The following is a 72,089-nucleotide window of genomic DNA, read 5'->3' on the forward strand; positions in this document are numbered from 1 at the left end:
CACAACCACGGCCGAGGGAGGACTCCAACCTCCGACGGGAGGAGCCACGCGGACTCTGAGAAGACGCTCAAGATCGCTCGGCTACCCCGCGCGGCTGCAATACATTCTCGCGACACACGCGAACAACAAGAAGGTGTAAAGTTTTGTATTATGAGCAAGATTCAAGAGTTGTGTTTCTATGTGTTTAAAAGGAACTACAAGCCGATCAACTAACATGAGTACATGATAGATTACGTAACAATCTAGTGCACACCAAAACTGTATCTACCACCGCAGTTGCCAGTAGTATAACGCTGACGTATGTAAGTTGCCTTTTTCTTACCTGTTAATAAAGTGCAATCGCAGATATTATGCATGCCGAAAATAGCGGCAAGAAACGTAGAAACCATGCTGTGCTTTAAACTAAATAAGATATTGTAAAACTATTTAGAGCCAAACAGTACCCATGTAATAATGTTTATAACTAAGCTAATTTTGCGTATTTTAGAATAAAGATGATATTTTTGTCATTGAAACTAGTTTAGGAAAGAAAATAAATAAAAGAAAAGTGTTTTCATCGAGGTGGACCAGAATCCAATATTGTTATTTTCATGCAAACACAGACTAGTGGAAGGTTTTCAAGATAAAATGATTGTGAACTTTTACATTAAATCCCTAGCTAATTGGGCTCAAATTTCACCCCTGTCCTACCTTAAGAAGGAGTACAGTAGTACTTCAGAACGACTCATCTTGCAGTTTAGTGTACAATCATTCCTGGTAATGAGGTGTTCCACGTGTCGGCTTCGCATTTTAATGGAGTGCTGCACTCCTCTGCAGAGAGTTATCAATCCTTTCAATTGTTACAAAGTCTACACAATTCGCCGGCAGAATTCTTCAACCGCATCAAGGGGACTGCTGGAGACTTCTCTTTTGAGATGGCCCCGCAAACAAAAATCCAGAGGATCCCATCGCTCATGTACCACATTAGTCAACGATAGGCCAAATAAAATAGCTTTCATGTCAATTACATAGCCAAGTACAACAATATTTTGTGTGAAGTCAGTGGCAGGTCACAACCATACAATCGCATTTAACTCGCAATCGGCTCGTTAGTGGATTCATGTATTCTGGAACATTTTTGCTTCTATCACTGTATACTTGCAGCCGTGCTACTTGTCACTGTTAATTCTGATACATTCTGTATAATTCAATAGATTTAATTGCGTAATACTGAGATTCGTCATCAGCCGGTTTCCCGTTAAATTATCTTTTGTCAACTAAGGAAAACCTTGATATAGATACTACACTCCACATTTATTTATTTATTTATTTATTATTTATTCCATTTATTTATTTATTATACTTTAGTTCCATTACAATCTTGCGACGAATGTCTGTTAGTTTGCGCAGACACTTGTCGACGATTGATTTCATGTGTTTAACCTCAGCAATGCTACCCGTGGTCCAGTTCTCGCATTTAACCTCCTTCCATTTTATGACGCCACTATACAACTTTACAGCCGAATGTTGAGCTCTGCACGAAGCCGACCCCTTTTGACCTGCTTCGTGAGTTTATCCATCCTTCGCACCGAATCCATCGCTGATACGTTTTATTGCCGGGCGCCCTACTGGCCAAGAAGAGGCGAGCGCCGGTTTACACTTTCTTGTGAATCCGCGTGGTTCTGGGTATCAGCGAGCTATTGTCCACTGCACAGAAACATCGGCGTCTACGCTATGAGTACTCACTTTCTCATTCCAAAGGAAATACATTTATTCTTTATATGTTGTTCATTATCTTGATTACAAATATCGAATATTTACTTTTACATAAGACGATTTTAGTGAACAACGTTTGCAATATGTGAGTACACAAGGAGATCGCCGGTGCTGAAATTTGTCCTGATTGCCATTTTATGCGGTAATAGAGTGAAGGTTATAAACGTTTTTGACATACAGTGTTGCCGAGATATTTCCTTACATATACATCAAAACAGTATATTGTATATTACAGTAATCATATGTAAAAGCTATGTAGCCAACGTATTTGTATGTGCAGCATCGTACCTTTCACAGAAATCTGTTCCTCTCCATGTCTTCCTTGAAATTTTGCGGAGAATGTCAGCAGTTACGTATCGAAAGGCTTCCTCAACACTTTCGCACAATCCTTCATTAGTCTCGTAACGACGTTGAGCCACCTGGGACATGATTATTCCACAGAATGAGTTATCTGGCCTTCGTGGTAGCTATATCAATAAGGCTACAGATGATGGTGAAACAGAAGCCACATAATTGTTCTTTAAGGAATTCATGCATATGAATGGCAAAAAATGCTGAATCTCCGTCGTGCTGTAACCACACGTGATCCATCAGTCTCTTCTCTTCGAGCTGGGATAATAAACACATTTACAACATACTCAATCAACTATTTCGATTCCAATATCCTTCGAAGAAATATGGTCTGAATAGATATTGTGGTGTCATGCTGGCCTATATCATAGCCTGAGCTGGGTTCCTTTAAACTATTGTATATTACTACGATTTCATTGGAGCAAAAAACAACATTTATCCTGTGTCAACTATGATGTATCACACTTTCCTAAGAAAATAATAACCATTAGTGAGACACAGCAGTAGTAGAGCAACATAGAAGTCAGTTCAATTTGTTGGTGTGGGTTGCCTGCATTGAGGGTCAAATATATGTTCAGGGGCAAACCTATTGTCTCGTTTGACAGACAGGTCCTTAACCTATTGTTCTGCTAAGAGTGTTATGACCCCCTGGGGTAAATCCATGCTTTTCATTGACAGGTTCTCAACCTACTGTTTAAGTAAGTGGTATTAAAGGAGTGCGATTCGTTATGAATAGCAAGGTAGGGCAGAGAGTATGTTACTATGAACAGTTCAATGATAGGGTGGTTCTTATCAGAATCGACAGCAAACCAACACCAACAACGATAGTTCAGTTACATATGCCAATGTCGAAAGCTGAAGATGAAGTGATAAAGAAGGTATATGTATATGAGGATACTGAAAAGGTAATACACTACATAAAGGGAGATAAAGATCTAATAGTCATGAAGGACTGGAATGAAATTGTAGGGGAAAGAGTAGAAGAAAAGGTTACAGGATAATATGAACTTTGGACAAGGAATGAGAGAGAATAAAGGCCAACTGAGTTCTGTAATAAATTTCAGCTAATAACAGCGAATACTCTGTTTAACAAACACAAGAGGAGGAGGTATACTTGGAAAAGGCCGGGTAATAAGGAAAGATATCAGTTAGATTACATCATGGTCAGGCAGAGATTCCAGAATGAGATACTGGATTGTAAGGCATACCCAGGAGCAGATATAGACTCAGATCACAATGAGTTGGTGATGAAGAGTCAGCTAAAGCTTAAGAAATTAGTCAGAAAGGATCCATATTCAAAGACGTGGGATACAGAAGTACTAAGGAGTGACAAGATACACTTGGAGTTCTCTAAAGGTATAGATACAGCTATAAGGAATAGCTCAGTAGGCAATACAGTTGAAGAGGAATCGAGGAAATGTCTAAAAAGGGCCATAACAGAAGTTGGGAAGGAAAACATAGGTACAAAGAAGGTCACTGCGAAGAAGGCATAGGTAACGGAAGAAATACCTCAATTGATCGACGAAAGAAGGAAGTGCAGAAATGTTCACAGAAAATCAGGAGTACAGAAATACAAGTCGCTTAGGAATGAAATAAATAGGAAGTCCAGTAAAGCTAAGACGAATTGGTTGCATGAAAGATGTGAAGAAATCGGAAAAGAAATGATTGTTGGACGGACTGACCCAGCGTATATGAAAGTCAAAACAATCTTCGGTGAAATTAAAAGCAAGGGTGGTAAAATTAAGAGTGCAACGAGAATCCCACTGTTAAAGGCGGAGGATAGAGCGGATAGGTGCAAGGAGTACATTGATGGCCTCTATAATGGGGAAGATCTGTCTGATGTGGTAGAAGAAGAAACGCGAGTTGATTTAGAAGAGATATGGGATCCAGTATTAGAATTTAAGAGCGCTTTGGAGGACTTAAGATCAAATAAGGCAGAATGGATCGATAACATTCAATCACAATTTCTAAAATCATTGGGGGAAGCGGCAACAAAACGACTATTCACGTTGGTGTGTAGAATGTATGAATCTGGAGATATATCATCTGACTTTCCGAAAAATATCATCCACATAATTTCGAAGATTGCAAGAGCTGACAACTGCGAGAATTATCGCACAATCAGATTAACAACTCACGCATCCAAGATGCTGAGAAGAATAATATACAGACGAATGGAAAAGAAAATTGAGGACGTGTTAGATGACGATTAGTTTGGCCTTAGGAAAGGTAAAGGCAACAGAGAGGCAATTTTGACGTCTCTGTTGATAATGGATGCAAGGATAAAGAAAAGTCAAGACACGATCATAGGATTTGTCGCTCTGGAAAAAGCGTTCGACAATGTAAAATGGTGCAAGATGTTCGTAATTTTGAGAAAAATCCGTGTAAGCTATAGGGAGAGATGGGTAATATACAATATGTACAAGAGCCAAGAGGGAATAATAAGAATGCACGACCAAGAACAAAGTGCTCAGATTAAAAAGGGTGTAAGACAGGGATGTAGTCTTTCGCCTCTAGTGTTCAATATGTACATCGAAGAAGCAATAATGGAAATAAAAGAAAGAATCAGGAGTGGAATTAAAATTCAAGATGAAAAGATATCAACGACACGATTCGCTGATGACATTACTATCCTGAGTGAAAGCGGAGAAGAATTACATGATCTGCTGAATGGAATGGACAATGTAATGACTGCAGAATATGAGTTGAGAATAAATCGAAGAAAGAAGTAAGAAGCAGCAGAAATGAAAACAGCGAGAAACTTGACATCAGCATTAATGCTCCCGACGTATATGAAGTTAAGGAACTCTGATACTTAGGCAGCAAAATAGCCAATGACGGATGGAGCAAAGAGGACGTCAAAAGCAGACTAGCACTGGCGAAAACGGCATTCCTGGACAAGAGAAGTCTACTAATAACAAAGATAGGCCTTCATTTGAGGAAGAAATTTATGACAATGTCCGTTGGGAGAGCAGCTTTATATGGCAGTGAAACGTGGAGTGTGGGAAGAAAACGAGAACAGAAGAGAATCGATACATTTGAGATATGGTGCTACAGACGGATGTTGAAAATTAAGTAAACTGAAAAGGTAAGGAATGAGGAGGTCCTGAGCAGGATCAAAAATGTTTCAAATGGCTCTGAGCACTATGGGACTTAACTTCTGAGGCCATGAGTCCCCTAGAACTTAGAGCTACTTAAACCTCAGTAACCTAAGGACATCACACACATCCATGCCCGAGGCAGGATTCGAACCTGCGACCGTAGCGGTCGCGCGGTTCCAGACTGTAGCGCGTAGAACCGCTCGGCCACCCCGGCCGGCCCTGAGCAGGATCAGATAGGAAAGTAATAAGTGGAAAACACTGACAAGGAGAAGGCACAGGATGATAGGACTTCTGTTAAGACATCAGGGAATAACTTTCATGGTTCTAGAGCGAGCTGGCCAGCCGGTGTGGCCGAGCGTTTCTGGGCGCTTCAGTCGTGCCATAGTGCTCAGAGCCATTTGAACCATTTTTTTAGAGGGAGCTAAAGGGGTTAAAAGCTGATGAGGAAGAGATTGGAATACATCTAACAAATAATGCGGACAAAGGTTGCACTTGCTACTCTGAGATTAAGAGATTGGCACAGGAGAGGAATTCGTGGCGGCCCGCATCAAATCAGTCAGAAGACTGATGACTCAGAAAAAAAATGGTTTTCCATGTCACTCCTATCCCTCCCAACTGTCTTGGAAGCCCAGCACCACTTCTGATGTCGAAATAATTAAGTAATCAATTAAACTGATTGAAGAAAATTGGCGGGAAACCATTTTCGGTATTCACGAGCTGCTTCAGGTTATTCGATTTCCTCCCCTACCACGGTATGAAACTGGAGGAATAATAAATCAATCAATTAAATGCATATGCTTCAGTTTTCCTTGACATACACCCCTTTCTGGAAATATTTATGGATCGAGCGCAGTGTATAGAATGTTGTCTAAGCAATTTAGATAATGCATGGAATATTGTTTATTTTAGCAATTTACAGGATACAAGGTGGTGTATGAATATAGTTTATTTAAAGAATTTGTCAGGAAATCGATGGCAGCCGGCCGCTGTGGTCGAGTGGTTCTAGGCGCTTCAGTCCGGAACTGCGCTGCTGCTACGGTCGCAGGTTCGAATCCTGCCTCGGGCGTGGATGAGTGTGAATTCCTTAGGTTAGTTAGGTTTAAGTAGTTCTAAGTCTAGGGGACTGGTGACCTCAGATGTTAAGTCCTATAGTGCTAGGAGCCATTTGAACCATTTTTTTTTTTAAATCGATTGCAATGTGTGGAATATTTAGACAACGGCGACGCTTTTTTCATGCCTATCGCACAAGGAAACATGTAATTACACTGTCACAAATCGTTTAAACATATATGAAAAACTCTGTCGCGTCTCGCCACCCGCAGAGCCTGCTAAGCGACGCGCACCACAAGGCCCGCGGCGGCTGTCGGCTGGCTCACTGTTTAGGTCCGTTCAGCAGCCCGCTCTGGCTTATGCAGTGGGGTCTTGGAACCACCAGAGTCCGCGCTAACCGCTACAAGTAGCAGCGGGCGAAGCCTTCCACGAGCAAACACACACTTCCTGTCGATTTCCACCGCCTTCTCAATGGTCTGCATGCGTGAACCGACCTATCGGATACCGGCGCATGTGAGACGCCTTCCTTCCAAAGCAAATGTTAGACTGGGAATCGATCCAGAAATACTGCTGAAGTTAATAAATAATTAATTTCCGGTCACATGATAATGATGTAGGGGATATAAGGAGGACGCGGTAGCTATTTCACACACACAAAACTAATGCCAGGGTGACTCGAAATGCACTGAAAAAAAAAACAACACATCCTTGCATAGAAAGAAAGAAGAGAGAGAGAGAGAGAGAGAGAGAGAGAGAGAGAGAGAGAGAGAGCACATGACTATCATGAAACGTTTCATTCCACCATGGGCTTTAAACTGACCCAGCCTTCCTGGCGCACTTTTCTTGTTGTACACTTCACTAACTGCTTCAGGAGTTATTAAATATGGTCCAGAATGTCATATTTTGAAGATGCCACAAATATTGCTTCAGAAGATGTAGCACAGGAAATATAGGAGTCTAAACAATTTGCTTCAAACACACACAGTTTAAAATAACTCGAAATAAAAACAGACTGACACTGCACAGTAGTTTGCATGCATAAACAATAGTCTTATATTTTTTGACTAGAAATTTCATTATATAACCCAAATCTATTATTATTTGACGTCAAGACTGGAAGCGCTGGTGTATGAAATGATTGGGACATGGGATACACGCTCAAGGATACTTCAACTCAATAAAGACAAGGCAATAACTACCAATCAGACACAAAGTCTGGCTTGTAATTCCCAACAGATTTTATTTAACAATTGCATGACAACAGCAAACTGCTCTTACTCCAGAATGATATACATAATTGCCCTAGAATTTGAAACATCACTGATCAGACAAAATGTCTACGGGCATCAAAGCTCACACCAAACAATAAATAATTTTAAAGCCCTCTTTACATATATCTTAAGAATCATACAAACAATAAACGGTATACTGAGAAGACTTCCACAGAAGCAGGAGACCTTTTAAGATATAACAGCAAAAACAACTCACAATTTCTGTTTCTGAATATGATACTAAAAATCCAGTACAATCTAAGGCATCTTTCGGGTATTATAATATTTCAGTCACAAGTAATGGCACATCAGAGGTGCACGGAAACTACAACTCAAATAGAGCCGGAATGAAAGCTGAAATGAATGGTGAAGAAGGAAAGGCGGACGCCGGCGTCACCAGGAACAAATATAATACTCAAATTCGCCGAAGATCTGGAGTTTACTGATACACACAGCGACCGCGCTATCTGTTACAATTCAAACTGGCCGCCGCCAAGGCGTCATCCCACAGTTAAACGACCACCTGCAAGAAACGACGCGCACCGCTGATTATACCACTGAAACAACAACATAAAACCACACAGCAACTGGGCAATATGTAGAGTAACACAATCCTTAAAACACCAGAAAAATTTCAAAACAGGAATACAGCCACAAGGGACCCACAAGCCATTCACATTCCGAATGTGATTAATTATATATATTCCATAAATACACAGTCAATAATTACAATATGACAGAAACCTAGCACACAATAAATTTTTCATCATTTAAGCCCCTGCTTGTTCACCTCTGAACACATTACCTAAATACCAGCAGACAGCCAGAAAATCGAACCTGTGGTTATTTCGGAGTGCACAGACACGCTCTTGGATATATGCTTCTTGCCCATATCTCAAGCGCGTCCAAAACAGGCAAACTTCATTAACACAGGTGACCACTGTTCAACAAGTTGTGCACCAGTGGTCAACACGAAAGAGATAACATGGGCGTACAAACACCAGAGGGCCGTTACCTGCAAACAGCACGAAATTCAGTGTACATATGTTCAGCAGGACTTTAAGAACCTGAATAATTCCCACCATGTCATTCTGTAGCGTATCCGGTTGCAGTCTGATGCATTCCAAAGTCACTTTCACAGGTTCACATCGTTTAGCAGCACAAACGAGACCATAGACCTCTCACTAGACGCAGTACACTCTCGCCAACCTCACACGCGTCCCCGTCTGCAGCCCCACTGGCCACATGACAGAAAGAGGCAGAGCATGCACGAACAGCGACTGCTGACAACCACACTGCACACCAGAGCGCCAACCAACCGACCTAAAACGAGCCTTCTCCCCCTTTTTCCTTTACTGTAATTTCATTCTCCTGTTCCATATGGGCAGGGGAGGCCTGGCAGCGGCACAGTCCACCACTCTTCAGCCAATTGTCTTTACAAAAATACAGAACGGTGATTACATAAAAAGGTGGGGTAATTTAGGGGATATAAAAACACAGTAAATGGAGATAATGGGAGTTAAAATATACACTAAGATGGGGACATGCACTGGGAGACAGTTAAAAAGTCGACATAAAGTTAAAAGAACACAACTGGCAAATCAAAGTGCACTTAAAAAAACACTAGAGGCAAACACAAGTTAAAAGTCGGCTACAGGATAAAAATCACACAGTGCACGACACTTAAGAAACCATTGGAAACGACGGAGCACTCATGAAGAATAAAAAATCGCTGGTAGGGACCTGCTGAGGGATTCGAGGCTGGAGGGGAGGGTTGTGAGCTTAAATAACTGAAAAATGATCAAAGAGGAAAACCGCGGCCGCGCGATACAGAGTCGATCACAGAAATCGTAGCTGAATACAGAGAAGCGACTGGAGCCAACGGCGTCACGTATTAGGAATTTCAAATTTCGACCTCAGTTCATGCCATCACGGTTATGGAGCTACCGATCACGACAGTCTGCTAAGTGTATTTTCTTTTTTAAAAGTACTGTAGAATTAAGTTGATCGCGATGAAGGAGGGAAGAAAGGGTCTACCGCTTCGTAGGATACTAACAACAACAAATACCACTGCGGTGTATTGAGAAACATGATCCATTCACGGGTAGCTGCCCGAGATCGCTAAGAACACTACCTTTCGGACGTCCCTACACACCGCACAGGTGCCACAGTACAGCGCCAATGCTCAGAGAGAGAGACCAGGGGAAAACTACCGCCGTAAACTCGGTCCATGGCCACAGCCGCAGAAGCGCGTGTTGGCTAGAGAGCCCCGTCAGCAGTGGAGGGTCCTCCGCAGGAGGACATGTGTGATAGGAATATGAATGTTAACAGTACCCCCAGAGCCAACGCTTGTCGTATTGAATCTTGTCAAATATCCACGTAGTATACTTGCAACACACTTGGTCCCAAAGGCGGCTCAGCGCAAGATGGGTATAAGTTCACTATTCACCCGTCCAGGGGGAGCCACGAGCCAAATTGTTATTAACTTCGGCAGACTGGAGGCTTTCTCGGATTCCCCAAACTGGTGTGCAAAGGATGGGCCAGCTCCGGCCCAGAACCAAGGCGTTATTGTTTCGGGCCCCGACCTGCTTGCCTGCTACTATCCTTTGTACAGCTACCTCCAGACCCAAAAGAATATAGGGAACGAGGCACATATATTATCAATGCCATTACAGTTAAATATTACTATACCTGCTGCAGTCTGACACCGAGTGATATGCAGGAAATGTCTTCTCTTGACAGCTGTGGTTCTGGAACGAATCTCAATATCTCTAAAACCTGTAAAATCTCTCTAATACTCTTACAGCTACAGATGTGTTGAATCAATACGTCCCTTACGACCGGAAAAAGTCATTTTCTTTGCATATGCCGGAACATAAGCCACAGTAACTTTACACTGTAACATGTACACATTTCAGACAAGCAGTGCGGTTATCATTTATATCTGCGCAGCACCCAAAAAATTATGACATGTCCACACTCACACCTGCTAGGTGTCTCGATTCTCCTCAGTTCTATTTGTTAAAGTTGCTTTGTTGCTTAAAGTAGCTGGAATGAAATTTTTAGTTTTTTTTATACTTCAACTGAAGCATTTAATCGTATTTTTGCTGTTACGTTCAGAAAATGATTCTTAAAAGCACTTTCAGCTTGTGAAATTTCGGTCACAGCGTGTCATTTAATTTGTTATGGTATTTTGTTCATTGGCTAGCTGTCCTATCTCCTATTAGACAATACTCTATATAATTTTAGTGTTACTGTATGCAGTATCAATTTCTGTCAGGCTGTGCATCTTAGGAGCAATTTCATGACCTTCCTTAAAATATAACAACATTTTTGTAGTATGCAAGTTATGTCGAATCTTTACTTGTTCTTCCCTTTATATAAATTTACTTAGTCCTCTTAAATGAGATTTTAGTTCCCTTGGTTATCTGTGACTTACCTTTTTTAATGGATTTTCTGGATAACATTTTAGAAGAGCTAATTTCAGATATTGACACGAATTCACTATGGAATAAATTGAATCTTAACATGAGCACCTCTTTGTTTATATATATTCTTCATCCTACACCACCTTTTCTTTTTACTTACTCTTGAAACAGTGGATCGATTTTTCATAATTGGTAAGAATCTGCTTCAGACGTGTAAGGTGTATTGTTTATTTCCATTACTTATGCACCATGATCAGATAGTCCATTAACTATTGGGTGCGCGCCATTTGTTTCAACCTGAACACTTTTTATAAAAATGTTGTCAAGAGAAGAAATTCCTATCTTCCTCCACACAAGTTGGAAAATTAAACACCACAATTAGATTGAAATGCCAAAATAATGATTCCAGTTCATCTTTCCTGTTCGCATCTCTTAATAAATCTACATTTAAATCTCCACAAACTACCAAATGTTTCTTCTTGTCTGACAGGTAGCTCAATAACGCATCTAGATGTCTCATAAAAAGGTTGTTGTTTGCTAGTGGGGATCCGTAGACTGTTACAATTACAAGAGAAATATTCAGCAGTAACAACTCACAGACACATCTTTCTAGGGTCTTATCTAGACAAAAATTGTTTTTGACTTAGTGTATAACTTTTACGTACACTCCTGGAAATTGAAATAAGAACACCGTGAATTCACTGTGCCAGGAAGGGGAAACTTTATTGACACATTCCTGGGGTCAGATACATCACATGATCACACTGACAGAACCACAGGCACATAGACACAGGCAACAAAGCATGCACAATGTCGGCACTAGTACAGTGTATATCCACCTTTCGCAGCAATGCAGGCTGCTATTCTCCCATGGAGACGATCGTAGAGATGCTGGATGTAGTCCTGTGGAACGGCTTGCCATGCCATTTCCACCTGGCGCCTCAGTTGGACCAGCGTTCGTGCTGGACGTGGAGACCGCGTGAGACGACGCTTCATCCAGTCCCAAACATGCTCAATGGGGGACAGATCCGGAGATCTTGCTGGCCAGGGTAGTTGACTTACACCTTCTAGAGCACGTTGGGTGGCACGGGATACATGCGGACGTGCATTGTCCTGTTGGAACAGCAAGTTCCCTTGCCGGTCTAGGAATGGTAGAACGATGGGTTCGATGACGGTTTGGATGTACCGTGCACTATTCAGTGTCCCCTCGACGATCACCAGTGGTGTACGGCCAGTGTAGGAGATCGCTCCCCACACCATGATGCCGGGTGTTGGCCCTGTGTGCCTCGGTCGTATGCAGTCCTGATTGTGGCGCTCACCTGCACGGCGCCAAACACGCATACGACCATCATTGGCACCAAGGCAGAAGCGACTCTCATCGCTGAAGACGACACGCCTCCATTCGTCCCTCCATTCACGCCTGTCGCGACACCACTGGAGGCGGGCTGCACGATGTTGGGGCGTGAGCGGAAGACGGCCCAACGGTGTGCGGGACCGTAGCCCAGCTTCATGGAGACGGTTGCGAATGGTCCTCGCCGATACCCCAGGAGCAACAGTGTCCCTAATTTGCTGGGAAGTGGCGGTGCGGTCCCCTACGGCACTGCGTAGGATCCTACGGTCTTGGCGTGCATCCGTGCGTCGCTGCGGTCCGGTCCCAGGTCGACGGACACATGCACCTTCCACCAACCACTGGCGACAACATCGATGTACTGTGGAGACCTCACGCCCCACGTGTTGAGCAATTCGGCGGTACGTCCACCCGGCCTCCCGCATGCCCACTATACGCCCTCGCTCAAAGTCCGTCAACTGCACATACGGTTCACGTCCACGCTGTCGTGGCATGCTACCAGTGTTAAAGACTGCGATGGAGCTCCGTATGCCACGGCAAACTGGCTGACACTGACGGCGGCGGTGCACAAATGCTGCGCAGCTAGCGCCATTCGACGGCCAACACCGCGGTTCCTGGTGTGTCCGCTGTGCCGTGCGTGTGATCATTGCTTGTACAGCCCTCTCGCAGTGTCCGGAGCAAGTATGGTGGGTCTGACACACCGGTGTCAATGTGTTCTTTTTTCCATTTCCAGGAGTGTATGTCGCGCTCCTCGTTTTCCAAGTTCAGAGTATACAGTAATGATGCTAGTTTATAACCCTTGAAAGTCTATCCCTTGTTTGTTAAGCTGATTAATTTTCATGTAAGAAGTATCCCCCTTTAATATAGGCGGACGCAGTGCTCCATGGTTCCCATTTCTACCGCTATGTGTCTAATTCTTTCAATTAGGCCCGATAAATTGAGATATGTGTAATCAAACCCGCTAGAAAAGATAGTATTCTCAAAAAGATGTGTGTGAACTCTTACGGGACTTAGCTGCTAAGGTCATCAGTCCCTAAGCTTACACACTACTTAACCTGAATTATCCTAAGGACAAACACACACATCCATACCCGAGGGAGGACTCGAACCTCCGCTGGGACCAGCAGCACGGTTCATGACTGCAGCGCCTTCGACCGCTCGGATAGTATTCTAATTTATAAATGAAGCAACGGATAACGCAACATCGGGGAATGGCCTTGGAACAATATATGCACATTAGGGACGGTAAGACTTTCTTTTTCTGATACTATGAATTCAGTTAGTCGCATGAAGTGCATAATGCATACAATGGATGTGCCTGAATTGAAAATTCATAGAATATAGTCATTATCTTAGTGGTATGGATGAAGGATACTAAACAACGCTAAGAGAGAATTTCAATCATCATTCTGATTTGTTTCGATAATATTTAAGAAAACTATTACTCTCTGTGACAGAACATTTAAGGAAACTATTACTCTCTGTGACAAAAAATTTAAGGAAACTATTACTCCTTGTGACAAAACATACATGAAATCTATTATATTTAAGAAAATTACCGCTCTCTGTGACAAAACCTACATGAAGCACTCACTATCTCGTTCATCTCGTCATACCGTCGCCAGTTACATCCACTAATGATTAAAATGAGTTATTGTCACACCTATTTACCGCGCGGAGTAGGGAAGGATATTACCTTTCACTCTCTCAAACATTACTTGTGTTACTACACATGCAGTACCATGCGGATAAGTTCATGTTGAAACCGCGTATTACGCAACCGCAATGCAACGTGAGCAAACCCGCCAGGCTTCAGGACTCCACATTATTCATACTATGATTAACGAATGGCAAATCCAGTGACTACCGTTATGAATGCTGGCAACACGTGGCCGACTTCGACAACAAAGAAATGAGTAAAATAAACCGTTGAATCATGAAAAATTTATATTGCTTATGTCCAGAACGAAACTATGCAACAAATGAAACATTAATGAACCTATCCGCTATGCCCTCAATCACCTCGCGCCTAAGGCCACTAGTTGAAACACGTTAAACTGAAAAATGTCTACAAATAAAATATGGCTGAACGTTTCGCGGCATTAATTCACACCCGAACATGCTTCATAATCAATGTTACCCCAAAAAACCTACATTATGAATAATTTTTCTCACCATCCATTACGAGCGCCGCACCCCTGCGTCCGTCTCGTTCAATCGGCGGCCCCAGAGTGTCTTAACATGGCGCGTTCCAGGACCAACCGCCAACCGTTCAAAAAAACTGCTGGTGGGAGTAGGACCTCAGCGAGAACCAAACTCTCAAACTCTGCCCTGCTCATCCCCACTATCTTTGGAATCGCGAACTCTTTGCACAATCTGCTCACGTTGTTATGTTGGTGCTAAGCTACCCTACTGCTACTATCTTTGACTAACCCAGATTATTATATATTCCATACATAATTACGTTTATCCATCCACATACATCATGGGATCAAAGGATGAGAGGAGGTGTGACACCAACAGAAGAAAAAATACACACGGAAGCACTCTTGAATCCAGAGGTTAATTAGCTAGACGAAACATTGAAAGGACGCTCTCAGCGTAAAATGAATTATTAAACATGTAGAAATTAATCAGTCAGTTAAATGATGCGTAAATCTGTGACGTTTCACCCTTTATATTTCAATTTTCTATCCCTACGGTTATATGGTGCTCATAGAGGCACAGAACATCTATCACTTCAGAATTTATCACATCTTCTAGATGTACAAGAAGCTCATCTGTCTTGTTCTTCAGTCCCCTAACTTTCCAGAAGTTGCTACATATATTATGATTCTGTTCTGTTGTAGCCTAGTTAGAGATCGTATGTCTATAATGTGTCTCTGATCCAAAAGTTGAACTATCTGACTACACTACTCACAGGGGTTTTGCCTTGCGTTCTTGTTGCTCCCCTTCTGCAAGATGCTCAGCTAATCATTCATTCCCTCTTCTCTTCGGGTGCAGGCCATGATTTGTGAATACCCATCTCCTGTATGGAGCAACAGGTACAGCGCAGATGAGACACTTCGTTTCAGTCAAAAGCAATCCACACAGCTCTTTGTTTTCACTGCTGACTGCCGTTTTAACCCATTACTGATGGCGCTGTAAGACCTCCACAAACCCCAGACGAGTTAGTGCTATTGCTGCACCTATTTCCTTCTGGTCACTTTAATATTATACTCAAAATTGCTAGCCAGGTTATTTCCTGATGTTCCCGCTACAAGTGCTTGATCTTGTTCATCAAAATCTCTGCATAAAGCCTTATGTTCTCTGTCACATGGCTAAGCTTGGTGTTAGGTTTCTAATCGGACACGTTGCGTGGGGGAGGCATGTCCACATGCACCAGCAATTGTCAGCGGCGCTGGTGGAGGAACGGAAAGTACTACCAAAAGAACTCCTTATCAACCTTATGGCTACAATGGGAGCACCTTGGAGAGCATGCACTGTCGTCCGCGGTGATCACACGCCCTGTTAAAAACCACGTCTCGCATTTACAGTGTCCAAGGGACCATCATAAATCAGTGTAAGTATTGTCTTTGAATGTTTCGTTTCTATTCGTCTCATTGCGTATTTCTTTAGTTACATTGTGTGCGATACTTAAGCAGTTATTTTTGAATAAGTCGTTGGAAGTCACATGCAGGGATTGAGCCGTGATGCCTCTATAGCAGTCCTTAACAGCGAAAGTGTTGCTAGTACAGAATTTTGTGTTCGAACTGACCTCTCGATTATGTCCCATTATAGTTCGATGGGATTCATGTCGAGCGATCTGGGTGGCCAAATCATTCTTTCGAATTGTTCAGAATGTTCTTCATGCCAATCACGAACAATTATGGCATGGTGACAGGGCGCATTGTCATCCGTAAATATTCAATCGTTGTTTGGGAAGATGAAGTCCACGAATGGTTGAAAAAGATCTCCAAGTAGTCGAACATAAACATTTCCAGCCAATGATCCTTGTAAACACAGCCTACACCATTATGAAGCCATTACCAGCTTGCAGAGAGTATTTTTGACAACTTGGGTCAACTGATACGTGGAATCTGCGCCACACTCACCTAGTTCAAGAATCGATAGTCCTTGCAGTATTCAGTATATTATCTTGACCGAAATTTACTGTCTGTAAATAAATATAAATTACAGCAGCGTTAGGTGGTTGCATGATGGCAGCTGTCGCACCACAGGCGGTGTGCTGTGCGCTCTGCTCACGGTACTCGCCGCTCCAGTTTGTTGCCTCCTCTGAAGCGCGCCTTGCGACTTCTTGAGCCGTCTTTACGTTTATGGTGAAAAAATTCGACTTAAATTTCGTAATTATTCCGATAGTGTTTTTTTTTCATTATTGTGATTTCATTCCCCTGCCCCATATGGGCAGGAGAGGGCTGTCAGTGGCACAATCCGCCCCTCTTCAGCCGGGTGACATGACAACTAAAACAAGAATAAAATGCTATATATATATATATATATATATATATATATATATATATATATAAGGCGATAAAAAGGGGAACATAAAACAGAGTAAGGGCAGATAATGGGGGTAAAAATACACTGACAGGGAGACATTCATGGGGGGACAATTAAAAAAGTCACCATAAAGTTAAAATACACAGTTGGCGATTCTTAAAACATAAAGAAGACACTGAATGCACATGCACAGGTTAAAAGTCAGCCACAGTATTAAAAACACTCCACAACAACACATTAAAAACCCACTTGGAGCACATGCAGTGAAGTATAAAACTGCCAGGTGGGACCTGCCGAGGGATAGGTCGGAAAGGATGGAAAAGGAGGGAAGAGCAAGGGGCAGCAGGGGAGTCGGCGGGATGAAGAGAGTAGGGGCGTCAGCAGGTACACCAAGAGGCAGGAGACTGGTGGGGCAGGAGATGAAGAGGGAAGACAAGGCAGGAGGGAGTGCAGAGACACTGAAAATGAGCACAAGGGAGGGGGGGGGGGGGTAGGAGGGGGAAACCGTTCAGGAGAAGGGAGTCCGATAGTGCGCCAGTCGATTCTTAAATTTGATTTTCTATGATCCCATCCTACGAGAATAGAGCGCCTTTAATTCCATAACTGTATGCTTGATTTGTTTTATTCGGAAATTAAGATGTACAGGGTGTTTCTAAGAGGACTTCACAGCTTTCAAAATTCTTACAAGGTTATTAATACGACTTACAGGCATATTCTTAGTATAATTTTGTAGGAAAGCAGATTAAGCTTCGATTCACCAAGCACCAAATCACCCCATCGCAAACTCTGGCGACACTTGTAGCAAAGGTGGCTGACTACACTTCTTAGCGATGTGTGGTCAATGGTGGCCGAGCAACTGGCTCGTCACAATACGCCAGTCACTACTCTTGATGAGCTGTGGTATCGTGTTAAAGCTGCATCGGCAGCTGTACCTGTACACGCCATCCAAGTTCTGTTTGACTCAATGCCCAGGCGCATCAAGGCCGTTATTACGGCCAGAGGTGTTTGTTCTGGGTACTGATTTCTCAGGATCTACGCACCCAAATTGCTTGAAAATGTAATCACATGTCAGTTGTAGTATAATATATTTGTCCAATGAATACCCGTTTATCATCTGCATTTCTTCTTGGTGTAGCAATTTTAATGGCCTGTAGTGTATCTCCACAACGTGTCCCACAAGTGCTCGACCACATGTGCTCGATCAGATTCAAGTCAGGGGAACGGGCTGGCCAGTCCATTCGCCGAATACCCTCTCGCTCCTACATGTGCGCTGTTCTATGCGGTCCCGCATTGTTATCCATAAAAATCAAGTCAGGGACGAATGAGCGCCTCAAAAGATGCCCGTGGGGAACGAAGTACAGTGGCACAATAGCGCCAACCAATGATTGTACCGTGTTCAAAGATTTGGAGGTCAGTATGTCCATGCAACATTATGCCTCCCCACACCATAACACCTAGACCACAAAAACGATCATATTCGACAATGTTTCTGAGTGCATAGCCGCTCGGGATTAGCCGAGCGGTCTAGGGCGCTGCAACCATGGACTGTGCGGCTGGTCCCGGCGGAGGTTCGAGTCCTCCCTCGGGCATGGGAGTGTGTGTCTGTCCTTAGGATAATTTCGGTTAAGTAGTGTGTAAGCTTAGGGACTGATGGCCTTAGCAGTTAAGTCCCATAATATTTCACACATATGTGAACTTTTGTTTTTTTTTTGAGCCCGTAACCACCTCTCATCATATGAGGATATGGCCGAAATGCTATCTTTGGCAACAGTGAACAAAAATTACAGTATCTAGTGAAGGAATGAATAGTCTAATGCATATAGAATGTGGATTGCAAATAAACTGAAGAAGTACAACGCTAATGAGCAGTAGCAGAAATGAGAATAGCGAAATGCTTAACATCAAAGTTGGTGATCACGAAACAGATGAAGTTAAGGAATTCTTCTACCTGGGATGTAAAATAACCCATGACGTACGAAGCAAGGGGGAAATAAAAAGCAAACTAGCAAAGGCAGATAGTCTACTGTGATCAAAGATCAGCTTTAATTTCAGGAAAATATTTTTGAATGAATGCAGAGTCTAGCCGCGGTAACATTGAATAAAATGTTCTCGGGTTTCCAACCGCGTCAATTGCTTAAAACTACACGAGCTTTCGGCCAAGCTCTCCTGGCCATTGTAAAGTGTTATGACTGCCAGTGGGCTGTTGGTGCGCCCTTATATACGCTAGCTGTCGGCTGTGATGTCACTGGTGCCCGTAACATTGCCAAATATGGGCATGTTTTGAGTCGGCGTTCGATGTGCCCTCTTCAACCGCGCGATCGCTGGATCTCACGCAGCGCTGAACTGCAAGCCACCGTCTCTATTAAGGATGTTTGTGGTAATTTTTATTTCAATAGCTTCCTTTTTTAAACTGTCCTAGAAGCTGTTAGTGCGAGCCACGACAGAGGTATCGTCAAATTTTATGTGGTGACCGTTTTCTAACCCATGCTCAGCTAACGCAGATTTCTATGGATAGCGTAGGCGATGATACCTTTCATGTTCTTTCCTGCGTTGTTCCACAGTGCGCACTCTTTGTCCGATGTACTTCTGGCCACACTCATAAGGTATTTCGTAGACTCCAGGTGTTCTGAGACCTACTACGTCTTTAACTGGTCTCAGTAATTGACGGATTTTTGTTGGAGACCTGAAGATTGATTTGATCTTGTGTCTTTTCTACAGGCGACATATTTTGCCCGACACAGAGCCACAGCATGGCAGCAAAACAAGTTTCTTTTCCTGCTCTTTGTCGGTGGTCTTATTCTGATATTTCCCAAAAATCACTTCTTTCACTTTATGGGCGCTGTAGCCGTTATTCCTGAAAACCTTGCGTAGGTGGCTCAGTTCATGAGGCAGGTTATCGTCGTCTGATATTACTCTTGCACGATGTACCAATGTTTGTAATACTGTGCGCTTCTGTGCTGGATGATGATGGCTGGTGGCGTGCAGGCACAGGTCTGTGTGGATGGGTATTCTGCAGACGCTTTGGCCAAGGCACCCATTTCGTTTACGGTGGACAAGGATGTCGAGGAAGTGCAATGCATTATCTTTTTCCACCTCCATGGTGAACTGGATATTACTGTTGATGCCATTGAGGTGTTCCAAAAACTCGTCTAGTTTCTCGCGTCCGTGTGGCCAAATGACGAACGTGTCGTCAACGTATCGAAAGAAACACTTCGACTTCAGTGGCGCAGTATCTATGGCAATATCATCAAAGTTCTCCATGAAGAGGTTTGCAACAGCTGGAGCCAACGGGCTACCCATTGCTACGCCGTCTGTCTGATCGTAATACTGACCGTTGTACACGAAATAGGAGGACGTAAGAGTGTGCCTAAATAGTGGACTGTTAGCAACTATAATATTAGTTATTGACATCTTTTTCTGTAACAAATTTGATATCGTGCCACACGTTCCGCACTACTCATAGTGACCGAGCGCACTGGTAAAACACTGGACTCGCATGCAGGAGGATGGCGATTCAAATCCATGTCCGATCATCCAGATTTACTTTTCTGTGTTTTTCCCTAAATTGCCGAATGAAAATGCCGGGAGGAGTCTTCGAAAATAGTACGGCCAATTTCCTTCCTCATTCGCCCCCAATTTGAACTTGAATTGTGTCTCTGACATCGGCGCCGAAGGCACTTTAAATCTGATCTTCTATTTTGCTTTACCCTGGCATAGTCTGATTCAATAAATGAACTTCTTAATAGCTCGCTGACCATTTACATATCATATTTAATTTATTTTTTCTCAATAGTATTTGTGTGTGAGTTAGTTGTATGAATACGTGCAACAATTCTGACGTGAGATGAGTACTTGAAGAAGTTAAGCTGAAATGAAACTAGCAGTAAACATTTCCTCTCTTCCTAAATGTTCAGTTGTTTGTGAATCCCTAAGTGACCAAACTGGTGAGGCCATCGGTCCCTAGACTTACTCACTACTTAAACTAACTTATGCTAAGAACAACACACACACCCATGCCCGATGGAGGACTCGAACCTCCGGCGGAAGGGACCGCGCAATCCGTGACATGGCGCCTCTAACACCGCGGCCACTCTGCGCAGCACTCTTCCTATGAATGTTGGGAGACACATATCGAACTCGTCTGAAACTGTACCTGTGCTCATGTCGGGCAAATGGGAAGCGAAGTTCTGCTGCTATCAAGATTGTTACAATTGGCAGTTCCAGCTCACTTAGACTTGGAAGACGGGAACAACAGGCCGTGGCATTGGTCACGTGACCAACCCTGCATCCGCCTCAAGTGACTGAAGGAAACCACGGGAATTCACCGTTAGGAACAACAGTCGAGGATCTCAACCCTTATCCCCCAAATGAAACGTTTTCCGCTGTACTTCTTACAATTCTTTCGAGACTCTGTCTCAGTTTATTTACTTATATTTGTATGGGGAACTAAACTACTGGATTTCAATAACATTCATCCGATTTTACAAGTCTGTCTTGCACACATTAACATCTCATGCAAAATTTCACTAATATGCTACACTCTGGGGCCTATAGCCTTTTGACCTGTAAGGGTAGTATTCTTAACTAAACTGAATATATTAATTTTATATATAGAAATTTAATTGTTTAAATATATTTAAATTTTATAATTCATCATTTAAGATTACGAGGAATAAAATGAAATGAAAAAAAATCTTGATAGCAGCAGGAATCCAACCTGGGCTAACAACTTACCTCTCAGAACACCTAGACACTCCTCTACAGAGCCGTCACTGCAACTGTTCATAAAATCCACTCATATTCTACGCTTGCACAATACTCCCCCTCGCAATTTCAAAGAAAAATAGTGACCTTATGCTGTGATCAATGTAGCACTTGTAGCGCTGGAAGGGATGACGTCAAATCAAAAGCATGTACCGGTAGAGTCGAAAACAGCTGCTCCCCCTCTTTGAACTGGTTGAAGTGCAGCCAACCATCATTTTAGCACTCGACACTGGTTTCTAGTTGCATCGGAGAGAGCACTACAAAACATGTTTTCGTCCGTTTTATTTGCATACCAGCAATCATTCCAAAAGAAATGACGTAATTTTAGTGCAATTTCGAGTTGCATTCGAACAGAGATAGCGTAATTTTACTGCAGTTCCAGGCTCGCATTTGAAGAGATGGTCCAAATGGCTCTATGCACTATGGGACTTAACATCTGAGGTCATCAGTCCCCTAGACTTAGAACTACTTAAACCTAACTAGCCTATGGACGCCACACACATCCATGCCCGAGGCAGGATTCAAACCTGCGGCCGTAGCAGCTGCGCGGATCCGGACTGAGGTGCCTCGAACTGCTCGGCCACAACGGCCGGCTGTTAGAAGAGAAACGGCATAATTTTACTGTGATATAAACAGCCGCTACTGGTTATACACCAATGGATACAGGAGCTTGGGATCAATTTTAACTTCTGCATCAAACATAAATGTACGCCTTAGCGCCAGTTGTAAGTTGCTGGTCATTTAGTTTCCTGCAGAGATCGCCCTGATGCAACTAGCTCTCTTGCTTGTTCATTGCCCAATATTCGTGGACTCGAGATGGTGAAACACAGCAACAAAAATGTGATTCTCATTCTTCATTTCCGTTGGCACTGCATAAGGTGTGCTTTAGTGCAACTACACTGAGGTCACAAAAGTCAAGGGATACCTCCTAATATCGTGTTGGACCTAATGTTTCTCGGCGCAGTGCAGCAACGCGACGTGGTATAAACTCAACAAGCTGTTGGAGATCCACTGCAGAAATTTTGAGCCATGCTGCCTATATAGCCGTCCATAATAGCCAAAGTGTTACTGGTGCAGGATTTTGTGGATGAACTGACCTCTCGATTACGTTCATAAATATTCGATGGGATTCATGTCTACCGAACTGGGTGGCCAAAACATGTGCTCAAATTGTCCAGAATGTTCTTCAAACCAATCGCGAACCATTTGGCTCAGTGACATATCGAATTGTCATCCACAAAAATTCCATCGTTGAATGGCTGCAGACTGTCTCCAAGTAGTCGAACGTAACCATTTCCAGTGAATGATCGGTTCAGTTGGACTAGAGGACACAGTCCATACCATGTAAATAAAGCCTTCGATAGTGCCTTGTTGACAGCTCGGGTCCACGACTGTGGGGTCTACACCACCTTCGAACCCTCCCATCAGCTCTTAGCAACTGAAATCGGTGCTCATATGCCCAGGCCACGATATTCCAGTAGTCTATGGTCCATGACTGTGAGGTCTGCACCACCTTCGAACCATCCCATCAGCTCTTACCAACTGAAATCGGTGCTCATGTGCCCAGGCCACGATATTCCAGTAGTCTAGGGTCCATGACTGTGGGATCTGCACCACCTTCGAACCCTCCCATCAGCTCTTACCAACTGAAATCGGTGCTCATGTGCCCCGGCCACGATATTCCAGTAGTCTAGGGTCCATGACTGTGGGATCTGCACCACCTTCGAACCCTCCCATCAGCTCTTACCAACTGAAATCGGTGCTCATGTGCCCAGGCCACGATATTCCAGTAGTCTAGGGTCCATGACTATGGGGTCTGCACCACCTTCGAAACCTCCCATCAGCTCTTACCAACTGAAATCGGTGCTCATATGCCCAGGCCACGATATTCCAGTAGTCTATGGTCCATGACTGTGGGGTCTGCACCACCTTCGAACCCTCCCATCAGCTCTTACCAACTAAAATCGGTGCTCATATGCCCAGGCCACGATATTCCAGTAGTCTAGGGTCCATGACTGTGGGGTCTCCACCACCTTCGAACCCTCCCATCAGCTCTTACCAACTGAAATCGGTGCTCATATCCCCAGGCCACGATATTCCAGTAGTCTAGGGTCCATAACTGTGGGGTCTGCACCACCTTCGAACCCTCCCATCAGCTCTTACCAACTGAAATCGGTGCTCATATGCCCAGGCCACGATATTCCAGTAGTCCATGACTGTGGGGTCTGCACCACCTTCGAACCCTCCCAGCAGCTCTTACCAACTGAAATCGGTGCTCATATGCCCAGGCCACGATATTCCAGTAGTATAGGGTCCATGACTGTGGGGTCTGCACCACCTTCGAACCCTCCCATCAGCACTTACCAACTGAAATCGGTGCTTATATGACCAGGCCACGATATTCCAGTAGTCTAGGGTCCATGACTATGGGGTCTGCACTACCTTCGAACCCCCCCCCCCCCCCATCAGCTCTTACCAACTGAAATCGGTGCTCATATGCCCAGGCCACGATATTCCAGTAGTCTAGGGTCCAACCGATATGGTCACTAACCCAAGAGTGGCGCTGCAGGCCATGTCACGCCGTTGGACTCGCGCCGGTCGTGTGCTGCCAGAGCTCATCAACGGCAAATTTTGCCACACTATCCTAACGGATAAGTTTTTCGCACGTCCCACATTGATTTCTGCTGTTATTTCACGCTTTGTTACTTGTCTGTTAGCACTGACACTTCTACGTAAACGCCGCTGCACTCTGACGTTGACTGAAGACCTTCGGCCACTACGTTGTCCGTGGTGAGAGATAATACCTGAAATTTGGTATTGTCAGCACTCTCTTGGCACGTGGATTTCGAAATATTGGATTCTCTAACGATTTTCGAAATACACTCATGCTCATAAATTAAGGATATTGCTGATACATGGTGAAACAACGTTCTGGTGGGCGGTTTGCGGGTTTAAATCACCTCGGGGTATGACCATGCGGTGCATTTGACCTCCGGTCGTCGCGCGGTGACGCTAGCAGTAGTCCACATACGCAGAGGTGTGTTGGTGCATGTCAGACTACGGTGCAGCGAGTAAGTGTGCAGACGTTTTCAGACGTGCTAATGGTGACTGTGTGTTGAAAATGGCTCAAAGAACACATATTGATGACGTTTGAGGAGTAGAATAATAGGGCGACGGCAGGTTGGTCAAACACAGCAGGTCGTAGCACGGGCCCTCCGCGTGCCACAAAGTGTGATCTCAAGATTATGGCAACGATTCCAGCAGACAGAAAACGTGTCCATGCGCTACAGTACGGAACGTCGACAGTGTACAACACCACAAGGAGACCGATATCACACCATCAGTGCCGGCAGAGGGCCATGGAGTGCAGGAGGCAGCCTTGCTCGGGAACAGTTGCCCCCAGAAACAGAGTCTACAGACGAGTGAACAGACATGGTTTATTCGTCCGGAGACCTGCAAGGTACATTCCACTGACCCCTGGTCACAGGAGAGCCTGTAAAGCCTCGTGTCAAGAACACAGTGTGTGGTCATTGGAACATTGGTCCCAGGGTATGTTCACGGACGAGTCCAGGTATTGTCTGAACAGTGATTCTCGCCGGGTTTTCATCTGGCATGAACCAGGAAACAGATACCAACACATTAATGTCCTTGAAATGGACCTGTATGGAGGTCGTGGTTTGATGGTGTGGGATGGGATTATGGTTCAAATGGCTCTGAGCACTTTGGGACTTAACTTCTGAGGTCATCAGTCCCCTTTTCAGGGGCGCAGTGGGTCCCACCTTCCTCCTGATGGATGATAACGCACGGCCCCACCGAGCTGCCATCGTGGAGGAGTACCTTAAAACAGAAGATATGAGGCGAATGGAGTTGCCTGCCTGTTCTCCAGGTCTCAACCCCATCGAGCACGTCTGGGATGCTCTCGATAGACGTATCGTTGCACATCTTCAAACCCCTACGACACTTTCAGGAGCTCCGACAGGCACTGGTGCAAGAATGGGAGGCTATACCCCAGCAGCTGCTCGACCACCTGACCCAGAGTATGCCAACCCGTTGTGCGGCCTGTGTACGTGTGCATGGTGATCATATCCCATATTGATGTAGGGGTACATGCGCAGGAAACAGTGTCGTTTTGTAGCACATGTGTTTCGGGAAGGTTTTCTCAACTTATCACCAACACCGTGGACTCACAGATCTGTGTCGTGTGTGTTCCCTATGTGCCTATGCTATTAGCGCCAGTTTTATATAGAGCCATGTTGTGTAGCATCACATTCTGCAATTTTCCTTAATTTATGAGCATGAGTGTAGAATGTCCCATGCGTCTAGCTCCAACTACCTTTCTGTTCAAAGTCTGTCAGTTCCTGTCGTCCGGCTGCAATCACGTCGGAAAGCCTTTCACATGAATCACTTGAATACAAATGACAGCTATGCAAATGCAACGGCCTTTTATACCTTGTGCACGCGATACTGCTGCCATCTGTATTTGTGCATATCCCTGTCCCATGACTTTCGTCACCCAAGTGTACGGTTTAATAAGAAGCCTACAGATCTTGCCTTGCATTTCTCTCTCTCTCTCTCCCTCTTTTTGGGTGTTCGTGAAAGAGTGCGCATATACGAGGGTTGGAACTTTAATAGTGGCAATTATTTATTTACAGCTCGTACAAAATAGGTACATGTTTCAAAGTCATCACTTCTGTCTCTATGCTGTTCATTTTTGGAACACAACCTACGACTAGCTTAGAGACAGGAGTGATGACACTTTCTGCAGGACCTGACCATCATTTTACAGAATAATGCTCAAACACGTACAGTGCAAGCTGTTACTGATTGGTTTGACTGATGAGGCTGCTTAGAGCTATACCATCTACTACACTCCCCTGACTTAAGCCCTCGTAAGTTCAGCTCTATTTCTAAACTGATGGAAACACTTCACGCCATTCACTTCAGAACTGCTACATATTCTTCGGACAATAGACCGCACCGTCCTAACTGTCTACACAACTGGCACTGCTAAGAGTATCCTACGACTTCCACATCGCTGGCAACGGGTTATGCACAATGCCGGTGACCACTTTGAAGGTCAGTAAAACTTTGAAATACGTATCTATTTTGTACGAGCTGTAAATAAATAGTTGCCATTATTAAAGTTCCAACCCTCGTATGTTTCCCCGTGCAGTGGTTTTGAATGAATTACAATCCCGCAGCAATAAGACGCGCACGGAAAAGGAAGTGTCGAGTTTGATTGACTATTATCTCACTGGAGAACTGGAAGAAAATTTGTGAAAGGTAAATGAAACTATGATATAGATGACAAAATAATTTTGCTACCCTTCCTTGTAACTACCCTAACGTAAATACATCTAGAAATTTGTAGAAAATCGAGTTGATCCTTCAAGGGGGTATGTGAATGCATGTGAAATACAATCCCTTGTAAAATCTGGTGTTTATTACCAAAATAAAAACTTTGTATTCCTAAGCTTGAGTTAAAGTTAACTTCAACTCTAGCATGTAGAAGATATCAGAAAGTCAAAGAAGTCCCATACTTAGGAAACGAGCTCAGAGGGACATATGTGGGAATCCTACATGGCCGCTCGTGGCAACGTCTTATTAGAGATGGTTCGTCCTTGCCTTGCTCCTACCTGTTGCGAAATTTCAAGTCGGTATTTGTGTCGTGACTGTGCTATGTGCCTGCACACTACAGTGTTGCGTTTGTATTGTTATGGATGAAGGGAACGGTGAGGGTTAAAATCGCAACACCAAGAAGGAGTTGTGCGACTTAAAAGGAAGTTGCGAGGCTTGTTTCTACATCTGAAAGATGATATTCACGTTTCACGCCATTCGCACAACAATGGCGCTAGTAGCGCTGGAATGTGACCTCTGACAGCGGTGGTCACAAGAATGTACGGTCGCAAGAAGGTCGGGCTCCGGACGGCCATGTGAGACTATCGAGAGGGAAGACCAACATGTTCGGCGTATGGGGCTGGCGCATCGTGCAGCATCTGCAGCAGTTGGCACCAAGATGACACAACGGACTGTTACAAAAAAAAAAAAAAAAAAAAAAAAAATTGGTTACTTCAAGGACGCCTCGGAGACAGACGTTCTGTAGCGTGCATTCCACTGTCCTCAAACCACTGCCATTTGCGACTTCAGTTGTGTCAATCGAGAGCTCACTGGAGGGCAGGGTGGAGGTCTGTTGTGTTTTCTGATAGAAGCTGGTTCTGCCTCGGTGTCAGTGACGGCCGTGTGTTGGTTGCAAAAAGGCCAGTTGAGGGCCTGCAACCAGCTAGACACAACGAACTTACACCTGGAGTTATGGTCTCGGGTGCTATTTCGTACTTCAGTAGGAGCACTCTCGTGGTTATGCCACGCACGCTTAACTGCAAATTTGTACGTCAGTCTGGTGGTTCGACCTGTTATGCTGCCAGTCATGAACTGTATTCCAGGGGGTGTTTTCCAACTGGATAACGCTGATCCACATACCGCTGCTGTAACCCAACATGCTGTACAGAGTGTCGACATGTCGTGGCTTTGCTCGATCATCAGATATGTGTTCAATGAACCACATGTGGGACATCATCGGACGACAACTGCAGCGTCATCCACAAAGAGCATTAACCAAACCTGAATTGATCGAGCATGTGGAAGACGCGTGGAACTCCATCCCACAAACTGACATTCGGCACCTGTACAAGACCATGTTTGCACATTTGCATACTTTCATTCAATGTCATGGTGGTTACACCGATTATTAATGTAGCATCATTTCGCTTTCACTACGGCCGTTTTCGCACTTACATTAACCTGTGATCTTGGAAAGTTAATCAATTAAATATGTTACCTATTCCCCTTATTGCGTTACTCTAAAGTCATTATTTTTTAGTATTGCGATTTTTTTCCGTCTTTGTAGCCACTCTTCTCGAAATGCACAAAGGATGCTACCTAGCTTAACGTCCCTATCCGACGGCCGGATCACGATTAGTACTATTGCATACTCTCACTTCACGATACGCTGCGAACAGGATTGGAATTTAATCCAGAATATTGACGAAAACATAAGCTTCATGCTACCAACTCTCCTTCTATTGCCGATCAAATAGTGGCAGTGAAAATTTTCCACCACCAGGATTCGAACCAGCTTACCACCGTAACTTAAATTTCAGCCCAAGTTTCGATCTTCATTTGCGTAAAAGATATAGTCTTGTGGCATAGAATGAATATTTTTGAAACACCATGTCCGTTGTTACTTTCTAACATGCAGTCACAGTTCATTATTGCTTCAAACGTTCTGAAATCGATATGAAGTTCTTATTTAAAGCTCTCAAATACCAAAAACAAAGTAGGACTGCTGCCATTACTCATTTCACGTTTCTGAAAATTGGTCTTTCAAATATTTGCCGTGAAATCGGCGGTGCTACGCATATTCGCGTGCTAAGTAGCACTTTGTACACCGTCCACTACCTGATAAATTTAACCCAAATCGACAATCAGAGCAACTACAAAGATAAGAATGTGACCAGCCTGCTTCCAGCTGCCGCACGATACTGTTCTAAAACCGATAACAGCAGGTCGAAATGTCAACTGGCGATTGTTGACAGATAAGACGACCTCGTGTTTCCCAATTCAGACTGAAAGGTAATTCCTAACGTAATTAGACTTGGCCAATTTCATACAAAGAGGCAACTTAGCCTTCCTCCTTTGTGGCTTTTTCATTTCTTATGGTCAGCAGAGGTGTAGGCTGACATCGGACAATGCCCTAACTTCAGTTGAAGAACGCTGTGAATCCCGAAATTGTGCAATAGAACAACAAATCGTAATGTGTCAGCCATTCTTATTTTTACGACAGGTATATTATTTTTCCGGAGTTTCAAGTTACCGATTCGGATCTCCGCGGAAAACCAGATTTTGACAAGCCTCAAGAAAAGTACAATGGTGCAAGGAGCAGTACTGTTTAGAAACATGGAATGTAAGCTCCACATGTCAAGGATAACTAGACGTAGCCGACAGAGAAATGGAGAGAATTGGAATCAAAAACTGGAAACGAGTGAAATGAGGCATAATGGTATGGTAGAATTTGCTTCGTATGTCATACGGTATATTATTTCTAACAACAGAAGTAATGGAATAATTAGTAAGAGAGTAATAAAACTGTAATGCCCTGCAACTACAGGGTGTTTTGGTAAGAGCATGCACAAATGTAACGGGACATAGAGAGTGCTCGACTGAGGTCGGAGGAGCCAGCTTAAGGAGATATGGAAGTAAACTTGTCTACCGCTTTGTCTATCATTACTGTTTTCCAGCTTATTCACAACTAACATGCTTAAAAGTTTACACGAACTGTCCTATTTATTTACATGTACATTCGTTATTTGCTGCAAGGAAAAAAGGAGGACGAGGCTAATTACCATGAAGTCATGATGCAGGTTTTGTTTGCTTTACTTGCCTCTGTTCAGTCGTATTTTCATTGTCCCATGACGCAATATACTATGAATCAACGACAGACCCGTTCATCACCCAGTGCTATTCAGAGACGTACAGTACAGTACGATGGAACAGTATCGGTACAGTACTTCTTGGTCGCTGGATTCCATGGTCTGCCATGTCACCTGAGCAGAATCCCCTTGATTATTTCCTATGGGCATATTTAAAGACATTAGCGTATGAGACCCCAGTAGATACGAAGATGAAATTAGTTGCCAGAATTGTAGCTGCCTGTGGTGTGATTCGAAACACACCAAGGATATTTATCGGGATGCTTCAGAATCTTGTTCGTCGATATCATGCTTGCAATGAGGTTGATGGCCGTCAGTTTCAGCAGCAAGTACACAGTACTGGGATTTTATTCTTATTACCTCCTTAAGCTGGCTTCTCCGACACCAGGTTTTCTGCCTTAAACTGCTCAGTGAATCATCCTTTAAGCGTCCTGTTAAAGTTTTGCACCGTCTTGAACCGTGCGTGGCTCGTGTTCGTGCCATCTCTTATGTTAATTTTCAGTTACTGGTGTCACTGAGTTGCTGCCTTGCCTGCCCGCGAGTGGCAGCAGCAGCGCTTATCGATATATAGGCCCTTGCTGTATTATCTTTGCTGGATTGCTTTTACTTCCCGGTCGTCGTGTGTTGTGAGTTAGTTCGGACCTTGCAGTGTTTGAGTTGGCACGCGGCACAAGTTCAGTCGGGGCGCGGCAGCAGTGAGGTCCGGACCGCCATGTCTCGCCCGAGGGTTGCCGACACACATGATTGGAGTGGGGACGACTTTGGTTGGTGGTCGGTCGGTCGTCTTGTCGGACGACGAGTTTTCGGCCGGCGATCACTTATGGGTTGGCTGTGTGTGCCGACTCGTGATTCGTCCTTGTTACTGTACAGTCACTGCCGTTAGCATTGTCTAGTTCTTCAGGCAAGTGTACGTGAAACTCTGTGTGGTTTGTGTGATTTTGACTGACAAGTTATTTTAAATATTGTCGGCGTACTGGCTCTCAGTCGGTTGGTTGGCGTGGAGCAGCCAGGAATTCCCGACGGGGCGTAGTTAGGCCGGGGCCCACTGGCGGTCTCTACGCGGTGTCGGAATGTGCGGCGCTGTTCCAATTTCTACGAGGTCTGTGGCTCACCGACCCTGGACACAAAAGTTGAGTTTTGATTTAACCTACCAGCAAGGCAAGACTTTTCACATTGTGCCGTTTGGAGTTCGTTGTCGGCTGTTGGGATATTCCCGCGAGCAACAACGTGGTTTATAAGTTGGAAAATTCTAGCCACCCTCCGGTGGAGTTTCACTGTATTTGGTTATTTGAAATGAAGTGCACCAGCGGAATCTTCTGCCTTGTGGCCGTTAACGTTGCGGTTATCTGCCCTGGCCGTTGACGTAAATTTAAGGCAGTGTAGTTTCCTCATCGAGTTGTTGCTGTCCATCACGGTGTGTAGTTTGACAGCTCAATGTATAATTGGTTGTGGGCGCCAATATTTTTTATGTTGTTCCGTTGAACTCTCTGTTGTGCCCTGGTTGGGTGAAGTGGAAGTTATCTTGTCGGTGGGTCCGTTGACTGTCGGTCGGTTGGGTTGTCGTCAGATAGTGAATGGTTGGCCCGACTGCATTTCTCACCCAAGCGAGCGTTAGTGTTTGAATTACAGGCCGGCCCTCGAACATCTGAGCGCCCTTGAGTGTACTGCCCTATTTTTTTAAAATTCGTTCTTGTTGTTTGTACTTGTATGGCTTCTAGCCGATTTTTTTAAAATTGGGGTTGTTTTGCCCTTAAGGCCTTCAGCCTAGTTTAAAGTACTGTTTCACGTAAGCCCTTTGGCTTTTCAAAAATTTTAATGTTGTTGAAATTTTAAGTTTTGGGCCTTCAGCCGATTTGGAGTTTGAGTTGTTTCTAAGGCTTTCAGCCTAAATTATAGTACTGTTTCACCTAAGGCCTTTGGTATTTAAAAAAATTAATGTTATGGAGTTTTAAGTGTTAGGCCTTCAGCCGATTTGAATTTAACTCGCTTACTTCAGCCTAACTAAAGAACTGATTTAAGATAAGGTTTGTCTTTTAAATTTCTGGTTATGTTTGCGCTTTAAGTTATTGGCCTTCAGCCGTTTTTAAATTAAAGTAGCTTTCAGCCGGTAATATGGTCTCAAAGATTAAAGGTGTGTGTTTAAAAAAAAAATTTTATTGCGTTCTTGTAATGTTTGATCAAATAATAAAATTGTATGTTCGAGTGTAACTGCAAGCCCCTTATTTTTGCCCCTTTCCACAATTTATACTATCTGTCCTGTCTGCGGGTTAAGCAGGGCGTCTCAGGTCTTACGGAAACATCCTGGGATAAAAATGATGGAATGGTTCCCATAAGATTCCAAGATCAACCTACTAACATATCACAGTCATTCAAGTTGACGCATTAATCACCGATTCCGAAAATGATCTTATTGACCAGTTCAATGGAGATCTTCAAGAACTATTGCTGTTGACACCAAAAGAGGGTGTCGTATTTATAGATGGAGACTGGAATTCCCTAGTGGAAAACAAAATTAAGAAATTGTTGACAAAGTTTCGAGGACAATATCAGGTAGAAGAGATATCTTCACCGGTAAATGTCAAGATACACACTCAGCATCCTAAACGTCGGTAGTACATATTAGTGGATAAAGCCTTTTAAGTGTATCGTTGATGCGTTACTACACGTACCTTCGCCTTTACCGCAGATAGAGTAGCTACCATGCGGGACGAAACGGACACATAACGAATGTCCCATATGAATTGATGTCCAGGGATAAGTAATAGAGAATCGGGTTACATGTGTTTAACTTTGTTTTATGTTACCTAGGATAATGTCGTTTTCTTTAGTTTGCTATGGTATGGGTCATTTTCTTTTGAGATACACCTTGATCCTAAGGTAGGAGGGTATTCATGATAGTTCCTTTTTCCTAGGCGGTGTCGACGATTGTGTTCAAACGTATTGTTGTGAACATAGTGTTCTTACACGCATGTAAGGCACATGTGATTCAGAACCAGTACTTGGAAACTGAAATCGTATTCTCAAGGCAACCAGATGTTCTTCTCACAAACAACACCTGGATCATTTGAGTTCACATTTAGTATCTGGGAGGTAAGAAATGAATTACTACGATTGCAAGATATGTTTATAAACTTGTCTGCTGAGGCAACCAGAAGATAAACGGTAGAGGACATACTGATAAGGGCTCAGTTGCAGCAACTGACAGGAGTAATTGCGGAGTCACTAGCGCGAAATAAGAGAGTTTGGTTAGACGTTGGTGGAAAGCTGCTGAAAACAGTATTTAGAGCGGCAACAGTGAGGACATAATGAACTTAAATAATACAGTGGAGATGTCGCAGATCATAGTCATGAACACAGAAACAACTGTAAGTTGGCATAGGGCACATATCGCGAATGTGGAACAAGGAATACTGAACAGTACTAAAGCGATGCTTAAAATAACAACAGAGTTACAGCAGTATACAAAAGAAACTACGGATACACCAAACAAAGATCTGAATACAAAATCACTTGACTACACTAGCTGAGAGATAAGGAGCAGCCAAATTGCTACAAGAACTAGCTAATAGTTTGGGAAATTCCTGTCCCTTCTCCTTGTCAGTGTTTCCCACATATTCTTTCCACTCCGATTCTTCGCAGAATTTCCTCATTCCTCACCTTATCGGTCCACCTAATTTTCAACATTCATCTGTAGCATCACATCTCAGATGCTTCGATTCTCTTCTGATCCGGTTTTCCCTTTCATTACCATACAATGCTGTGCTTCAAGCGCACATTCTCAGAAATTTCTTCTTCAAATAAAAGCCTATTTTGGATACTAGCAGACTTCTTTTGGCGAGGAATGCCATTTTGCTAGTTTTAGTTCGCTTTTGATGTCCTCCTTCCTCCATCCATCACTGGTTATTTTGCTGCCTAGGAGGTAGAATACCTTAACTTCATGTACTTCGTGACCATCAATCCTGATGTTAGGTTTCACACTGTTGTCATTTCTGCTACTTCTCATTACTTTCATCTTTCGTCGATTTACTCTCAATCCATATTCTGTACTCATTAGACTGTTCATTCCATTCATCAGACCATGTAATTCGTCTTCACTTTCACTCAGGATAGGAATGTCATCAGCGAATCGTATCATTGATGAAACTTCCTGGCAGATTAAAACTGTGTGTCGGACCGAGACTCGAACTCGGGAACTTTACCTTTCGCGGGCAAGTTCTCTACCATCTGAGCTACCCAAGCACGACTCACGCCCCGTCCTCACAACTTTACTTCTGCCAGTACCTCGTGTCCTACCTTCCTAGAGCACTTGCCCGTCCGGCACACAGTTTTAATCTGCCAGGAAGTTTCATATCAGCGCACATTCCGCTACAGAGTGAAAATCTCATTCTCGTATCATTGATATCCTTTCACCTTGAATTTTAATTCCGCTCTTGAACCTTTCTTTTATTTCCATCACTGCTTCTTCGATGTACAGGTTGAGCAGCAGGGACGGAATACTACATCCCTATCTTACATTCTTTTTAATTTGAGCACTTCGTTCTTGCTCGTCCACTCTTATTTTTCCATCTTGGCTCTTGTACATATTGTACATTACCCGTCTCTCCCTAAAGCTTACCCCTATTTTTCTCACAATTTCGAATATCTTGCATCATTTTACATTGTCTAACGCTTTTTCTAGGTTGACAATTTCTATGAACGTGTCTTTATTTTTTTTTAGTCTTGCTTCCATTATCAACAGCAAAGTCAGAAATGTCCTTCTGGTGCCTTTATCTTTCCTAAAGCCACACTGATCGTCATCTAACACATCCTCAGTTTTCTATTTATTTTTTTTCTTGTCAGCAACTTGGATGTATGAGCTGTTAAGCTAATTGTGAGATAATTTTCGTACTTGTCGGTTCTTGCAGCCATTCTATACGCCAATGTGAATAGGCGTTTTGTTGCCACTTTCGTCAATGACTTTAGAAATTCTGATGGAAAGTTATCTATCCTTGCTGGCTTATTTGGTCTTAAGTCCCCCAAAGCTCTCTTTAATTCTTATTTTAATACTGGATCCCATATTCTTCTATATCGTTTCTTCTTCTATCACATCCAGCAAATCTTCCATCTCATAGAGGCATTCAATGTAATCTTTCCATCTATCCGCTCTCTTCTCTGCAGTTAATAGTGGAATTCCCGTAGCACTCTTGCTTTTAATTTCACAGAAGGTTGTTTGACTTCCCTATATGCTTAGTCAGTTCTTCCAACAATCATTTCTTTTTCGACTTCTTGACTTTTATCATGCAGCCATTTCGTCATAGCTTCCTTGCGCATACTATTTACTTCATTCCTCAAGAACTTGTATTTATGTATCCCTGAATTTCCCTGAACATTTTTGTACTTTCTTCTTTCATCAATCAGCTGAAGTATTTTGTCTGTTACCCATTGTTTCTTCGCAGTTACCTTATTTTTAGCTATGTTTCCTTTCCAATTTCTGTGATTCGTCTTTCTAGTGATGTCCATTCCACTTCAACTCTACTATATACTGGGCTATTCTTTATTGCTGTTTCGACAGCCTTTGAGATATTCAAGCGTATCTCGTCACTCGTTAGTACTTCCGTATCCCGCTTGTTTCCATATTCGTTCTTCCTGACTAATCTCTTAAACTTCAGCCTACTCTTCATCACTACTAAATTGTGATGCGAATCTAAAGCCGCTCCTGGGTATGCTTTACATTCCAGTATCTGATTTTGGAATTTATGACCGTGATGTAATCTAACTGAAATCTTCCCGTATCACCTGCCCTTCTTGTTCCTTGTCCCAAGTCTATATTCTCCTGTAACCTTTAACTTTTTTTTCAACTCCTTCCCCTACAACGGCATTCTAGTCCCCCATGGCTATTAGATTTTCATCTGACTTTACGTAGTGTATTACCCTTTCAGTATCCTCATACACTTTCTCCATCTCTTCATCTTCATTTTGTGACGTCAGCATGCATACCTGAACTATCGTTGTTGGTGTTGGTTTGCTGTCGATTCTGGTAAGAACAACCCTATACTGAATTTTTCACAGGAGCACACTCTCTGCCCTGTCTTCCTATTCTTAACGATACCTACTCACGTTATACCATTTTCTGCTGTTGATAGTACACTATACTCATCTGACGAGAAATCTTTGTCTTTTTTCCATTTCGCTTCGCTGACCACTCCTATATCTAGCTTGAACCTTTGTCTTTCCTTTTCAGATTTACTAGCTTCCCTACCACGCTCTAGCTTCTGACGTTCCACGCGCCGACTCGTAGAACATTACCCTTTCGTTGGTTATTCACGCTTTTTCTCATTGTCACCTCCCCTTTGGCGTACAGGATTTTGTGCACGAACTGACCTTAAGATTATGTCCAATAACTTTTCGATGGGAGTCACGTCGAGCGATCTAGGTGGCCAAATCATTCGCTCGAACTGTCCAGAATGTTTTTCAAACCAATCGCGAACATCTTTGGGCCGGCGATACGGCGCATTGCCATCCATAAACATTCCATTGTTGTTTTGGAACATGAAGTCCATGAATGACAGCAAATGGCCAATGGTCGGTTCAGGTGGACCAGAGAATCCAGTCCATCCATTTCAACACAGCCCATGCCATTAGGGAGCCACCACCAGCCAGCACAGTGCCTTTTGACAACTTGGATCCTTGGCTTCTTGGGGGTGTGCTTCACTCTCGATCCCTACCATCAGATCTTACCAACTGGTATCGGGACTCATCTGACCAGGCCACAGTTTTCCAGCTGTCAAGGATCCAATCGATGTGGTCAGGAGCCCAGGAGAGGCGCTGCAGGTGATGTCGTACTGTTAGCAAAGGCACTCGCGTCGGTCGTCTGCTACCGTAGCCCATTAATGCAAAATTTCACCACACTGTCCTGACAGAGACGTTAGTCGTACGCCCCACATTGATATCTGCGGCAGTTAGATCTGACAACTCTACGCAAACGCCACTACCCTCGGTCGTTAAGCGAGAGCTAATGTCTGAAATTTGGTGTTGTCGGCACTCTTTTGGCACTATGGATCTCAGCATATTGAATTCTCTACCGATTTTCGAAATGGAATTCCGATGTGTCTGTCTCCATCTACCATTTCGCGTTCGAAGTCTGTTAATTCTTGTCTTGCGGCCATAATCACGTCGGGCACCTTGTCATATGACTCACCTGAGTGCAAGTAACAGCTCCGCCAATGCATTGCCCTTTTATACCTTGTGTACGTAATGTTACCGGCATCTGTATATGTATATATCCCTACCACATGACTTTTGCTACCTCAGTGTAAATGGGTACAGATTCAAACTCACGACTACTGGTTTCGGAACAAAAGAGGACGCACATTATTACGTCAGTAGGAGATCTCACCAAGTATATCAAGAAATTAGTTGCCATCTGCCTAGCTCAAATGGTACGAAGTGACAAGTGATAGTGTAAAAGATAGCTATTTCTAGGGGGAATGGAAGCACCAGAATGCAAGAGTGTAGTATCAATGCCACAGTCACACTTTCAGAGGGTTGACAATCACTGGATTTATTTCCAGTTCTGGACAGAAAATGTTTGTCGAAATTAGTGGCAAGGTCTTATTGGAGCAAACTGCTGAGGTCATCGGTACCTAAGCTTACGCACTACATAATCTAACCTAAACTAACTTACGCTAAGCACAACACACACACCCATGCTGGAGGGAGCACTCAAACCTCCGACGTGGGGAGCCGCGCGGACCGTGACAAGGCGCCTGAGACCACGCGGCTTCCCGGCGCGGCTTCCAGACAGAAACGGTAGCAGTTAATTTGTATGATATAGAACATTTACAGGTATGACGAAATTAGAATTACGGCAGAGTGGTTGACTGATTACTGGAGCCAAGTCTGACACAACTGGAACACAATTTCACACTCCCGGTACGGTTAGTTACGGGAACCACTATAATCACACGCACTCGATCATTATTGCATTGGGCGGAGAAACCTCTGTGTTTAACATCCTGAATAGCACTTTGGAGCCCACTTTGCTACAAACAATAGATGAATTAATTATTTCGGAAAAGCACAAATTTTGGCAGATCAAATGCTACTACAGCATGTACGGAAATATCAAGAAAAACGTAGACATTATTATTACGATCATCGTATCAAATACTAGTGGTATCCCGATACTAGCATTCACTTGTGGAACTTACTTTTGTGTAAAAAGGAAAATCATTCAGGTGGACAAAGCGACCGTTCGTGAATTCTTCAAGGAATGGATTCCCACAAGCTAGTAGAAATTCTAGAGAAAATGTATTAAGAAGGAAAAAATGTTAAACTAGGTGAAGCTTCTTATTGTTGATTTACAGAATTAGAAATTTAGAAAAAAGTCCCCACAGCTCGGCATTACTTCAGCATAGGGAAGGTCAACACAAGCCAGCAGCAAAGCATAAGCATTTCGACGCGGTTAGTCGGCTACCAAGAGTGTGACATCGACACTGCTAAGTTCGAATACGAAAGAAATATTGTACGAGAAACCGACACCAAACTGCCTTCGTTGCCCTGGTAAGATTAGGATCCACTAAAGAGGAACAACAACGCCTATCAGGAACCTGACGTAGCAGGTGCAGTACTGAAAAAAAAACCGTTAAGCAAATGTAGCAGGCCTAGAGCAGCTGACCAGTCGTAGTAAACGGGAAAAACTGGATCATTACGAAGGAAAGGAAGGGAGAAATGGTTCAAATGGCTCTGAACACTATGGGACTTAACATCTATGGTCATCAGTCCCCTAGAACTTAGATCTACGTAAAACTGACTAACCTAAGGACAGCACACAACACCCAGTCCCCACGACGCAGAGAAAATCCCTGACCCCGCCGGGAATCGAACCCGGGAACCCGGGCGTGGGAAGCGAGAACGCTACCGCACGACCACGAGCTGCGGACAAAGGAAGGGGGACTGGGCTTATTAGCGGGGTCATTAGAACGGTGCACAAGCTCGGATTGCGTCAAGGATGGGGAAGGAAATCGGCCGTGCCCTTTCAAAGAAACCATCCCGGCATCTGCCTGGAGCGATTTAGGGAAATCATGAAAAACCTAAATCTGGATGGCTGGACGTGGTCTGAACCGTCGTCCTCCCGAATGCGAGCCCAGTGTGCTAGCCACTGCGCCACTCCACGCGGTATGTCATTACGAATGATGTGTCACAGCAAAGCCTCTCCTCGGTGCAATATTATACCTCGACCAGCTAGCTTGGAGGCAGTCGATCAGTAGTGTCGAAAGCGTCCATGTCTTTGGCATTCGATTCTCTGATTATTGTACTGTGACATTTTGTGTAAGATTGTTTCTGTATTGTCACACTGTAGCAATTATACTTTCGCTGCCTGGCATAATGAGAGCAGTACCATAACCACGGATAACCGACGCCAGAGTCCAGGTCTGCAGTTGTTACTGATTGGTCGTCCATGGGTCCACCGAACACCGTTCCAATTCAGGGTGCGATGCTCTGAAACTTCAGCTTCATACGGACCAGACGGCCTACACAGCCGACACTACGATCAGAGTTCATCGTGACATCACAGCATCCGACACCGTGGTCCATCTGATGGGATAACGTGTACTGTGAGCAGAGAGGGACCGAGCACTCTCAGGGCGGCTTGTCAGTCGATTACACACACACACACGACGGTCACGCCTTTTTCGCAGCAATCTGGCACACGGAAAGCACCTACCGATCGGCGTGTGGGGAACACTTCAGACCACGAATCTTCGGCTGACACTGAAAACTTCGGCAACCTTGAGTTTGCTGCCGATGATAGCAGATTCCACTACAGCGTACGTAGCAACCGGCCGTCTCTCGGGCCACAACTATGATATGTGTATTGAACAATAAACTGAGTAATAATTAATTTTGTTTTATTGGCGTCTAACAAAGCTCCACAGGTCCCCAGGCTACATATCCGAAGAGTAGCCCGCCGCTGGCTACGGACCTCCCATCGGCCTCAGAGAGTCAAACCAGCGACCTGCCGTGGACTGGAACACTGGCGCCCCATCTGCTGCTGTGTGTAGCCGGTCGTGTGACATGCCCCGCCATCCAGGAGAGCCGACACACTTGAATGAATCTCGTTAGAAAACGGCACCTATTTATACTCGGCTGTGTGTCCCTGTTTGCTAACGCGCCACTCCAAGTCACGTAAGCATAACACTTTCCTCTCTTCGGAAAGACCCGGTCCCCGGGTTGACCCTTAACTAGCTCTCAAGTTGTTTGGGTTGGCACCTATGGCATATTTCCTTACTACTAGAAAACTTAAAAGTGGTCTAGTGCCCTCTTAAAACCATGACATGAACCAAAGCGTAAAAATTGCTTACTGGACGACCACTGCTCCATCAACCCGTTACCTATTCGTCTCACGCCCTTGGTATCCAATCCACTCGGATTTGGACTACCCTTGGTTCTCTCTTGGAATTGGCTCTCCGCCTGATCAGAATGAAAACAACATATAACAACGTTAAGGCTGCAATGACGCTTGGCACACAGGTACTCAAAATGATCTTTATTTGCCGTTGCCTTTCCCTATACTGAACAACATGTTGAACAAGCTGTTCGGCTGATATGCGCCCCTCTTGCTCTGAAATGGACTGGTTTACGGATCTCAACAGACCTGGCTCCGGAGTTTGATTTAACAAGGTCAGATTATGCCTTGGCAAAACTCTAAAGTGGCTTCTGGCCAGTACAGCTGTGGCTGCGTAACATTCAATTGTGTGACTTCTGAAACTGACGTTGGCAGATGGAATGTTGGTCCTATTATGTTACCTTAGTTCCATTGATTAAAAATCCGCTCTCGTCGAGGTCTATACGTTTCGCTTCTGCAAATACTCCCCACTCAAAACAACTTGCTACTAATACCAATTTCTTGTAGATGGAGAAGATCCAAAGCATCCCGACTCATTGCAAGCTCAGTTTTGGCTCAACTATGTCCCTTGGACAGTCTATTCCTTTCCCACCTGGCTAAAAATAACTGCACCGTGCATGTGTCCAATATTTGTAACTTCACAGATTTTCCTCCAACAGTCACTATGTTTGATCCAAACTCAACACCGATTGTGAGACTATTTTCATCCTAAAATTTACATTATATGAACTGCTGCAGTAAGCACGACTTCCCTGACCCAGCAATGTCGATAACTAAAAATTTAAACAGGAAATCGTACGACTCTGACATCATTCAACACATATTTATTACGGCTTTGCCGCAAAATTTACCCTGATGCAGTCTCAAGAACTGCGTTTTATTTCTCCTCCAAAATCACTCCACATACGTCAGATGCTACACTTCCCTTTTCAGTGACCTGATGACAGCGATCTCCATCACCCTTCTTCCCTCTTTCAAATGACTGCTGTCCGCAGCGGGCTATATTCGAAAATACATACAAAGTGCAATGCCTAATTACGCTACACAAACCCAATGATATATGACACGAAAAAAAACTACAAATACTCTACTACTTTCTTGATCGCAAAGCATATGGTACTTCATGCTGTGCTCTATCTTCACGTTTTTCCCTGTGCTAAGTACCTCTCTTCACTCTCTCTTTCTTCCTTTGTCCTTCCTGTGACACACCTGGAATTACATCTGGGCAACCCTTAAATGGCCATAACTGCCCAATGTGTATGTACTATCGTTGTTCTACTTGGCAGCTGAAGCTTAACATTAACGGGAGACGTGGTTTCAACAACTTGGTTGGCTCTTGATACCTCGTGAGGAACTTCTTCGTTTTCCCTTTTTGCGTATAGGGGCTGGACAGCATTACCCATTGCCCCACTCTGTACTGCGGTAAACTTCCTTTCCGCTTTACTGCGTCTTCCTGCCTTTCCAAGGCCTTTTTATTCGTCTTTTGTACCAGCTTCCAAACATCCCGAATTGTCCTTGCGAATTGACGTATTGATTCACCAGTCCTTCTTTTCTGTAGCTTCACTAAATCAAACGCTGACGGCATTTTTCACCCGTACTCTACCTCAAATGCAGACAAACCGGTATTTGTATGGAATTTTGCATTGTATGCAGATACAATATGCTTCAAATACTCGTCCCACTGACGGTGATGAGAATCCACATAAAAACTCAGCATCTTCCAGATTGTTCTGTATACCCGTTCTGTCTTTCCGTTGGCCTGTGGATGCAATGCGCTCGTCCTCAACTTCTTTACGTTCAGCCATTTACACTGTTCCTTCATTAAATTCGACATGAAGTTGGTCCCTTGGTCAGTAATTATTGTCTCTTGTACACCAAACTTCCAAATCCAGTTATTTACCAACGCTTGCGCGACCATTGCTGCCTGCTGATTTAGCATAGCCATCATCTCCACTTACCTCGAAAAATGATCTATTATTGTGAGAACGAATCTGTTCCCCGATGGTGTTCACCTAAAAGATCCTAAGACATCAATCCCCAGCAAAGAAAATGGACATGTTGCTTCCGGTAATCGTTGTAGCTGTATCAGTTTCTGGCTCAAATCTGCTCTCTGCCCACATACAATTCTTGACATACTGATCCACATCTCCTTTCCTACCTCTCTACCAATACATCTCCGCCACTCTCCTATTTGTCGCTCTACACTCTCCATGACGGATAACACGTGATCATGTGCTTTCTTTAAAACCTCATCCCTCAACATCGCTGGCACTACTACCCTTGGACCTAACTTCGTTTCCCTGCACAGAAGACCGTCGGACATATAATTCGTGGTTGTGTCCGATACAATTTACAATCGTTGTCTGCGTCCTGCAATTCTTGCCATACCGCTAGGTCATAACCTATGACTTCTACTTTTGCCACCTTCCTACTTAGTGCATCCATATTACTGTGCTTCTTCCCAGGCTTGTGCACCACCTCGTAGTCGAATTCACTAAGCCTCACAACCCATCGAGCGAGTCTAGTGGACAGATCCTTCAGCCCCAACAACCACTTCAACGCAGCGTGATCTGTCACTACCCGAAATCTTCTCCCATATAAATAACATTTAAAATATGTGATTCCATAAAATACGCTAAGCCTCTCCCTCTCTGTTGTTGAGTAATTCCTCTCTGCTGCATTCAACTGCCTAGACGCATAGGCTGCAGGATGTTCTTTCCCATCAATTTCCTGACTAAGAACACATCCTAAAGCTTGATTCGACGCTTCGCATGCTAGTATAAACTCCTTTTCAATATCTGGAAACACAAGAACCGGACTTGATGTTAACACTTCTTTCAGTTTGTCAAACACTTTCTGACACTCTTCTGTCCACCCGCATTTCACACCCTTCCATAAAAATCGCGTCAATGGCTGTGCTAATCTCCAAAACCCTTCACGAACTTTCGATAGAAATTGCAAATTCCGATGAACGACTGCACTTCCTTAACTGCTTTCAGTTCCCGAAAATCCCTTACAGCTTGTACGAACCTCGGGTCTGTTCGCACTCCGTCCTTACTGATAATATGACCCAAATATTTTACTCCTTCTAATGCAAAATGACACTTCTCCAGGCTCAACATCAAAAGAGCTGCTCTTAACATCATAAAGACTTCCCTTAACCGCTGTCTATGTTACTCCATACTACTTGAAAACACTATAATGTCATCCAAATAGACCAGACACTGCCGTGGTTTCAAACCCCTCAAGACACTGTATAGAAACCCCTGAAACGTTGCTGGAGCGTTTTTCAAACCGAATGGCATTCTAATGTACTGGTAATGGTCTCCAGGGGTAGAGAAAGCAGTTTTTGGACGATCCTCTGGAGCCACCTCTAACTGATGATAACCACTTGCCAAATCCATCGTAGAAAAGTACTGGCACTGTCCCAAGTGATCCAAAGTCTCCGATCATTTGGAATGGGGTATGCGTCCGTTACTGTCTTATTATTGAGGTATCGGTAGCCACAACAGAACCTGTACTTCTTAGTTCGATCTATAGATTTCTTAGGCAAAACAACAATGCCTGCTCCTCAGCAATTATTACTATGCTCTATAATACCGTCCGCAAGCTGTTGATCAATTAAATCCTCCAGAATCGGCTGCAAATACCTCGGTATTCTGCATCGTTTACGGTAAACAAGTGCTTCATTCCCTGTTGGTATCCTATGTTGAACCAATGGGGTTGCTGGTAACGGACCTTGAGGAAAAAACAAATCCTTAAATTTGCACAATAATTCTTCCATATGCTCTCTTTCTCCTCCTTTCAAATGCTTAATTTTGTCACGCAATGCAGTTGTATCGGCAGTTAGTGGTTGATCGCTTCGACTACTTCTTGAACACCAGTCTTCGTCATCTGGCACATCCAGATTTGCTACTAAAACTCCTTTCAACAAATTCGCTTCTGCAGCGCAAAAATTATCCACGTTCACGCGAACTACTCGCCCGTTGTTCCCCTCCTGTGAGTGTACAACACTACGTTTCGCCAAACAGTCCAGTGAACCAAAAACTTTGTTATCTTCCAATGGTTCAGTAACACAAACTGTACCAACAGGTAGATTTGACTCCACATTTACCCATAGCGACTTCCCAGTGCCACTAGACACACACTCTGCAAATTAAGCCTTAATGCTAATGTACGCGGTTCAATTGGTTTGCTCATTACGTTGAACGCCCCTCGTGACAACTCTACATTGACAACAGTTTACCCTAGCTGAAATAACATTCCACAAAGTTCCACAGTTCGTTGTCCAAGGGCAATTTTGGCATGATGTTGATGCAAGAAATCTACTCCTAGGATTATGTCGTAGTCCTCACTTACCCGTGGTACTACCTCCATGCATGCATTAAATCGGACTTTATCTATTCGAAAGTCAACTGTCACCGACTCCAAAGGTGGGACCTCCTTATCCCAGACTCCACGCAACCTATAACGTGGTGGGTCTAGCTTCCATTGTCCCATTATATTCCTAGTAGCCACTGACACTTGCGGCCCTGTACCCAACAAAATCTTAAACTTTTTTGTTCCTATGGAGCCTACCTCTGAACATTCCACCTCTGCATACGTATTCATAGCATTGAAATTAAATGGGAGCTCGGTTAGGTGGGTCTTGGGCCCCCTCTGCCGTTTAACGATTGTCCACCTCTTTTATCTCCTCTATCCTCCACGCGTCTGATTTTCACCCCTTCCTCTATTCCTTGGTGACTGGGTACATTGCCTCTGCACATGTCCCGTACGACCACACTTATAACATTTTATACCCGCTGTAAACACTGTTTGCCTCTCGCGTACCCCTGTTGCCACATCTATTTCCTCACATTGGATTGCCAGCTGAATGGCCGAATAAAATCAATCGGATTCCCTTCACGCACTTTCCAGGACATATGCGCCGGTAACCCTCTCAAAAACACATCAAATGCCCTTTTCTCAGCCTCCTGCAACAGAACACTATTCACTTCATCGCTCTGAGCCAACTCGTAAGTATACTCATTAATTTCCCTTATCCTGTCCACAAATTTCTCCGTCGTCTACCCCAGTCTCTTTGTCACTGTACTTAACCTCTCTCTAAAGTACCGAGCGCTATTCTGTTTCTTGTACCTTTGTAAAAGCTCCTTCTTCAACTGCTTAATCTGTCCTACCCTCCTTAAGGTCTCAGAACACCATACACATGTCTTCATTTCACCCGTTAATCTAATCTTGGCTACATGTAACAACTGTTCATCAGACCAACCATTCTTCACAGCTGAAATTTCCAAGTACTCCACTAACACATCCTCAAATGCCTTGCCAGAAAATGGAATAATCAACCTCCTGGCAGCTAGATCAATCTCCTGCACCCTAGGCAACAACGACTGATCAGATGCGGTTTCCCACTCACTTCTAGATTCTAATTCATTTCTCAACTGCGTATTGTGTGTTATCAATTGTGCTACCTTTTCCATCAAAATCTGCACCACTTCTTGATCCAACACTCCTCGCGTCCCTGACTCTGCCATTGTGTTGCTTTCATTCCCAGTTAGTCCTGAAAAAAAATTTAAGTACAAGAACAACCTGACTTTCTACAGCTCCGTATCATCACACTCAGTATCATCATAAACCAATACAAGAGTGCTCGAACAGTCCACGGGTATACGGCTGGTTCATAATGTCCAACGAACACTATGAACCGGCAGTATACCCATGGACTGTTCGAGCAACAAATACGCCGGGAGAAACTGAAGAATCACAATACAAAAGTAATTAAATGCGACGAAAAAAATAATAAATCTTACTGCCCCAAATACACTAACACTTACTCTGACAACAAAAAATATGTTGCCCATGCAAAACATCTACAATGCGACTTGCCAGGAGCCATCCTCGAAAAGCCAGCCGAAGTGGCCGAGCGGTTAAAGGCGTTACAGTCTGGAACCGCGCGACCGCTACGGTCGCAGGTTCGAATCCTGCCTCGGGCATGGATGTGTGTGATGTCCTTAGGTTAGTTAGGTTTAAGTAGTTCTAAGTTCTAGGGGACTTATGACCACAGCAGTTGAGTCCCGTAGTGCTCAGAGCCATTTGAACCATTTGAACCATCCTCGAAAAAACAAAAAAAAAGGGAAGAAAACGTCCAGTACCCAAAAGAAAACTGATCAAAAGTCACCGCATCTTGTTACCGTAATGCAAGCGGTGGGCTCGAAAGTTGCACTGTACAGACGACATCCTCTATTCTGACACCAAATGCAGTGGATGGCGCCAGGAGGTACCGTATTAAAACTCGACGGAGCTTTGCAAGTGATTTATTGTTTCCAACTACTGTGCTCCTGTTCCTCTTGGTCTGTGTCACAGGGCACTGCAATGCTGAGGAAGCACTCCAGCGGCCCGTGCAATGCAGTGATGTGTGGAGCCGGTCTTGTACGCCAGCGGAGTTCTGATTACGTCAGGATGCGCCGGCTGCTGACTCAGCGGTCTCCGCCAATGTCGCCTCAGTGCTGCTCGCTGGGAACTGCCACACGGGCAGCTGGAAATTGCAAGATACCCGCACCGCACGTCCTCATCGGCGTGGCCTGAGTCACAGCACCAACAAGCGCCCACGATCCAGGCTCCGAATCTGCGCCCCTCGCCTCGGATTGCCTCTGGTGTGTGTCGGAAGCCAAGACGACTGCCCACGGTAGCGAGCTGAAGAGTGACCCACCGCTGGCTATGGACGCCGCGTCGGCCTCAGAGGGTCGAACCAGCGACCCGCTGTGGATTGGAACGCTGGCGTCCTATCTGCTGCTGTGTGTAGCTGGTGGTGTGACACGCCCTGCCGTCCAGGAGAGCTGCCACACTTGAATGTATCTCGTTAGAAAACGGCGCTTATTTATATTCGGCTGTGCACCCCTGTTTTGCTGATGTGCTGCTCCGAGTCACGTATGCATAACACTTAGGTTGGCCAGTGGCCCCTTCTGCCTGCGACTTGCGCCATGGAAACTGCTGTGTGCGCCCTATCCGGCAGTTCTACGCCCCTGTGGCCTCTATTTGCCTTCGCAACTGCTGGTATGGTAACTCACTGCAATCTGGCCCGCACCTGGCTGTAACTGGTGCTCAGAATATCGCACAAAACTAACTTTCCCTACCCTAAACGGTTATGCCGCTACGGTTGTAAATTATTGTACTTCTGTGGCAAAGAGCTGTGTCAAAGTCAAGTAAATCTTTTGTTCAATCATGTAATAAAGTGAACTAATATTTCATGTGTTCTAGTATGGTGAGCCTACTCCCAAAGCAATCAAAGACCCCATAGTTGTGTTCGCACAAATGTAGTTTCGCCTGGTCACAACAGCCTGTTCATTGGTGTGTCCACACTAGCGTATATGATAGCTCACCGATTATGTGAGCAACATAGCAACCTAATACCCCCACTGAAAATAACGAGTCTTACCACGTTTGCAGATATACCGAGAAACAACATTTTTGTGACTATACGTCGACATCGTGTGTACAGGACTTCCTTGAAGAAGTTATTGTGTCGTATCACTATCGGATCTTCAGTAAGCACTGTGCATATCTAACGATTTTTCATTTGTAGGGGAACACAGGCATGTAGAACGTTTTGAAAGAAATTTCCGTCGTTTGACTGTATAAACCAATCGTCGTTTTACAGGATATCAAAAACAGATAATACGGCTGACTGACAGCCAATACATTACGTCCATATATTGGCTCTCAAATAAGCTATACAGATTGTTAATGTGTATCCGCTCTGCACAATATCAGTCATATTAAGTACTGCCGACATGTATTCAAATTCATTAATACGATGACTGGTTTATATGAGCAAATAGGTATTATTTCTTGGGTGATATGTCATTAGGGTAGGTCGGACATTTTGTAACATTTCAACTTTCACTTGAGAGTGGTTATAAAGCCAAAATCATGATTGTGTGAAGTAAATGTATAGTAATTTATAGTTAAGTGTTGGAAATTTCTTCTAAAGAAACTGTACGTATCGTTATGATACATATTACAACGACGCGCTGGTGAATGTGAGCATATGAATAGATAGCGATATGGCACAATAAAATTCTAAAAGTAAATTGTGCGCGCTCGATATTGACTTATAGTCTCGAAATTGAACTTCCTGTGTTTTGTGCGAACTGCAGAACACTGTGAGTGTAGAATATTTCTAGATATATTTGTTCATTCCTCCAGATATTTCTGTAGAATCCACACTGCAGTCTCGCAGCATCTTTCATGAAGAGGATTATTTGTTAGCTGTTATCATACTACAAATATATTACAGGCCATTAATGTCTTTTTATAGTTATTAAGACAGAAGAAGCGTAACTAATAAGTCATGTTCGTATTTTCCCGTAAATAAGAGATAAAGCTTTCTTGAGGTATTTCTTCGGCCCTTCATTCGCTCTTGATATTTTCGTATTCATCCCATTACACTTGCATTGCTTTGTTATTAATCGACCACGACTTCAACATAACGATGAAGGAGATTAAGTCTTCCTAATTTCTTCATTCTTGCTGCTTTTAGCCGTACTTGTATGTAAATAAAGTGTAAAGCCATATTCATGTAACGCAACGGTGAACTTATTTCACGCTCTACTTATGTGGCGCAGACGAAGAAATTGTGTTCCCGCCCTATTTTTCAAAAGTAACGCAAGCGACTTAATCGCTGCGTAGCGTGATAAGATTAAAACTGTGGACTGCCTTAAAGAGAAAGCTGCGTGAATTTTCTGCCCCGTATCCTTTCCTCTGGTTTGGAAATAACTCGGCGGCAAGAAGGCATAGCTGCATTTTTAATTCAGCACATTAACTCAAAGTAAATTAACAGCCTATGTTACGTGTGCACGTATGAATCCCCAAAAGTGGAATTATGACGACACATATGAGGAAGAAGACGTACACCAATTCTCTTTCCGTGCAAATGAGTAGTTTACTGTCGTATTCCTCGAAACAGAAGCGACCAGACAAAACTGTTTATAGGAAAAACAGATTCTGGGCTGATATTCGTGAGAAGAAGATCAAGGAAATTTATATCACTGATGTGGATTAGAAAACACGAGTTCACCCGATACTTGAGTAGTGCTCGTCAGTGTGAATTATTATGTAGGATTAATGGTGTAGATAAAGAAGGTTCAACAAACGAACGGCGTGTTTCAATGCACGTTTGTTTTAGTAAGCCCGAGAGTGTAACGGAGAAACTTATTAAACTGCAGTGATCAACGCTAAAAAAAATAAAATAAAATAAAAAATAAAAAAAAGCATTAAGCATCACGGAGAAGCTTACTTTAGAAATTCCGAGAACATCCGGGCAACGCAATACCTCAACAAATATATCTCTTGAAATGACCCCAACGGGAAATCAGAGCTCATAAGGAGCCTCACCGTCAGACGTTCTACTCAGGAAATTTATCAGAAATTTTATTCGTGGTTCTTTTTTTTCTGAGCCACCAGGCTTCTAACTGGTTTGATGGTGCCCTCCCCGAATACCTCTCCCGTGCCGCCCTCTTTATCTCAGAGTAGCACTTGCAATCTACGTCCTCAATCATTTACGGAATGTATTCCAATCCCTGTCTGCCTCTACAGTTTTTTCCCCTCTACTGCTCCCTCTAGTACCATAGACGTTATTCCCCAACGTCTTAAGAGATGTCTAGCGTCCGCCCCTTCTTCTTGACAGTGTTTTCCACATATGCCTTTCGTCGTCGATTCTCCGGAGAACCTCCTCAAACTTTATCTTATCAGAACACCTAATTTTCAACATTAGCCTATAGCACCATAGCTCAAATGCTTCGATTATCTTCTGTTCCGGTTTTTCCACCGGCCTTGCTTCAGTATTATACACTCCTGGAAATTGAAATAAGAACACCGTGAATTCATTGTCCCAGGAAGGGGAAACTTTATTGACACATTCCTGGGGTCAGATACATCACATGATCACACTGACAGAACCACAGGCACATAGACACAGGCAACAGAGCATGCACAATGTCGGCACTAGTACAGTGTATATCCACCTTTAGCAGCAATGCAGGCTGCTATTCTCCCATGGAGACGATCGTAGAGATGCTGGATGTAGTCCTGTGGAACGGCTTGCCACGCCATTTCCACCTGGCGCCTCAGTTGGACCAGCGTTCGTGCTGGACGTGCAGACCGCGTGAGACGACGCTTCATCCAGTCCCAAACATGCTCAATGGGGGACAGATCCGGAGATCTTGCTGGCCAGGGTAGTTGACTTACACCTTCTAGAGCACGTTGGGTGGCACGGGATACATGCGGACGTGCATTGTCCTGTTGGAACAGCAAGTTCCCTTGCCGGTCTAGGAATGGTAGAACGATGGGTTCGATGACGGTTTGGATGTACCGTGCACTATTCAGTGTCCCCTCGACGATCACCAGTGGTGTACAGCCAGTGTAGGAGATCGCTCCCCACACCATGATGCCGGGTGTTGGCCCTGTGTGCCTCGGTCGTATGCAGTCCTGATTGTGGCGCTCACCTGCACGGCGCCAAACACGCATACGACCATCATTGGCACCAAGGCAGAAGCGACTCTCATCGCTGAAGACGACACGTCTCCATTCGTCCCTCCATTCACGCCTGTCGCGACACCACTGGAGGCGGGCTGCACGATGTTGGGGCGTGAGCGGAAGACGGCCTAACGGTGTGCGGGACCGTAGCCCAGCTTCATGGAGACGGTTGCGAATGGTCCTCGCCGATACCCCAGGAGCAACAGTGTCCCTAATTTGCTGGGAAGTGGCGGTGCGGTCCCCTACGGCACTGCGTAGGATCCTACGGTCTTGGCGTGCATCCGTGCGTCGCTGCGGTCCGGTCCCAGGTCGACGGGCACGTGCACCTTCCGCCGACCACTGGCGACAACATCGATGTACTGTGGAGACCTCACGTCCCACGTGTTGAGCAATTCGGCGGTACGTCCACCCGGCCTCCCGCATGCCCACTATACGCCCTCGCTCAAAGTCCGTCAACTGCACATACGGTTCACGTCCACGCTGTCGCGGCATGCTACCAGTGTTAAAAGACTGCGATGGAGCTCCGTATGCCACGGCAAACTGGCTGACACTGACGGCGGCGGTGCACAAATGCTGCGCAGCTAGCGCCATTCGACGGCCAACACCGCGGTTCCTGGTGTGTCCGCTGTGCCGTGCGTGTGATCATTGCTTGTACAGCCCTCTCGCAGTGTCCGGAGCAAGTATGGTGGGTCTGACATACCGGTGTCAATGTGTTCTTTTTTCCATTTCCAGGAGTGTACAATGCTATGCTCCAAACATACATTTTCGAAAAATTTTTCCTCAAATGCAGGCCTATATTTGATGCTAGCAGACTTCTCTTGGCTAGCAACGTCCTTTTCGCCAGTGCTAGTCTGCTTTTTTTGTCCTCCTAGCTCCGTTCATCAAGGGTTATTTTTCTGATTAGATAGCAGATTCCTTAACTTCGTGATTATCAATCCTGATTTTAAGTTTATCACTGTTATCTTTTCTGCTACTTCTCATTACTTTCTTCTTTCTTCGATTTACTCTCAGTCCATTCTCTGTACTTATTACTCTGTTCATTCCAATCAACAGATCATGTAATTATTTTTCAGTTTCACTGACGACGGCAATGTCAACAGCGAATCAATTGATATCCTTTCATCCTGAATTTTAATCTCACTCTTGAGCCTTTGAAGAACCTTTGTAGATGACTGATCTGAGAGTCAGGTAAATTAATTGTCACGACGTAATAGTGTATTAGGACTTGTGAACTGTGGTTTACGGCTTACGTAACCGCCTCTCTAGCGCTAGACTTTGTCAGGTCAGCAGCTGCGTTGACGCTGTCGACTGCAGTGTTGTTCATTAATAGTGAAGATCTAAGTAGCCTGTTTGACGACAGGTAAATCAGTTACTTCATCCAAATGACGACGAGCAAAAGTTTGTAGAGATTCAGGAGTCTGAGAAAAGATCTATGATCGAAGCATACAACTGTTACTACCAACATATCTTAATATCTGGCACAGAACCCGAAAAAATTCTAGTCCTACGAAAAATAGCTTAGTAGGTCTAAAGCTTCCATCCAGTCACTTGTTAACTAGTCTGGTGAGGCAGTTGAAGACAGCAAAACGAAAGCGACAGTTTTAAATTTCGTGTTCAAGAAAGCGTTCACGCGGGATAATTGTACAAATATACCATCATTTGACGATCGAACAGACTCCCGTATGGACCACATAGTAATAAGCATCTCTGGCGTAGAGAAACAACTGAAGGCGTTGAAAAACAAATAAGTCACTAGGTCCGGGTGGAATCCCAGTTCGGTTTTTCGAAGAGTACTCTACAGCATTGGTCCCTTAATTAGCTTGCATTTATCGTGAATCTCAATCCCAGCTCACAAGTGACTGGAAAAAAGCACGGCTGACTCCTGTGTACAAGAAGGACAAAAGAACAGACCCGTGAAATTACAGGCCAATATCTTTAACGTCGGTTTGCTGCAGAATCCTTGAACATATTCTCAGCTCGAATACAATAAATATTCTTGAGACCGAGAAGCTTGTTTCCACGAACAGCAAGGTTTAAGAAAGCGTCGCTCGTGCGAAACTCAGCTTGCTCTTTTGTCATGTATCAGGTCGGACATTTTGTGACATTTCAGCTTTCACTTGAGACAAATGTCCAACATGATATTCTGCGAGCCATGGTTGAAGGGCAACAGGCAGATTCCGTATTTCTAGATTTCCGGAAAGCGTTTGACACGGTGCCCCATTGCAGGCTGTTAAAGAAGGTGCGAGCATATGAAATAGGTTCACACATACTTGAGTGACCAGAAGACTTCCTAAGTTATAGAACACAGAATGTCGTCCTCTTTGGCAAGTATATCAGAGACAACGGTATCGTCGGGAGTGCCCAAGGAAAGTGTGATAGGATCTCTATTGTTTTCAATATACATAAATGACTTGGCGTAGACGGCGGGCAACAATCTGCGGTTGTTTGCCGATGATGCTGTGGTGTACGGTAAGGTGTTTTTTAAGTTGTGTAACTGTAGGAGGATACAAGAAGAGTTAGACAAAATTTCTAGATGGTGTGATGAATAGCAGGTAGCTCTAAATGTAGAAAAACGTAAGTTAATGCTCATGAGTAGGAAAAACAAACCCATAATGTTTGGATATGATTAGTCGTGTCCTACTTGACACAGTCACATATTTTAAATAACTGGGCGTAACGTTGCAAAGCGATATAGAATGGAGAGAGCACGCGAGGATTGTGATAGGAAAGGCGAATGATCGACTTCGGTTTATTGGAAGAATTTCATGAAAAAGTGGTTCGTCTGTAAAGGACAGCGCATATAGGACGCTGGTGCGACCTATTCTTGAGTACTGCTCGAGTGTTTGGGGTCCGTTCCAGATCGTATTAAAGGGAGGCATCGAAGCATTTCGGAGGCGGACTGCTAGATCTGTTAGCGGTAGGTTTGAACAACACGCAAGTGTTACGGAGGTGCTTCGGAAATCAAATGGGAATCCGTGGAGGGAAGGTGACGTTCTTTACGAGGAACACTATTGAGAAAATTTAGAGAACCGGCATCTGAAGCAGACTGCCGCACCCTTCCTACTGCCGCCAACATAAACTGCGCGAAAGGACCGCGAAGATAAGATACGAGAAATTAGAGCTCATACGGAGGCACATAGATAGTCGTTTTTCCCTCGCTCTATTTGCGAGTGGAACAAGAAGGGAAATTATTTGTAGTGGTAAAGGGTACCCTCCGCTACGCATTGTACGGTGGATTGCGGGCTACCGTTGTAGATGTAGTTGTAGATAACTGCAAACATCAGTACTCTAAATAACCAATCAGTTATGCTTCCAAGTTTTCTTTAGGGTGAGTGTCAGTATAGCCAAATGTCCCACGTGATCCAAATTTTTTCTTGCGTACATCCTGAATTATTCTTTAAAAGTTCATGTCCCGAACAGGTAATGCAAACGAGTAAGTATTTCTTCCGTTTCTAGGTTGGCACTAGTATAATGGCTTTTTCTTCGTCAACTGAGCCACTACAGTTAGGAAGAAATTTACTTAATGGCTAGGCATTCTTAAATTAATTTGTAGTGGATTAAAAACACTTAATTTAACAGTACTCCGAAGCACTTATTATTTCTAGAATCACAGATTTCATTTCCCTCACTACAGGACCGCGCCTACTCACCATCATCGACATCGCCCAAATATACGCACGGCTTGGCCAGAAATGAAAGTGATAGACGTGGGAGCTCCAGGCGGCCAAGTGTTTAAAAAAATAGTATTTATGGCACGGGTCGGGCGAGGCACGAGCCATTTGTGTTGGTGTACTTTTCAGCCAGCGTTTGGCGCAGCGGAAGGAGTACGGAATGGGAAAGGAAGGCTCTTGGGGTCGATTCCCCCTGCGAGAACATTTTTATTTGCAATATTTATGTTACTTACAGTGCAATCAAACGTCAATTAGCTTCTGACGGCCTTGGGAGAGCCAGTCCTGACAAAACTCTACCATCTGGTGAGCAAGATGTATGAGAGCGGGGAAATACCCTCAGACTTCAAGAAGAATATAATAATTCCAATCCCAAAGAAAGCAGGTGTTGACAGATGTGAAAATTACCGAACTATCAGTCTAATAAGTCACAGCTGCAAAATACTAACGCGAATTCTTTACAGACGAATGGAAAAACTGGTAGAAGCCGACCTCGGGGAAGATCAGTTTGGATTCCGCAGAAATGTTGGAACACGTGAGGCAATACTGACCCTACGACTTATCTTGGAAAATAGATTAAGGAAAGGCAAACCTACGTTTCTAGCATATGTAGACTTAGAGAAAGCTTTCGACGATGTTGACTGGAATACTCTCTTTCAAATTTGAAAGATGGCAGGGGTAAAATACAGGGAGCGAAAGGCTATTTACAATTTGTACAGAAACCAGAAGGCAGTTATAAGAGTCGAGGGACATCAAAGGGAAGCAGTGGTTGGGAAGGGAGTGAGACAGGGTTGTAGCCTCTCCCCGATGTTATTCAGTCTGTATATTGAGCAAGCAATAAAGGAAACAAAACAAAAATTCGTAGTAGGTGTTAAAACCAATGGAGAAGAAATAAAAACTGTGAGGTTCGCCGATGACATTGTAATTCTGTCAGAGACAGCAAAGGATTTCGAAGAGCAGTTGAACGGAATGGACAGTGTCTTGAAAGGAGGATATAAGATGAACAGCAAAACGAGGATAACGGAATGTAGTCGAATTAAGTCGGGTGATGCTGAGGGAATTAGATTAGGAAATGAGACACTTAAAGTAGTAAAGGAGTTTTGCTATTTGGGGAGCAAAATAACTGATGATGGTCGAAGTAGAGAGGATATAAAATGTAGACTGGCAATGGCAAGGAAAGCGTTTCTGAAGAAGAGAAATTTGTTAACATCGAGTATAGATTTAAGTGTCAGGAAGTCTTTTCTGAAAGTATTTGTATGGAGTGTAGCCATGTATGGAAGTGAAACATGGACGATAAATAGTTTGGACAAGAAGCGAATAGAAGCTTTTGAGATGTGGTGCTACAGAAGAATGCTGAAGATTAGATGGGTAGATCACGTAACTAATGAGGAGGTACTGAGTAGAATTGGGGAGAGGAGGAATTTGTGGCACAACTTGACAAGAAGAAGGGACCGGTTGGTAGGACATGTTCTGAGGCATCAACGGATCACAAATTTAGCATTGGAGGGCAGCGTGGTGGGTAAAAATCGTAGAGGGAGACCAAGAGATGAATACACTAAGGAGATTCAGAAGGATGTAGGTTGAAGTAAGTACTGGGAGATGAAGAACCTTGCACAGGATAGAGTAACATGGAGAACTGCATCAAACCAGTCTCAGGACTGAAGACAACAACAACAACAGCTCAGCGTATCGTATTTATTGTAATCTCTATTATACTTTGTTTATTCTTTTATGCCTTTTATGAAAATATGTAAGGATGTAGAGGCCTATCTCACTAGGGGTAAGATAGATACCGCCTATAGGAAAATTAAAGAGACCTTTGGAGATAAGAGAACGACTTGTATGAATATCAAGAGCTCAGATGGAAACCCAGTTCTAAGCAAAGAAGGGAAAGCAGAAAGGTGGAAGGAGTATATAGAGGGTCTATACAAGGGCGATGTACTTGAGGACAATATTATGGAAATGGAAGAGGATGTAGATGAAGATGAAATGGGAGATATGATACTGCGTGAAGAGTTTGACAGAGCACTGAAAGACCTGAGTCGAAACAAGGCCCCCGGAGTAGACAATATTCCATTGGAACTACTGACGGCCGTGGGAGAGCCAGTCCTGACAAAACTCTACCATCTGGTGAGCAAGATGTATGAAACAGGCGAAATACCCTCAGACTTCAAGAAGAATATAATAATTCTAATCCCAAAGAAAGCAGGTGTTGACAGATGTGAAAATTACCGAACTATCAGCTTAATAAGTCACAGCTGCAAAATACTAACACGAATTCTTTACAGACGAATGGAAAAACTAGTAGAAGCCAACCTCGGGGAAGATCAATTTGGATTCCGTAGAAACACTGGAACACGTGAGGCAATACTGACCTTACGACTTATCTTAGAAGAAAGATTAAGGAAAGGCAAACCTACGTTTCTAGCATTTGTAGACTTAGAGAAAGCTTTTGACAATGTTGACTGGAATACTCTCTTTAAAATTCTAAAGGTGGCAGGGGTAAAATACAGGGAGCGAAAGGCTATTTACAATTTGTACAGAAACCAGATGGCAATTATAAGAGTCGAGGGACATGAAAGGGAAGCAGTGGTTGGGAAGGGAGTAAGACAGGGTTGTAGCCTCTCCCCGATGTTGTTCAAGCTGTATATTGAGCAAGCAGTAAAGGAAACAAAAGAAAAATTCGGAGTAGGTATTAAAATTCATGGAGAAGAAATAAAAACTTTGAGGTTCGCCGATGACATTGTAATTCTGTCAGAGACAGCAAAGGACTTGGAAGAGGAGTTGAATGGAATGGACAGTGTCTTGAAAGGAGGATATAAGATGAACATCAACAAAAGCAAAACAAGGATAATGGAATGTAGTCGAATTAAGTCGGGTGTTGCTGAGGGAATTAGATTAGGAAATGAGGCACTTAAAGTAGTAAAGGAGTTTTTCTATTTGGGGAGCAAAATAACTGATGATGGTCGAAGTAGAGAGGATATAAAATGTAGGCTGGCAATGGCAAGGAAAGCGTTTCTGAAGAAGAGAAATTTGTTAACATCCAGTATTGATTTAAGTGTCAGGAAGTCATTTCTGAAAGTATTCGTATGGAGTGTAGCCATGTATGGAAGTGAAACATGGACGATAAATAGTTTGGACAAGAAGAGAATAGAAGCTTTCGAAATGTGGTGCTACAGAAGAATGCTGAAGATTAGATGGGTAGATCACATAACTAATGAGGAAGTATTGAATAGGATTGGGGAGAAGAGAAGTTTGTGGCACAACTTGACCAGAAGAAGGGATCGGTTGGTTGGACATGTTCTGAGGCATCAAGGGATCACCAATTTAGTATTGGAGGACAGCGTGGAGGGTAAAAATCGTAGAGGGAGACCAAGAGATGAATACACTAAGCAGATTCAGAAGGATGTAGGTTGCTGTAGGTACTGGGAGATGAAAAAGCTTGCACAGGATAGAGTAGCATGGAGAGCTGCATCAAACCAGTCTCAGGACTGAAGACCACAACAACAACAACATGAAAATATTAACAAACGCAAAATATTGAGCATCAATAGCGTTTTTTGCGGTATAACTAACGTAAATACTGGAAAATGAAAAACCTCCCATGTATAGGGTCCACCTGACGACCTTCTCATAACTGTTCTGTAACCATCACGCTGTGCCAGCCACTGTCTGGAAACTGTGTGAACATAATGGCTCATGCCTCACCATAACCTGCATCAGAAATGCTATTTTTTTCTGAACGCTTGGTTATCACTTCTCCCACATTCATTTCTGGCCAAGCCGTGTATATACCATAAATTTGGACAATATCGGTGATGATAACGAGTAGGCGCTGTCCTCTTGTCAGTGATATACTTGGATTCGAAAACAAGAATTTATTTTGGTTCGTATCATTCTGGGATCCAAGGGGTTGCAGATCAGGCCCATTACGCTCGCAGCAAATGCTGCGAGCTTTTACAAGACATTGAAATTAGCGATATGTACACCAGCTCAGATGCAGTGAATCGATAGCGACCTTTCGACACGTAAACCAATACGCATTAACATTCACTAGGACTTAAATTTTTCGTCTGGAATATACTGTTCCACAGTTACATTAAAATTGCTCCCATATCCATTCTAACGAATGTTTCCGGGAGTTTTTACAGTGGTTCATTATTTCAACCACGCAGTCGATCTAGAGAAATGAAAAGAAATGCTGTTCGGATGCATACTACACTGGCCATTAAAATTGCTACACCACGAAGAAGACGTGCTACAGATGCGAAATTTAACCGACAGGAAGAAGATGCTGTGCTATGCAAATGATTAGCTTTTCAGAGCATTCACACAAGGTTGGCGCCGGTGGCGACACCTACAATGTGCAGACATGAGGAAAGTTTCCAAACGATTTCTCATACACAAAGAGCAGTTGACCGGCGATGCCTGGTGAAACATTGTTGTGATGCCTCGTGTAAGAAGGCGAAAAGTGTACCATCACGTTTCCGACTTTGATAAGGGTCGGATTGTAGCCTATCGCGATTGCGGTTTATCGTATCGCGACATTGCTGCTCGCGTTGGTCGAGATCCAATGACTGTTAGCAGAATATGGTATCGCTGGGTTCAGGAGCGTAATACGAAACGCCGCACTGGATCCCAACGGCCTCGTATCACTAGCAGTCGAGATGACGGGCATCTTATCCGCATGCCTGTAACGGATCGTGCAGCCACGTCTCGATCCCTGAGTCAACAGACGGGGACGTTTGCAAGACAAAAACCATATGCACGAACAGTTCTACGACGTTTGCAGCAGCATGGACTGTCAGCTCGGAGACCATGGCTGCGGTTACCCTTGACGCTGCATCACAGACAGGAGCGCCTGCGATGGTGTACTCAACGACGAACCTGGGTGCACAAATGGCAAAACGTCATTTTTTCGGATGAATCCAGGTTCTGTTTACAGCATCATGATGGTTGCATCCGTGTTTGGCGACATCGCAGTGAACGCACATTGGAAGCGTGTATTCGTCATCGCCATACTGGCGTGTCACCCGGCGTGATGGTATTTGGTGCCATTGGTTACACGTCTCGGTCACCTCTTGTTCGCATTGACGGCACTTTAAACAGTGGACGTTACATTTCAGATGCGTTACGACCCGTGGCTCTACCCTTCATTCGATCCCTGCGAAACCCTACATTCCGCAGGATAATGCACGAACGCATGTTGCAGGTCCTGTACGGGCATTTCAGGATACAGAAAATGTTCGACTGCTGCCGTGGCCAGCACATTCTCCAGATCTCTCACCAACTGAAAACGTCTGGTCATTGGTGGCCGAGCAACTGGCTCGTCGCAATACGCCAGTCACTACTCTTGATGAACTGTGGTATCTTGTTGAAGCTGCATGGGCAGCTGTACCTGTACACGCCATCCAAGCTCTGTTTGACTCAATGCCCAGGCGTACCAAAGCCGTTATTACGGCCAGAGGTGGTTGTTCTGGGTACTGATTTCTCAGGATCTATGCACCCAAATTGCGTGAAAATGTAATCACATGTCAGTTCTAGTATAATACATTTGTCCAATGAATACCCGTTTATCATCTGCATTTCTTCTTGGTGTAGCAATTTTAATGGCCAGTAGTGTATCAATATGAAACAAAACTAAATAGCATTCGTAGTTATAATAAAAGTATAAACTCAACAACATTTCAGTTTACATAACGCACAACTGCGTTAATATTCAATTTAAAAAAGTAAAGATTATCGTTAAACCTTTTTTAACAATATTCAGTCGACTAACTAAAACCTTTTACAATGATGATCAAAATATGACCACCCGCTTAACAGCATGTTTGTGAACCTACTGAATGCAGTACAACAGCGATTCTGCGTGACATGGATTTGACGAGTCCTTGGTAGGTGTCGACGCACAGGCCAGGAGTTTCCGTAAATTATGAGCCGGAGGTATGTGGATACGGAGCTGGCACTCCATAACGTCTCAAATGTATTCCAGCAGGTTGAGATCAGGCGAATTTGGAGGCCAAGACAACTTTAGATCACTGTCATGCTCCTCAAACCACAGGAGCATGAGTCTGGTCTGTGACACGGTCAATTATCCTTCTGGTAAATGCCTTCGCCTGCGGGGAAGATATCAAACATGGAACGATACATGTGGTCCGTTATAAAGTTCACATAGTCCACAGCTGTCATAGTGCCATCGATTACTACCACTTGTGCCACGGAGGTCCACGTATCCCATAGCATGATACTGCCCCCACGGCCAATGTCGTGCCCCTGTACATGTTTCGAGTCCGGATGACGGCGGGTGCGGAGATGTCCATCAGCCTGGTGTAACAAGGACAGTGATTCGTCCTACATGGCTACACGTTTTCATTCATCCACGGTCCATTATTTACGATCCCGTGTGCAGTGCAATTGTAGTTGACTATGTCGTTGGTGCCTGCATTAGAATTGTTCTCTGTCGTCAGATCCGCCATGGATCGACGCCTATCCTGTTGATCTCCAAGTTCTGTGATGAGAAGTTGATGTCCAACACCTTGTCGTCGTCCTTCAGCCACTTGCTGCAGTTGCTTACGACAGTACCGTAGCACTAGAAAAGCCGATCACCTTCGCTGTTTGCGACATGCACTTTCTTTTCAGGCGACGGGCCATAACAATCTGCCTTTGTCGAAGTCCCTCTTGTAATGGAATTCCGTCTTTGCGGCTCGTATCGTCCCCCATTTGTATCTTCCCTGCTTATATGCTTTCCTTATCCCACAATGTCACCGCGAGGCATTAAATCTCACGGTGTGCAGTGTCCACAAAGTTTTGGATCATCACTACATCCGTAAACCGCAATGGTCATCTGTTGCGCTTAGAGACACACTCTGTAAAGAAGTTCCGTAGCTACATCGTCTGTTTCTCTCTCCACGCTAATTAAAGATCCCGAGTAGGTCAAGGTGATGGCTTCCTTGTATCAATGCATGCAACAAAAATAAATATTCGCCGGGTCTCATCCGTTAAAGCGGTTCTTAGGGAAGGGGCAATGATGATGAAGAAACATAAGCCCGGTCTCAATGCGTGACTAGGTGGACTTAATATTTTTGGAAAATTTTGCTTGCAGTTCACCCTGATGTGATAAACCGTCCTGCGAACGTACACAATGGTTTTGTTGCATTAATTGCGATACCTGTCATTATCATAATTCCGCGTCCAGTCATGGTCAAGCTTCTAAATAATTTTGGGTATGGCAACATGTGATTATTATTTCCACGCCCACTGAAACTGAACAGTTGTTAAAATAATCTGGGAACCAGTGAAGCGAGGCACAGCAGCACGGAGGCGGGAGTGTAATGAATCGCAAGGAGTCTTCGAGCTTATGATCGGACACGGTGTGGTGATTTATAAAATAAAGAAAAATAAAAAGTTGTCCTGTTTAGTTTTTTTCTTTTTGCTTGTAGCCTCTGTTGATGAAAATACTGTGGGTTTGCTCTACCTCCTTGCTAGTGTTGGGAACTGACGAAATTCGTTTTCAACAGTTTCCAATTTTTATCGTCATCCAATGATCAGCACTGGCGAAAATTGTTATAAACTACATGTAAACTTTATTCCTGTCACCGAAATGTTTGGAATCTTGTTTCTGAATGTAATTATTAACTCAGCCCATACATCTATGGTATCAGAAAAATGTTTTACTGCTACAGTTCTTTAATGGTGTTGGACTGCACGCTTATTAATTGAACACTTGCTTGACAGGGTGGCACTAGAACAAAAATGTGACAACATAATAAGAAATAACCAATGACATTTATTAATAGTATGCTACGAAATGGCACTTTGGTACAGTCTGTTACTATGGCACTTTATGTCCTAAACCTAATACATTGATATCTAAATAACTTTGCTGCCTCTTGGCAGTCTATGATATTGTCACTATGACTGATAGTAATATTGCAGACACTCTTGATTGTGCTGTTACTCCGTAGATAGCGAGTATGTAGCTTTGAAGAGAACTGTGCTCAGCTGGCTGTAGGCGCATAACTGTCTGACTGCTGCCTTGGTACTGTATGAACGTCTGTGGCATGTGTTTTGTGCTCAACGGCAGAAGGATTTCCCTGTCCTCCAGTATAAGGCGGAAGCAACGTAGTCCACAGCTGATAGGGATTTCTTACGTGGCCGTCCACATTATCGGTGGGCGACTGTCACACGCTGAAGGCCGTGGCATGGCAGCAGAAAGAGGTCCGGATTGTGAGCGTCATGTGGAGGCTGCTGCTCGGGTCTGAGGCTTCAGAGCAGTGGTTGTGCATTTGTGGTGGAGGCCTCCCGTGGGATCTTGCTTAGTACACAACACGTAGGCTGCCCGGTTGTCCGCATTTCACCTCCTCAAGGTGGATAAGTATGTGACTATGCTTCAGTTTCGATAGAATGCGGTATAGTACGTAGCAATACACGTTTTTCACTCTGTTTCTACATAGCTTTTATATAATTATTTTGTCATTTGATTAATACATCGCTACAGCCATCCATCCTACTTAGTTATTGTCAGCTGCAAAATAAAATTGCCGTTCTTTTATTTATAATAAGTTACATTAAAATGTTAAACCAAAACTTCAGAACAAACATCTTTCTGAACATGCATTTAATAAGTATTAGAACACAGCACAACAAAATGTCAGCGGGATAGCTAGGTAGCTTGGTATTCGGTGTGGCATTTTAGTTTGTCACACTCCACCCCACAAACCCTACAAAAACATGAAATTGTGTTTTTTGGGGAAGAAATTTTGTGAGAAAAAGAGAAGTGTAATGTTAACTTTTGTGTAAACAGTGTTTATCAAAGGGAACAAACAAGTAAGACATTTTTATAAATAACATAGTTTAATTATAATGAAATTGCACAAATAATCGAATATCTTGATGATAGGTGACTTTAACATGTAGTTTAGAGTCTTTACTCTAACTTTTACTGAAATAAATTTCGAAATTACGTCATCAAAGCCTAAACCCTTAGGTACACTATCGTCGATTAGCAAAATTGTCGGATTAGAATCGTGCTTGACTTGTATTGGACCTAAGATAATTCGTAATTAGTTTGATTTTTGAAAAACTCCTCTCACATATCGCTACTATAACATACAAAGATCTTAACGCCAAAATGAGGTTGGAAACAGATTCGGAAAACTTATACTCAACCACGAACTGTAAGAATCTTTAAGCTGTCTCCTTTTGGGACACTGACAGCTCACAGAAATCTTAGGCATGGAACTTCTGCAAGGATAGCATGCTTATAAGCCTCATCATAATTGTCAACTAAACTTTTTACATATATAATTATAGTAATGCAGTTCTGCCTTGACCAAACACAAATACTTCTTGTTTAGCACCCAGACATATTTTGATGATGTCAACAATCAACAACTTAATCTATTTTCTGTCAAATTATATCTAAAGAAATAATGCATGATCAAACAAAAGTTCTGAGATTATGGTATTTACATTTATAAAGCTATTACCAGAAAAAATACATATCATTTGTGGCTAACATTTGCAGTACAGATAATATTTTTCTCCAGTTTGTCATCTGCAATTAATTAGGATTTTTAAAATATTATGTTACTTATATTTACCAAAATATTAGGCCTAGAGTGAAACTGCCGCTTTTTCCCGTTTTGCCAATGTAACAGTACTACTGTCATTTTATGTTCTGTTGTCAACGGTTTTTTGTTTATTCTTTAACTGTCGTTTGTTAGTTTAAAGTAATGGTTTACGAAAATGTTGCTGTGATATGTTGATTACGAATAAACGTTTGAAACTGATCTGCAGGAAGGGATCTGAGAATGTAATTTGGGTATACTTACTTTTTTCGGCTTTTTTATGCCTCACAGGGAATGTAGAGTGTGTTTCCAAATACGCAACGTCACTTTTTATCAGATATTCACTTGCTCCACCAACATTCACAATCAACATATCCTGTCTACATTTTCGAAACCTATTACTTTAACAAAACAAATGAACATTAAGAGAGTAGAAAAAACAATAGTTTCATTTTAGGCGAATAATTTAATTTTAGGCCTAAAATTCTGACAAACTGAAGCAAAATATCAGCTGCACTGAAACGTCAGTCATGTAAACATCAATTTTTTTATGGTCATCAGTCTACTGACTGGTATGATGCGGCCCGCCACGAATTCCTTTCTTGTGCTAACCTCTTCATCTCAGAGTAGTACTTGCAACCTACGTCCTCAACTATTTGCTGGATGAATTCCAATCTCTGTCTTCCTCTACAGTTTTTGTCCTCTACAGCTCTCTCTAGTATCATGGAAGTCGTTTCATGATGTCTGAACAGATGTCCTATCATCCTGTCCGTTCTCCTTGTCAGTGTTTTCCACATGTTATTTTCCTCCCCGATTCTGCGCAGAACCTCCTCATTCCTTACTTTATCAGTTCACCTAATTTTCAACATTCCTCTGCAGCACCACGTCTCAAATTAAATGCTTCGATTCTCTTCTGTTCCAGTTTTCCCACAGTCCATGTTTCACTACCATACAATGCTGTGCTCCAGACGTACATTCTTCGTGACCATCATTCCTGATGTTAAGTTTCCCGCTTTTCCCATTTCTGCTACTTCTCATTACTTTCGTCTTTCTTCGATTTACTTTCAGTCCATATTCTGTACTCATTAGATTGTTCATTCCATTCAGGATATGATGTAATTCTTCTTGACTTTCACTCAGGATAGTAATATCACCAGCGAATTATATCATTGGTATCCTTTCACCTTGAATTTTAGTTCCACTCCTCAACCTTTGTTTTACTTCCATCATTATTTCTTCTACATCTATGTCCATACTCCGCAAGCCACCTGACGGTGTGTGGCGGAGGGTACCTTGAGTACCTCTATCGGTTCTTCCTTCTATTCCCGTCTCTTATTGTTCGCGGAAAGAAAGATTGTCGGTATGCCTCTGTGTGGGCTCTAATCTCTCTGATTTTATAATCATGGTATCTTCGCGAGATTTACGTATGAGGGAGCAATATACTGCTTGACTCCTCGGTGAAGGTATGTTCTCGAAACTTCAACAAAAGCCCGTACCGAACTACTGAGCGCCTCTCCTGCAGAGTCTTCCATTGGAGTTTATCTATCATCTCCGTAACGCTTTCGTGATTACTGAATGACCCTGTAACGAAGCGCGCTGCTCTCCGTTGGATCTTCTCTATCTCTTCTATCGACCCTATCTGGTACGGATCCCACACCAGTGAACAGTATTGAAGTAGTGGGCGAACAAGTGTACTGTAACCTACTTCCTTTGTTTTCGGACTACATTTTCTTAGGATTCTTCCAATGAATCTCAGTCTGGCATCTGATTTACCGACGATTAATTTTATATTTACACACATTTATGTGTATTGTGAATAGCAACGATCCGACGACACTCCCCTGCGGGAGACCTGAAATCACTCTTACTTCGGAAGACTTCTCTCCACTGAGAATGACATGCTGCGTTCTGTTATCTAGGAACTCTTCAATCCAATCACACAATTGATCTGATAGTCCATATGCTCTTACTTTGTTCATTAAACGACTGTGGGGAACTGTATCGAACGCCTTGTGGAAGTCAAGAAACACGGCATCTACCTGGGAACCCGTGTCTATGGCCCTCTGAGTCTCGTGGTCGAATAGCGCGAGCTGGGTTTCACACGATCGTCGTTTTCGAAACCCATGCTGATTCCTACAGAGTAGATTTCTAGTCTCCAGAAAAGTCGTTATACTCGAACATAATACGGGTTTCAAAATTCTACAACTGATCGACGTTAGAGATATAGGTTTATAGTTCTGCACATCTATTCGACGTCCCTTCTTGAAAACGGGGATGACCTGTGCCATTTTCCAATCTTTTGGAACGCTACACTCTTCTAGGGACCTACGGTACACCGCTGCAAGAAGGGGAGCAAGTTCCTTCGATGCGCAGGTTAAAGGGTAGGAGGGAAAGACTACATCCATGTCTAACACCCCGTGCAGTCCCAGCTCTTCGTTCTTGGTCGTCCATTGTTATTATTCCCTCTTGACTCTGGTGCACATTGTATATTACCCGTCTATCCCTATAGCTTACTCCTAATTTGCTCAGAATTTAGAACATCTTATTCCGTTTTACATTGTCGAACGCTTTTACCAGATCTACAAATCATATGACTGTGTCTTGACTTTTCTTTAGTCTTGCATCCGTTATCAACCGCAACGTCAAAATTGCATCTCTGTTGCCTTTACCTTTTCTAAAGCCAAACTGATCCTGATCCAGCACACCACAAACTTCTTTTCCATTCTTCTGTATATTATCCTTGTCAGCAGCTTGGATGCTGACTGTACTATAATTCTCGAAGTAGTCAGCTTTTGCAATCTTCGGAATTGAGTGGATGATATTTTTCTGAAAGTCAGATGATATGTCACCATACTCATAGATTATACATACCAACGTGAATAGTCGTTTTGTTAACCAATGATTTTAGATATTCTGATGAAATGTTATCTATCCCCTCTGCCTTATTTGATCTTAGCTCCTCCAAAGCTCTCTTAAATTCTGATTCTAATACTGGATCCCCGATCTGATCTAAATCAATTTCTGTTTCTTCTTCTATCACATCAAGCAAATCTTCCCCCTCATAGAGGCCTTCAATGTACTCTTTCCACCTATCTGCTCTCTCCTCTGCATTTAACAGTGGAATTCCCGTTGCACTCTTAATGTTAACACCCTTGCTTTTTAAGTCACCGAAGGTTATTTTGACATTCCTGTACGTTGTGTCAGTGCTTCCGATAATCATTTCTTTTTCGATTTCGTCACATGTACCATGCGGCCATTTCGCCTTAGCTTCTCTGCACTTCCTATTTATCTCATTCCTGAGCGACTTGTTTTTCTGTATTCCTGAATTTCCCTGAACATTTTTGTACTTTCTTCTTTCGTCAATCAAATGAAGGATTTCTTCTGTTACGCATGATTTTTTCGCAGTTACCTTCTTTGTACCTATGTTTTTCTTTCCAAATTCTATGATTGCCCTTTTTAGAGTTGTCCATTCCTTTTCAACTGTACTGCCAACTGAGCTACACCTAATTGCCGAATCTATAGCCTTAGAAAACTTCAAGAGGTTCTCGTTATCCCTTAATACTTCTGTATCTCGCTTCTTTGCGTATTAATTCTTCCTGTCTAATCTCTTGAATTTCAGCCTATTGCATTGTGATCAGAGGCTATATCTGCTCCCATGTATGCCTTGCAATCCAGTATCTGGTTTCAGAATCTCTGACCATGACGTAATCTAACTGAAACATCAATATATGATACTAAAACATAAAATTTTTGTTATTTTTATAAGTGTGAATGCCATAATGTTAAAACTTATGTATTATCGTGCAAAATTTCTTTACATGTTAATTGTCAGAAAATGAATGCCCCTACTGACGATGGTGAAGCTTACCGAAAAATGTTTGGGTATTAAAAAAGAATTTTTATTTTCTCAAGGCAGAAACGGATTTCCATAATTACATGTTAGGAAGCAAACACGAATGAAAACAGCGCTTCAGCCACAAAATGAAAAACTTTTTACAATAGTGAGAAGCTTACCGAAGTATTAATCAGATTTCTGGGTTCTAAAATAGCAAAATGTTCCATGGTTTTGCAGCGTGTTTCGATTTCTTGGAGAAATCTGTCTATGAACTCCATCATTGACCTTCTCAGTTCTTGGTGCAAGGTCAGCTTCTTATTTGCAGCCTACTCTATAGGTATCATTTTCTTGTCCCCCCCCCCCCAACCCCCTTTTTTGCGCACAAATGCCCCTCTCTTCACATGCTACTTCGGAAATCCAAATGCTTCGTCGACAACGTAACTTCTCATGACTTTCGATCAGAGATTCAGACTCCCCATCTGTAATGTAATACACATTTCGAAGATGGCTTCAAGAATTTGCAAATACTTCTGTGCTTCGTTGACTTCTGCTAAGTCAGTGCTCCGCAACCACAAAAAAACATAAACACGAGAAATCAGACAGTGCAGACAACACACTTTAAGCAGATCCTCTGGTTTCTATAGTTCCCAAGGAATAAGGTATTTCCTCAGTGGTATCAATAATCTTTTTAAATCTTCGAAACACAGACTTAACATCGTAGTGAGCACTTCATCGTGTATTTGAAAGTCTCTTAATTGTAGCGCGAACATTTTTCAGAAGGATCGTCCATTTGTGGCTGGAAGCTGAGTGAAACACGTACAAACTTTCTAAGTTCACAAAAAAGGCACACATAGTGGAGTCTTTGCAATAGCATGTTATTCGCAAAACCTGAGAGAGTGATATGATAGGGTACAAAGAACACCTTAGGATTGATTTCAGAAATTCTTGCTCGGTTATCTGAATGTACACCCGTCAACCCGTTACCAGTCTTGTGGTCAGCATGGAAGCAAGTTGCAGAGAACGCACTCAATTGAGAACCATGTCCCGGGAACCATCGTAAGTCGCAGTGACTTCAGTGTAATTATTGTCCTTGAGTAAAAGTGTCATTTCCGTTCGTTTCATTGGGTATTTATCTCTGTTATATTCCGTACTATACTGTAGCACTTTTCTCTATGTAAGGTCCAAGTTTCATCGAGCTACATTACTTAGCAGTGACGCATCATGCGAAAGTTACTTTCGTCCTGAAGTTTTGCACGTAGTGTATAATTGGTAATAGGGAAGTAATTATTTTCGAGATAAATTAGGTACATCTTGCTGTTTTCAGTAGGTGAATTCCAGTGAATATTTAATCCGGGTAGTGGAGTATTATGTTGGAGAAAAATAGTGATCATTGGTTGATTCCGAGTTAAATTATGTTTTGAATGGGTTTGGAGATATGTTTAAAGTAAAGTTGTGGGATCAGTAATTGTATTCGTAGGTAATCCATAGACACCACTGTTTCAAGTGAGTATAGGGACTTTTTTCTCTGTTGGTATTGTGACTACATACTTACGTTGATTGTTAAAGTAAACTCTGTGGTATTTGGATGGTGAAATCGTGCTAATACAAATGACTTCTGTATAGTTCGATGTGTCGGAGGACGTACGTAATATGGACTTCCTTGTAGAAAACATTTGCTTATTGATATCCGATTTGTAAGAAGATATTTTCTATCTATAGGAAGCAAGGAACAACATAATTTAATAATAATAGGCTACTTAGAGTAGCCATCATTCTTTGTAACCAGCTATTTTTGATATTTACGAGTAGCGAGAAGCCAATGCCTCAAATGAATGAATCTTTTGTTTCAGTGTTTAAAAGGTAAGGTAAAAGTGGTGGTGGCAACTAGATTTTCTTTTAATTTTTTATGAAAGACCATGATTAGTTTAAGGTGAGAAATACCGTGGTGTTCGAAAACAGCCAGTGTATCCACTACAGAAAGAAAATTAAAAAGAATATTGCATTACAGTATAAAAAAACTATTTGCTATTTACCTCAAAAGTATTAGATTACCTTCATAAAATAACTGAAAGCAAGAATATAAAAAAATTTTAATTCCCAATTTAAAGTACCCAAAGAAAGCATAGCATTTATTGAATGGTGAATTATAGGAGTAATTTAACTCAGGTACTGAGGAAAATCAAGTACTCTATCAGATGTATGAAGAATAATTTTTTATAACAAAACTAAACTATCTAATTTATTAATAAAGCATTTTACGAAACAAAATATGGAGTGATTTATATCTGAATGGAATAACATTGTTGATTTGGTCGTAAAGATTAACTTACCAATGAATGACGATAAGCAGGAAAAGTGAACTTACAGAAGAACGAAAAATTTAATTATTTCATTCATTATTTTGAAAACATAGCAACCAGAAGACCTTTTATATGTTGAATAATTGGTTGAGTAAGTTGAAAAATTCTCGTTTTTCATAGTTACCAGAATATACGCTCAAGATATTTGCACACCCATATCATAGCTTCAGATCGATAAAAAGCATAGCATCTGAGCAGGACTTGAATTTATTAGTTATTGAGAGGTATTAACATTGTTTCTTATGCTGGTTTGCAGCGCGGGTAGCCTCGTGGTCTGTGGCATCTTGTCACGGTCCGCGCTGCTCCCCCCGTCGGAGGTTCGAGTCCTCGCTCGGGCATGGGTGTGTGTGTTGTCCATAGCGTAAGTTAGTTTAAGTGAGATTAGGTAGTGTGTAAGCTTAGGGACCGATGACCTTAGCAGTTTGGTCCCATAAGATCTTACCACAAATTTACAAATTTTGCTGGTTTAAGGACTCTTAGCGGAATAACTCTAGTATATGCCCTGCTGCATATGTATAATTCATCGATCTGAGGTTTTGATCTCCTTTTGGGTGTCCGTAAGAATCACAGGTTCTTTCGTGTAGGAGTAGCGAAGCAGAGAGTAATAGTAATTACAAAATAATACATCATCTCCAGCACAGTCCGCTTATGGTATCAGTAAGTGTATGTTTTCCTTGTAAGGACTGAGATCACATTAACGCCAGGCCACGCCCGTGAAGCATCGCTTATTGACGTTGATTCTTTATAGGTAAGAAAAAACAAAACGTGCACCAGCAAATCTCATCCTGGAAACCGTGGTGACGGTTCACTTTTACATATTATGATGATTAAACCAGGTCTTGGTGGGAACAGTTGTGCCTTCCCCGAACGAGTTTTAACGCGTTCCGGTGTCCTTTCCAATCGGTCGCAATTCTCGATGCCACGCAGATATACATCTAAAATTCTTCATATGGAAGCATAATATCAAGACATAACAGATTAGAAATTGTCTCTTTTTCCAGCTGGGCAGCCTTCTAATATCGGTTATACCGCTGTGTATTTTAATCCAGATTTTTTCTACTCTGTGACTCCGGTTTCTACAGTCTATAAACTCCTTTTTATACGTAATAATGCTTTGTTGTTTGTCCTGGACCAGTTCCTGGTTGCCAGTACTTCGACTACAGACATCGAGACTGTTAATAGTTACCATTTTGTTACTTAGATTCTTCTTTAAAACTTCAGTGTCCGGAGTGTCGTCCAATACGAATAAATATGTTTATTATCCCAATGATTTAGGCTCCTTATTAAGAAGATTCTAGAGGAATTTGGAACAGTTTCCGTACTGAACCTAGTGGACACCAAACGGGACATCCTGCATACCCTTTACCTTTCATTTTCGATCCGTCTTTGTAAACTGGAAATTAGTATGGCCATTTAATTTGCAGTTTTAAAGAATGGCAGAATGCAAAAGAAATATCCTGCAATGACACCTCCTATTATATTAATATAAGTTCGAAATGTTGTTAGAAAGTAATCACTTTCATACCCTAGAGAAGAGCTCCATCGGGTAGTTGTTTGTAATAGATAGTTCCACGCCATATAACTGTCATATAATGCTGAGAGCTTCTGGGTACTTATCCTTTCGTTTGGTACAAATGCAAGCGAAAATGCCCGTTTTCTTAGGTAAACTAGGTGTGCAGTAAC

Source organism: Schistocerca serialis, chromosome 4 (genome assembly GCF_023864345.2).
Source record: "Schistocerca serialis cubense isolate TAMUIC-IGC-003099 chromosome 4, iqSchSeri2.2, whole genome shotgun sequence".
Taxonomy (NCBI): domain Eukaryota; kingdom Metazoa; phylum Arthropoda; class Insecta; order Orthoptera; family Acrididae; genus Schistocerca; species Schistocerca serialis.